This window comes from Gossypium hirsutum, chromosome A11 (genome assembly GCF_007990345.1).
Source record: "Gossypium hirsutum isolate 1008001.06 chromosome A11, Gossypium_hirsutum_v2.1, whole genome shotgun sequence".
Lineage (NCBI taxonomy): Eukaryota > Viridiplantae > Streptophyta > Magnoliopsida > Malvales > Malvaceae > Gossypium > Gossypium hirsutum.
Window position 1 is genome coordinate 10,789,550 of NC_053434.1, and position 72,089 is coordinate 10,861,638.

The 72,089-nt window shown below is 33.4% G+C and overlaps 4 protein-coding genes, 1 long non-coding RNA gene and 1 other non-coding gene across 10 annotated transcripts; 5 read left to right on the top strand and 1 right to left on the bottom strand.

Moving 5' to 3' along the window:
- The first annotated feature begins 8,224 nt into the window (after nucleotides 1–8,224).
- Nucleotides 8,225–10,942, top strand: LOC107924060 (uncharacterized). Of its 2 annotated transcripts, XM_041081033.1 has the most exons (3): nucleotides 8,254–8,305; nucleotides 8,413–8,482; nucleotides 8,919–10,942. In XM_041081033.1, exon 3 carries the CDS (start codon nucleotides 9,008–9,010, stop codon nucleotides 10,787–10,789), a length of 1,782 nt encoding a protein of 593 aa, XP_040936967.1. In that variant the 5' UTR covers nucleotides 8,254–8,305; nucleotides 8,413–8,482; nucleotides 8,919–9,007; the 3' UTR covers nucleotides 10,790–10,942. The 2 variants fall into 2 exon arrangements, with proteins under 2 accessions (XP_016709817.1, XP_040936967.1); XM_016854328.2 differs by having other exon boundaries at nucleotides 8,225–8,482.
- A 213-nt stretch (nucleotides 10,943–11,155) lies between these two features.
- Nucleotides 11,156–13,575, top strand: LOC107924063 (GEM-like protein 1). 2 transcript variants are annotated; one of them, XM_041081034.1, is made up of 5 exons: nucleotides 11,156–11,390; nucleotides 11,513–11,789; nucleotides 11,866–11,946; nucleotides 12,041–12,315; nucleotides 12,999–13,575. In XM_041081034.1, the coding sequence occupies exons 2-5, from the start codon at nucleotides 11,666–11,668 to the stop codon at nucleotides 13,191–13,193; spliced, it is 675 nt and encodes a 224-aa protein (XP_040936968.1). In that variant the 5' UTR covers nucleotides 11,156–11,390; nucleotides 11,513–11,665; the 3' UTR covers nucleotides 13,194–13,575. The 2 variants fall into 2 exon arrangements, with proteins under 2 accessions (XP_040936968.1, XP_040936969.1); XM_041081035.1 differs by having other exon boundaries at nucleotides 11,574–11,789.
- A 670-nt stretch (nucleotides 13,576–14,245) lies between these two features.
- LOC107924061 (cathepsin B-like protease 2) lies at nucleotides 14,246–18,276 on the top strand. Of its 3 annotated transcripts, none has more exons than XM_016854329.2 (11): nucleotides 14,246–15,387; nucleotides 16,053–16,109; nucleotides 16,204–16,284; nucleotides 16,402–16,558; nucleotides 16,665–16,669; nucleotides 16,750–16,824; nucleotides 16,913–17,038; nucleotides 17,137–17,355; nucleotides 17,648–17,761; nucleotides 17,862–17,897; nucleotides 18,000–18,276. In XM_016854329.2, the coding sequence occupies exons 1-11, from the start codon at nucleotides 15,316–15,318 to the stop codon at nucleotides 18,132–18,134; spliced, it is 1,077 nt and encodes a 358-aa protein (XP_016709818.1). In that variant the 5' UTR covers nucleotides 14,246–15,315; the 3' UTR covers nucleotides 18,135–18,276. The 3 variants fall into 3 exon arrangements, with proteins under 3 accessions (XP_016709818.1, XP_016709819.1, XP_016709820.1); XM_016854330.2 differs by having other exon boundaries at nucleotides 16,056–16,109; XM_016854331.2 differs by lacking the exon at nucleotides 16,204–16,284 and having other exon boundaries at nucleotides 16,056–16,109; nucleotides 16,343–16,558.
- Nucleotides 18,277–19,992: 1,716 nt separating this feature from the next.
- Nucleotides 19,993–36,267, top strand: LOC107924589 (paladin). Its single transcript, XM_016855102.2, has 19 exons — nucleotides 19,993–20,629; nucleotides 21,015–21,146; nucleotides 21,896–21,967; nucleotides 22,300–22,370; nucleotides 22,494–22,593; nucleotides 22,681–22,779; nucleotides 23,556–23,682; nucleotides 24,936–25,069; nucleotides 25,155–25,214; nucleotides 25,446–25,681; nucleotides 30,868–31,297; nucleotides 31,996–32,319; nucleotides 32,438–33,040; nucleotides 33,180–33,353; nucleotides 33,831–34,058; nucleotides 34,150–34,433; nucleotides 34,861–35,148; nucleotides 35,329–35,451; nucleotides 35,706–36,267. Exons 1-19 carry the CDS (start codon nucleotides 20,480–20,482, stop codon nucleotides 35,836–35,838), a joined length of 3,768 nt encoding a protein of 1,255 aa, XP_016710591.1. The 5' UTR covers nucleotides 19,993–20,479; the 3' UTR covers nucleotides 35,839–36,267.
- Nucleotides 36,268–36,867: 600 nt separating this feature from the next.
- On the top strand, nucleotides 36,868–36,940 carry TRNAF-GAA (transfer RNA phenylalanine (anticodon GAA)). Its single transcript has one exon. It is a non-coding gene; the product is annotated as a tRNA-Phe (tRNA).
- A 6,404-nt stretch (nucleotides 36,941–43,344) lies between these two features.
- LOC107923120 (uncharacterized) lies at nucleotides 43,345–44,443 on the bottom strand. The gene is made up of 2 exons (XR_001691530.2): nucleotides 44,003–44,443; nucleotides 43,345–43,752 (listed from the first exon to the last, which is right to left on the bottom strand). It is a non-coding gene; the product is annotated as an uncharacterized lncRNA (long non-coding RNA).
- Nucleotides 44,444–72,089: the final 27,646 nt, after the last annotated feature.

The following is a 72,089-nucleotide window of genomic DNA, read 5'->3' on the forward strand; positions in this document are numbered from 1 at the left end:
ACCACGATCCAATCTTTCCCTAATATTTGTATAAGCAAAACGACCACACTCTTACGTATACTACCGACCCTCAAAATGTAAATAAGAAAGATAACAGTCATTAAGGCACATCGAAAAGCCTCCATACCCCTAGCATCTCTCAATCAACATTTCTGTTTCTCATGAGAAAATACAATTTCATTAAAATCTCTCATAACTAACCATGGACTCGAAGCCTCCTCTGAAAGCTATCGAAGTAACTCCCAGGAATGATATCGATTAGCCTCCTCTGGCTGATCGTAAAACCCAGTAAAGAGCCACAAATTACCCTCCATATCGTCATCCACCATAATGTTAATATGATTCCTAGAGAAAGAGTGAAGTGAAACCACATACCCTTATTTCCAACATAACAACAAACCTCCTCTGCTGCCATCACTACTCATATCTAAACCTTGAAAATACCCTCAACTTTGCCTAACCTGTAACACCCCTAAAACATGTCCGTCGCCGGGCTAGGGTTAAGAGGTATTACCGGACATATCTAAACATTTAGCATTTGTTTCACAATCATCATAGCATCATAGTTCATACATCAATATAGAGTCCTTTACATAGGTCAACGAGACCTTAATTTATACTTAAAACAGGGCATACATACTGACTTGACCACACGGCCACAAGACACGCCAGTGTGCCTGGCCGTATAAAAATTAGGGAGGCTACTGACTTGGATCACACGGTCGACCACAAGCCTGTGTGCCAGCCCGTGTGCTACACTTGAACAATAGACACGTCCGTGTGTCTAGGCTGTGCCAAAACTGTAGGGTATACTGACTTTAAATCGTAGGGTACCCCAGGGGACACATGGCCATGTAACATAACCGTGTGTCACACACGGCTAAGACACACACCCGTGTCTCTGCCCATGTTGACAAAAATAGGCTATTTGCAAAGCCAAATTGCCACCCATTTTGGGCCATCCTTACTAGTATCAAAACCAAAACATTTTATACCAAATTTTCAACCAATTCACAACCAAAATATAAACCATTCATGCCATATCATTATCAACAAATTTCATTCTCAATATATAAACCAAAACATATCAAATCCCAAGCCAAAGTCATACCAAATATGAGTTTCATAACCTCAATTCAATTCATTCAATCTCATGCCATAAACTTACCAATTCCTCAAATGAGCACATACCAAAACTTTCCAAATTGACAAATTCACTTGGCCATGCATGAAAACATTATATTGACTATATTGTATCACATAATTTATACTCAAAAGTCATTCATAAACACAACCATAACTAAGCTATATCACATGGCTAATATTCATAACTCAAAAACATATTGATATATTTCTAGCCTATACATGCCATACTTTTATATTCACATTTTCAAAAGGTACCAAAATAGAGTTTGATAGTGTGGTGATGATCCTCGATGATCCCCAAGCTTTTGGTATCTTCGATATCTATAAAACAATTGAAAACACACACAAAGTAAGCTTTCAAAAGCTTAGTAAGTCATATACAAATAAACTTAACACATAACATTAATCTAGATCAATTCATTCATATAACTCAAGGCAAGATACATTCACATAGCCATATGTCTCTTATAGTTCATTTGATCATAATTCACATACATATACATCATATCTCATTATCATAGAAACTCATACTTATATTATAAGTTCACAAAGGTACATGTACTTGCCTTTCATTCTTAAACATGGTATACAATTCAAACATACCTGAATAGGATACACATTCACATAGTCATCCACTTTCTCGGAATGCCCGTTAAACAGTTCGAAATCAATGAGGATACTCGGATAACTCAAAAAGCTCATACAATGCCAACGTCCCGACGTAGTCTTACATGTAATCAAATATCGATGCCATTGTCCCAAACAGGGTCTTACACGAAATCAAATACGATGCCGATGTCCCAGACATGGTCTTACATGTAAATCATAAGTCGATGCCAACGTCCCAGACGTGGTCTTACATGAAAACACATATCGGATCCTATGTCATGACATATGTATCCTAACTATTTCTATGATTCGTACGGGGCTTTTCAAACATCGAAACACTGTCGATGCTTTCACAATTTCACATATTCATTTTCCAAGCCATTCATTTCATTTCAATAAAATATAAGCATAATAAATTGATTCAAGCACATTTATTTGTGTATCGACTTACCTCGTACGGATTTGAACGAACGGAGTCGACTACTCGACGACTTTCGACTTCCCCTGATCTAATTCTGTTTTCTTTTGTTCTTAATCTATATAAATTAAAATTTAACTCTTTTATTCAAAAAATATTCAAATCAATCCATAAACACACATTTAGAGCATTTTACAAATTAGCCCTCACATTTTCACATTTTAACACTTTAGTCCTTAATCACAAAAATCACAAAATATACAAAATTTTCATATACTCATGCTTAGCCAAATTTTCATAGTGTTCATATAAGTTCATATATTTTATTTATTTCATATTTTAATCCCTCAAAATCTCATTTTTACAATTTAGCCCAAAATACTCAAATTCATCAAAAATCTCAATACAAAACATAGTAATCTAACACATATATTCTATTTTCTATCATCAATCTTCATAAAACTCACATTATCAACAATGGCACATCTTAAAATCATAAACAAGATCAGAAATTGAGACATGGGTTTGATAGCTTACTAAGCAACGATCACAAAAACGTAGAAATTATAAAAAACGGATCAAAAACCATACCTTAATCACCAAAATCAATAACCGAACCCTAGCTTAAGTTTTCTTTTCTTTTCCTTTGATAATTTCGTCAAACATGGATGATAATGGCCAATTTTCATGCTTTTGTTTTATTTAATTAATAATTATTAACTAAATACCAATTTTGCCCTTAATGAAAACATTATCAAAACATTAACATTAGGCCATTTATGTCCATGCATTAATTTAGTGGTATAATTGCATCATAAGGAACCCACATATATAAAACATAGCAATTTAGCACTTTAACAAATAGCTAGTCACTTATGCATTTTACGCGATTAAGTTCTTTTTGCAAATTAAGCACATAATTGATAAAATTTTCATACGAAACTTTCACATATGCTAATTCACATATCATAAGCACGGAAAGTAATATTAAAATATTTTTCTGACTCGAATTTATGGTCCCAAAATTACTATTCCGACTAGGGTCTAAACCTAGCTGTTACATAACCTTCTCCATACTTAAACTTTGTACCTTAGTTTTTATGAGAAATGCTACAATAGGATTTGTCTCCCTCAATATTTGTCGGATGAGACGTACAACTCAAGGATTCCCTAATCTCCAGACATTCCAAGTAAGGGTTTTCATGGCGCTCGATTGCCTTGCCATGTAAGGGTAGCCGATAAGTCAGAAGCTGAACCAAGATCCTATTCAACCAAAGTCATTGTTAAAGTTGTTACAGTAGAACCTGAAGAGAATCGCATAATGCAAAGCCATTTTTTACCTTCACTTATCTCTATTAGGGAATCTTCCAACACTGTGGGATCCTTTGAATTCGATTGCTCACCCACCTCCCACACTCTTTCACGTTTGCCATCCAAATTGACCACAAGAAGCACACCTGCCCAATCTATTAAAATGATCTGATAAGTTAAATTTTTATATTTAACTCAAGAAACTCTTGAAAACTCTCGTGATAAGGACAAGAGTCTTGTTGTCTAATCTTGCAACATTTTTTGTGTGTTCCTTCTTGCTTTCATATGTGTTTAATATGTTCTCGTTTATGTTTGGAGGTAAGTACTCTTATCCTATAAGATGATATGTTTGCGTATGGGTCATAAAGGTTCGTGGTTATAAGCCTGAGTTAGTTGTCTGTGTAAATGGAGTAAGTGTCTTCCTTCGTGTTTAAGCCACCACCTATTGTTTTTGGAATGAACAATATGAACTGAGTTATGAAAATAAAACCATGACATTGTCTTCAATGAAATGAGTATTAAATTAGCAGGTCTTAATACATGAAAAATTATCAAGTGGCCTCTAGTAGGGCAAGAGTTATTGCAACTAGATTGACAAATCGTGATGGAACAAATAAAATTAATGCTAAGGCTTGATCATGGACTTGGATGTGGCTAACACGAAAAAGGTTTTCTGTTAAAGTTTGTTTGTGTATGACATTTGCCAATGGGCGAATTGTATGACTTGCTGAGTTGGAAAGGTTCATCGGTATTGTATATATAGCTATTGAGATGTTTGTTCTTGAATTCACTAAGTTCTTTAAACTTATTTAGTTATCTTTCCTTTTAGGATCGCTGACGAAGTAAAGGACCTTTCGAAAACTACGCCAGAGGACATCTATTCCGTGAGATTTTTAAGTCTTTTGTATTATGCATGGCATGGGGTGGTGTCATGATGATGTCATTTCGAAGAATAAATTTTGTATTCTAAAGTTGTTCTTTTAAAACCATTAATTCAATGAAACCTTAGCGAAATGATTATGTTTTTTTTTTGCAAAGTATCAAATTATTTACATTGAATGATTAATGTCTTTCTAATTATATGTATATGTATACGACGCTGTAGTCAAATATAGGTTTACGCCAGACATGGTTTTAAGAGCTTTCAATGGAGCCTCTATGTTTTTCATTTTCCTTGGAAATATATAACATTAACTATCTCTAATTTAGCAAAAGGGTTTAAAAATCATATTTATTTAAACTATATTTTTATGAAGATCACATCTGTACAAGTTTAAAGGAAAAGATTTTAAGGCAGTGACGTGCCAATCCTGAATCCCCTTTAAGGATCGAGTTTGGAGCATTACCAGAAGCAATACGCAATCTAAATAGGACAAAACCTCTTGCCATGTCCCAATCGCCCACACAAAAAGCAAAAAGAAAATTTACAATCTCTCGTATTGGAATCTAGCATAAATCGATTGTTTGTTGGACAATACTAACTTCTTTCTTTTCAAAGCACCCCGAATATCTATCTAAACTCGAATCCTCAATATCCCCCAATACCTCTGCGAACATATGTCGTATCATAGGTTACAAAAGTCCCTAGGAAAGCCTCAAATTGCTTTGCCATGCCCTCAGACACTAACCTTGCTGGGAGATCACGGATTTGCACCCAAAAGTTAACATAATACAGTGGCACACTCTTTGGATCCTTCCCCAATGTCAATTTATGGAAAACCAAGAGATGATTTTTGAACGATAATAGACTTCCTTCCACCACCCATTCAATATCAATCTCATAGTAAAAGCGAAACAAATATCGTTTGTCTTCCAAATCCGAAATCGATATTCCCCTAAGAGGGTGCCACAGATTGGCTAAAGTCGTGTGCATAGCCTGGAAATAGATAATATTAGCAGTCAAAAAAATTGCCCACAGAATAAAGACTATCACTAACATCTCCCATCCCATCACTAGAACTGAGTTGCCATGCATCCTCCTCCTCGCCCACTATGGAGAACATTGCCAATTCGGCCTCCATACCTGTCATAGAATAACGAAAACAAACCGAGCCCTACAGAAATATGAAAATCCGATGAATAAACCACCTTAGAAACCGCCTATGGTGCTAGAAGAAGCCGACATAAAACGTGCAAAAAAGCAGACTTTCCACAATGTATACCAATTTTTAAATTTCATAAAATTAAATCTTAAATATATGCACATTAAATAGAAGAAATTATGATCATTTTACAAAATACAACACTTACATGTGTCAAGGAGGAAGAACTTATGAAAAAAATAAACCTCCTATTGTCGTATTCAATTTCTACATCTATTATTAATACTCGAAATCAAATTGGAATAGGTATTTTTAACACAAATATGAAATTAAAAAAATGATTAAATTCACACAAATATTATAATTCTTGAAACTGACTAACTTGATTAACAGTTAAAATTGTTGGATTATCAGCACGTGATATTATTTTGGCGGAGTCACGTGGGAGTCTGAATGTACAGTACAACTTTATATTAGAGAGAAGAAATCCAATCGGATGATACACATCTATTCCGTGAATAAAACAAAATATGCCGTTATTCCATCTAGTTGTCCATAATTTGAGATTTAGTTCTGTATTTTAAAAGTTGAGGGCAAATGTTGGGTTAGATTTTTTATAATTAAGATTAAATTAATTAGTGAAAAATAGATAAAATTTGAATAGTTGTGTGATAAAAAATACTAATAGATGGGTGATTATTAGTGTAGTTTATTCATAAAAATATATCAATATTATTTTTACAATTAAATTTAAATATATAAATATTCTTTTTGTTATTTTTAAATAGTAAAACTGTCCATTTGAGCGAAACAAACTCGAAGATAGAAATTCTCTTAAAATCAAGCTTTGGATTAGCCTTGCCCATGAACACATTTAATGGTAATAAGATATTTTCATAGTCTAAGCTATTTGTTCAATTCATATTAAATTATATTTGGATAAATGTTTTTAATTAATCCAAATCATTTATATATCAAATTTTTTAATTAAATTTAATTATAAAGTAAATGAAACATTGGTGTAATTTTTTTAAAACAATGATACAAACTCTAAATTGGTTCAAATTAAATTTAAATAGATTATGTAGTTTTTTTGTTCAAAATACACTATATAAAAATTTCAAGACCTAGACAAGGAATAGGGCATGATAGCTTTTGTTCTTTATGTGGACATGAAACAAAGGATATCTTACATACGCTTCAAGATTGTTCGACAAAGAAACAAGAGTGGATGCAAATTATCCCTTCGGATAAACAACACATGTTTTTTTTCTAAGTCTTTACAAATTTGGTTGACTTCTAACCATTTTTGTTACAATATATTGCTTAGACGAGGAGTAACATGGGCTTGTCTTTTTGGAATAATTGTCTGGCGTATTTGGAAGAATAAAAATCTATTTTTCTTCCAAGGTATCTCTTAAAACGCTCTTGAAATTATTAAAGTCTCTTACAATTGAGCTCATCAGTATGAATGTAGCCGAAGTGGATTCAAGCAATTTAACCATTCCTCTTGCACGCGAGTATCCTCGATAGATAAATCAATATATCTTTTCATTGATGGTGTGGTTGATAGAGGTTTTGGAAACATTATTGCTGGTGGGGTGCTACAAAATCAAAATGGAAACGGGATCTTAGGTTACAATCACTATCTAGGAAAATGTTCAACTTTTGAAGCTGAACTGTGGGGTGTTCTAGATGGCATTCTTATTCTGCGTAGCAAGGGATTTACCAAAGCAATGATTCACATAGATAATTTAGAGGTGGCTAGAGCTCTGCATGATGGTATGTTGGTGGATGCGGATATCACTATGCTCAAGAGGGTTCAACGGATTATGAGAACTGATGGCCAATGGTCTATCAGGTATATTCCTAGAGAGAATAATCTTGTTGCCGACACCTTGATTAAGTTGAGCTTAGAATGGGAATCAAGACTACAAATTTATGACGACGCCCCTAATGAAGTCTTAGATGTACTAAATAAAGAACAAGTCAGTGGTGCTTTTGTCTCTCTAGTTTAATGTAATTTCTTTATTTTATTTTTATTTCAACAAAAAAAATTCAAGACTAAATTTATTAACTTTAAATTCTGCCAAAATGGGTTATTTTCATATAAAATTCTTTTAATATAATGTATTTTGAACAATAAATGATTAAAGTTAATCTAAATCGATTTAGAGTTTGTACTTTATTTAAAAATTATTTTATACTAATATTTTATATATTTTATAATTAAATTCACATAAGGTTCTTTTAATATATAATTAATATGATTTAAATTAAAAAAATATGTTTAAATTTAATTTAATATGAGTCGCACGAATAGTTCAAGGTTTGAAGAGATCTTATTATCATTCATAGAGTAAATAGTATTTTTTTAATATTATGAATTTTTAATATTTTTCATTTTTTTTATAATTGTTTAGGTATGTTTTAAGAGTATGAACTAAATGGCAAAAAAAAAAATAATGAGGGCTAAAAAAACTATTTTACTTTTTTTTATAACAGCCACTTCAACAACACTAATGACAAAATTGACATAGGGACCAATATTTTTAAATCAGGAAAATTCTAGGGATCCAAGGTTTTAAAATTAAAGTATTGTAATTGTTATAAGAGTACAGAGGCTTTTTAATATTTAAACCCAAAAAATAACTTAACCGCGGAAAAAACAAAACGAAAACTGTAGAAAAAAAAGGGGAAAGGAAGTAAAATAAATAAAATTCCAATTGGCAGCTTTAAGGCTCGCCATTTTCTCTCCAAATGCAACAAAAGCCAAAAGGTAAAGGAATGAAGCCACTCATGTATCCCTAGATTCACGCACTGTTGCCTTGTTTTTCCTTCGCTCAATTCCCCAACTTTCATACACGATTTCTTCATCTTTTTCAGTCGTGGAGGATTTGTTTCATCCCTTGATCATCTCATTTGCTTTAGCTAACTTCCAATTTCCCACTAATCAGTGAGTGTTTCCTTTTTCTTCTCGTAATCTTTAGCTGTCGTTTGCTTTGATCTCTCTTAATTGCTCGAGCACTTGGTATCTTGAAATTTTTGTTCAAAATTTACTGGATTTTTCTACTACTTAATCTTATTATCTCTTGATCTAATTGATTCATTTTCTCTTGATTAAGAATTTATGATCACAGTGATAAAAAATTATTTATTGCCTTCTTTCACTGGCTTCTATTTGAACTGAAATGAACAGTGTATTGGCAATGTATATTTCACTGGAGTATTGATATGAATTTTTGATATATTTATGTTATTTCTATACACAAATTTCTTTCTGCTGTGGAAGCGCTCTGCTTATTGTAAACTAAGGGGGTGGAATTTACAATTGAGAGGCAATGTTCTTCTCCTGCTACAAACTTTTTTTAAGAAGATTGTGTGCTTTGCAGGTAGATTTCGTGTTGCAATCAAGTTTTTTCTTGGTTGTTTGCCTTTTCCATGTAACTAGATTGTAGACCAGAGCATCCTTTTGGTTTCAATGGGCACACAGAAGATTTGCCATTGGAAATCAGGGGTTAGTAGTTGCCAAGGCCACATTCCTGGCTCATTAAAAGGTGAGGCGAAGGAAAAGGAAGACGACCCTCTCTACGGGGCAGACTCGGGTGATGATCTGGATGACTTTGACTTCAAGGGAATTAGCAGTGAGCTTGGCATGGTGGAAGGTCAGGTTTGCAGTATACCATATGAACTTTTTGATCTACCAGATTTAAGGGATATATTGTCATTGGACACATGGAACTCGTGCTTGACAGATGAAGAACGGTTTTCTTTATCTGCCTACCTTCCCGATATGGACGAATGGACCTTTTGGTTGACTATGAAAGATCTTTTCAGTGGTAGTGATATGTATTTTGGGAATCCCATGGATACATTTTTCGAAAGAATGAAAGGTGGATTTTATCCTCCAAAGATTTCTCGTCTCAGAGAGACCTTACAGTCTCTTGAGAGGAGAAAATATTACCATGCACTAAGATCTTATCATTACAAAATGGTTCAAATGTTCACAGACATGAGAAGGTTGTGGGATGAATGTGATATGAGTGCTGGTGTTTCTGAAAGACTATATATGTGGAGAACAAGGAGGAAATGCGGGGATGTGAATGCCGATTTGCTTGACCTTAATGCAGTTCCTAATGATGAATATCTGTTAAATGAGGATGTTAATTCGGATGCACTCATGTCCCATTTACCAAAGAGAATAAAGACTTGGGAAAGTGTTAAAGAAAAAACCAATGTTGTCAGTCCATCTGCCAATGGCATGAACTTTATTGCCCCAAACTGCAGCACAAAGGGTGTTCTGAAGGTTAAAACTACTGGCAATGCTACTCACAATCACAACCAAAAGATGGTTGTAGGTGACATATCAGAACAATGCCGATCAGTACCGAAGGGCCTGTTGAAAGTAGTTCCAAAAGTTCCTTCTGTCCTACCCCAAGTATCAAAAGTGTTCTCAAGAAGGTCACAGAAGGGATTGCTTGCCGGTGCCCAAGATTTACAAGATCGCACGGTGCCTAGTTCAGCAACACCTGCATACTCAGAAAATGTAGGTAGCTTTAGTAGGACACCATTTCTATGGCAAAAGGTTGCTGGTAGCAAAATGAACCCTGAGCAATCTCAAAGTCTGTTAGTTTATCAGGATAGTGCTTTAGGAAGCAGTAGATATGTACAAAACTCTAGTGGAAATAGAAGCAAGGAAGTTGGCATTGCTGATTTAGGTAAACATAAATTGTTCGAACTTGATGAGGAAAGTGTAATTGGTTCAAAGAGATACAAATTTGGTCTGAATTTGTGGCAGAACTTAGACAGGGGAAAGAAAGGATTGTTTCCATTCCCATTTACTGACCAATACCATGAAGGAGAGAGGCAGACCAGAGTCTTGCAAAAAGATTGTATGACTATCCTTCCAATAGTTGCTGAAGCAGTCTCAAGTTCGGGAATTGAAGGAGGTTTGCAGGAGAAGTTAATTGTTTTTCCCAGCCAAATGAAGAAACCGAGTGATTTTGAAGCTGAAAATTCAGAGAAGCCAAGTAAACCTAGTGGTTCAGAGAGGCTTAAGTATGATCTTACCCTTCCTTTGACGTACAAGCGAAGAAAGTCTCAAGTAAAGAACACATCAGGCTTCACCAACTCACTAATAACTGGTACTGATATAAGACCTGGTAATCCAAAAGAACCAAACCAAGCTTTGGGAGAGAATGCCAAGGCATTGAAGATAAAATTCATGGGTTGGGAAAATATTCCTTTGAACAGGGATTCTTGAATAGCGTGTCAAGGACTAAAATGTTGTTTAGCTCCTCCTTCCTAATATGAAAACCTGCCACATCTTGTGGTGAAATCACTCCTCTGTTAGAGGCTTCGTCTCTATGTATAAGTCAGTATATATCTCAGAGAAAAAGCTCTTATTATCAAGTCAGATGGTTGTCATCTGTTCTCCGCATATATTTTTTTGATCAATCAAGTAGGAGTAATATAATATGTTTGACTGCCTTTGCATTTCCATTCTCCAGTGGTATGCATATACTATTTGATGAAAGGTATTGGACCAAAGTCTATGTTGGGCTTCCAAGTTCCACACATAATCTGGGTATAAGTTAAACAGTCACGCGAAATCGAGATCTTGCATGGAAATATATATCATCTAAAGCTAACCCATGCACCAACAAAACATAATAATACTACAACAAGGTAACCTATGGCTTAATATCTTAAGCTATCAATCTAAATTATAAAACCAAATCTATTGTCTATCAATGGCTTCTTGATCAGGTCACCATCAAATTACCTAAAATTCAGATTAGCAGCTTGGCAACTTGGCTTGTCAAAACTAATGGCAGAAGAGAGGAAAAATGGAAAAGGAGGAGGTATCTCTGAAAGATTAGTCGTATTCCTTTCGGCTGCTTCTATATCTATTGTTCTACATTCTCTGCAATATTCTCTGCCTTTTTTGTACATTTTATTCCGACCTGTTATTCCTTTCTCACAGCATCAACATCGTCAGACTGTTCAAGGAACTGACGCTAATTCATCCTTTTGGAAATTCCCAGAACAGACAAATTTATTTTAAAAAGGGGTAATTTCTCTAGTGGAGAACCCAACAGGAAAAAAAAAGAAGAAGAAGCTTTAAGCATCAGTTGAAATGGCTAGACCGATACTACCCCATCCTCAACATCCATCTTCCTCCTTCAACAATCAATTCAACATGGCTTCTCACAACAATAGTCCTTACCTCTCCATTTCACCAGTTCCCTCATCCGGCAGCAGTAAGTTTTATTCGATCTTTTGCTCGGGATTGATCTTGAAACTGCGTTGTTGACTGGTTTGTTTTTACTTTTACAGGGCCAATGGGTACCTTATGCAACGCCTTGAGCCGATGCGCTAGAAAAGCCGAGGCCCTTGCTGACGACTTTTGGAACCACCGTGAGATTTTCTCGATACGGCTATTTAGCAATAAACTAAGATTTTTGTATGCGGTTATGGTTCTTATATGCAATCTTATTTTGTCTGAAAGCAGTGAGGGTGAGCCCTAGTATTACTGATGCTGCAGTGGCAAGGATTGCCCAAGGGACAAAGCTACTTGCAGAAGGAGGGCATGATAGGTTGTTCCGACAGACATTTCAGATCTTGCCAGGGGAAAAGCTCTTACATTCATACGTTTGCTATCTATCGACTTCCTCTGGACCAGTCATCGGTACTCTTTACATATCCAATAAAAGAATAGCGTTTTGTAGTGATTATCCCCTTTGTTATTATGACGCACCAGGTTACCAGCACTGGATGTATTATAAGGTATCTCCTTCACTTTTGATTCTATATTTTTTAGCTTTTGTTATTTAATTCCACCTAATACTAAACATATTCTTGCTGCCATCCCTCGCTTCATTGGTTATATATTGCCTCTATCATTTGCATAACAAGTTCAATTACACCTCACAGTTAAGACAAATCCGAAATTTTCAGCTTTGGAAAAGGAAATAAATATTAGGGTAGTACCGTGATACTTGGTTCTGTTTTAATGTCGTTGAGTTCTTTTGGTAGTTAAACTTATGATATATAGCACGGTGATTTCCTTTCTTTGTCAATCATAGCTCGTCTCTCTTTTTCCTTTCCACCTCAGAAGAATATCGTCGATCACTTAGCATAGCTGCCCTGAGCTTTAAGAAGCTCCAAATTTGGTAACCAATGGTTATACTAGCATCAAACCCAAGTCCAATCCCGAAGTGTTGAACTACACAGCACTGCAGCCACCAATTTGTCCTTAATTCACTGTCTAAGTATAAGCTGCATAAATTTCTATATGAGCTTTCTCTGATCATTTTTGTCTGATTCCAATCTTACCTGGATTACTTTCATATTCTCATATATCTTTTTCTTCATTGTTGCTACTGTTTTCATTTCTGGTTGTCTGGACTGCTTTGCTGTTGAATCTAAATTTCTGAGAATTGATCTATGGTATTGCCATATTGCTATAGGTAGTGATTGAGCTTGATAAGTTGGCTACAGTCGATCCTTCGGCAAACAGATTGAACCCTTCCAAAAAATATATTCATATGATTACCAGAGATGGCTATGAATTTTGGTTTATGGGGTTTATATCATACGACAAGGCACTCAAATCTTTAAATGAAGCTTTGCAGCACAGTTGCCGCACATTATCACTGTTCTAAGAAAGTCACTCAGGTCTTTTAGTATAGAGAAAGTGGCATATGTGGCCATTGGAAATTGCTGAAGTGATAGAGACGAATCGGATATATAAATATTCTTATCTTTTACTTACAAGTTACGAGGTCGAGGATCTGTTTAGACACTTGCTGTAGTTTGTTATTAAAGGATGCAAAAAGATTGTTTATCTTGGTTAAGGTGGGTATCTGATCTTATGACTGCTGAAAAGGTGGATGTTATGTTAGAGATGGGGTTGGGGGAGAGGAAATTAATGAATGATGGCCTCATGGGTGTATGTATTGTTCCTTATCTCTGTTTCTTCCCTCTTTTTCTTGTACTATACTACTATTAGATTGCTTTAAAAAAAAAATTACTATTAGATGCTCAGTTTTAAATTTTATAGGATTTTGCTAATAAGTGTTCTAAAAACAGTCTGTTATTACAATATCTAATGCAATAGTTTGAAACTGATCTAGGTTGGGAATGAAAGTCACATAGATTTAACCCCTGAGTTTATTTTTTAAATCTTGAAATAAATATGAATTTTTTTTTAAAAAAGTCAATATCTTAAAAAAAAAATTGACACTTTTTTAAGATTAAATGATAGTATTGTTATGAAATAAAGAACAATGAAAGTAAAAGCAACTAGGAGAGTAAAAAAGAGATGTACCATTATTCATTAATAATGTATTTACAATGTTTTGCCAGAAGTCTTTATTTATAAGTAATATAAACTTCTATATTTAAATATACATTTTGGGGAAATTTTAAAGTCTTCACGATTTTTATTTTTGTACGATTTTTTTTACAAAGTTTTTGTTTAACAAATTTTAATTGTTCACTTTCGAAATTAACAGATTACGGTACCTAATATAATTGTACCGTTATTTTTACCCTAATTACAAATAAATGTATTATCCATTCAACGGGGCCTTAAATTACTCCAATTTTTTTAGGAAAATCTAATTTGCTCAGAAATTAGAAAATTATTTTTACCCAATAAAATATAACCTTAAATTGTTGAAAGTCAACTAGTAATAATTAGATTTTCTGTAGTTAAAGGGTTTTTTATCCATATAGTATAAAATAATTAAAAAAATATCAAAATGGTATTAATAACAAATTATTGACGAAAATGGTATGGGGAGGGTGATGCTGCCTATGGCAGAGGCGTGACCACCCTCCCACCTGACATGAACAGGAAAAAACAGTTAAAAAAAGCTGAAAAAAGAAAAAAAAATTAAAATACAACAAAATTACCTTTTTTTTTTCTCCTTTTTCTTTCTTTTTTTTCTTCCTTCCTTCCTTCCCTCCCTCCCTCTTCTTCTCCTTCTCTTTTTCTTTTTTCTTTCCCTCACCAGCCGACTCCTTCTCCTTCTCCTTCTTCTCTTTTTTCTTTTCTTCTTCCCGAAATGGAGACAGCAGAAAAAACAAGGTGTGCATGCAGGAGACCGGTGCCGCCTCTGCCACTGGCACCATCGGTGCCGCCTGTGGCAGGCACACCGCCAGGCTAGCTTTTTTTTTTTAGATTCAGCTTCTTTTTTTCAGTTTCAGCCTTTTTTTTTTCAACAATTTTTTATTGTTTTTCAGCTACTGTTTTTTGCTGTTCATATCAAGTGGCGGAGCGGTCACGCCTCTGTCATAGGCGGCACCACTCTCCCCATACCATTTTCATCAATAATTTGTTATTAGTACCATTTTAGTTTTTTTTTAATTATTTTATACTATATGAATAAAAAACCCGTAGTTAAAATATAATTACCAAAAACAACATTGAAAGTCTGTCTTCGGTAAATAATAAAAATATCTCAAGAGTTAACTACCAGTCAAGGTCATGGAAGTCCAAAAAAAGAAAAAAGGGTCATGGGAGGGAGCTATCAAGCCTCGAAAAAAGGTCAGGTTTTTCCCATCCCTTGGACGTCATTGCCACTTCAAACAAGCCAATCAATACCGTCTTCCTCAAGTTAAATCATTGTTCTTCAGAACTTTTGCCAATTATCTAATCTATTTCTCCCTCCTCCTCTCCTTTAACTTCATCTAATAACAACTACAAGGGAAGGTCTCAACTCAAGATACTACCCTCCCTTTAATCCCCACTTCTCGTTGCTCCTTTCTTCAACCTCGGAAATGAAGAAAATGGCGACTCCTCTGCTTTTTTTCGCTACCTTTTTGGTACTTCTCACCACGGTTCACCCAAAGGTATTATGGGATTTCATGATTTTTTTCCCTCTTAATTTGGGTCCCATTTATCATTTTTCGGATCGTAAACTTTAGTTCTTTTATTGTTCTGGTTCTGAGACCTACAATCTGTGTTGATAAATGTAAATATTATGTGAAGATGCCATGATACTTGTTTGACTTTGATAAATTGTAATAGTATCCAGAATCTGAGTTCTAGAATATTGTCTTCAGTCTTTCCTATTGAAACTAAATTTTCTTACCTTTTTTGGAGCTGATATTGTTGAAAAGACAAAATTTTTCTATGTTGTCCTGTTAGTGTTCCTCTCCAAAATCTGTTCTTCGGGATTCATGTAGCTTGCTTATGCACGATGAGATGTGACCCATTTTGTGATGAACTGAAAAACTGTTTTTCTCAATGGGAGACTTTTGGGGAATCTTATTTATTGATACCTGATTCTTAGAGCGCATTGCTGGTAGCCTGGTAGTTTTGCTTTTATCTGTGGTTGCCATCATTGGTGTGCTAGGTTAGCTATTGATAGATTCTTGTACTTGTGCATCCAGGATTCTATGGTAAATTAGATATTTTTCGTGTCAATTTCATTACCATTTGTTGCTTTATTGGGCATGCATGTATAAATTTTTGTAAGTTCTATTAGGAACTTAGTTGATACTTGTATTGTCAGCAGGTGATTGCTGTGGGACAACCTTCTGAGGTCAAGCTTAACTCTCGAATCCTTCAGGTATTTCCCAGTTGAATTTCTTTAAGCAAAAAACAAGGGGGTAAGATAAAAAAAAAAATTATATTAGTTCTTTACTCTCACCATGATCATGTAGGATTCAATTGTCAAACTAGTAAATGAAAATCCCAAGGCTGGATGGAAAGCTGCCCTGAATCCTAGATTTTCTAATTACACTGTAAGTTGTCTAGTTTGCACCTTTGGACTGATCTTTGATCTTTCTTTCTATTTCCTAGAGATACGTGTGTAGACCTGGATGCTTACTAGTTCCAAATTTGTCATTTTCGGTACAAAGGTTGGTGAGTTTAAGCACATTCTTGGAGTCAAACCAACACCGAAGAAGGAACTTCTGGGCATTCCTATTATAAGGCATGACAAATCCTTAAAGATGCCGGCCAATTTTGATGCTAGAACAGCTTGGCCACAATGTAGCACAATTGGAAGAATTCTTGGTGAGTTATGTGCTAGTTTATAAGATTTTGCTGCTTCTGAACAAAGGACTGATGATATTCTTTTCTGTATGATCAATCAATTCTTGGACCCATTTCCAATTTGAAGATCAGGTAATTCCATTTCCTTTTCCCTCATTTTTATATCTCATATTTATGTAAATTCTTATTTTGTTGAGCTGATGATGATTTAGGGTCACTGTGGTTCTTGCTGGGCTTTTGGTGCTGTAGAATCACTATCTGATCGGTTCTGTATCCATTTTGGCATGGTAAATGGAACTTTTGTTTTTAAACAAGGAGGAAATCACTTACAGGTCATGGCAAATTTTTCAGTACTCACAGAATATTTCATTGCAGAATATATCTTTGTCTGTTAATGATCTTCTCGCGTGCTGTGGCTTTTTATGTGGAAGTGGCTGTGATGGGGGGGTTCCAATATCTGCTTGGCAATATTTTGTGCGCTCCGGTGTTGTCACTGAGGAGGTATCATTATTGCTAGTATCATAACTATTCTGCTACTGCACATAAGGAGGAAAGGATGTAATTTGTTCTCAGTAATGAACAAATTCTTCCTCTTGCAGTGTGATCCGTACTTTGATGATATTGGCTGTTCTCACCCTGGCTGTGAGCCTGCATGTCCTACTCCAATGTGTGAGAAAAAGTGCGTTAAGGGAAACCAGCTCTGGAGTCAGTCCAAGCACTATAGTGTCGGGGCATATAGAATCAACTCGGATCCAACTGATATCATGGCTGAAGTTTATAAGAATGGACCTGTTGAGGTCGCCTTCACCGTTTATGAGGTAAAGAAAGCATATGTATTTTTCTAGTTAAATTTGCTGCTTTGCTTTTCTTGGTGAGCAATTTCAATGTGGTCAGCTTGGCTTTGAAACTAGTACTTTTGTATGAGACCCCTAGGGGCAAAGCTGGCATGTTTTTGGCACTTAACTATCAGATTAGTTGTTTGGTTTGGTTTTCCTTGATAACTGCTGCTTATTGCATATTACAGCTCTTCAAACCCAAAATGCATGAAAATAAGCATAAAGAAGAGAGATGTGGTGGTTGATTTCCTTATTTATTTTCATGATTCTCCAGGATTTTGCTCACTACAGATCTGGAGTTTACAAGCATGTGACAGGCAGTGTTATGGGAGGTCATGCAGTTAAGCTTATCGGGTGGGGAACTTCTGATGATGGAGAGGATTACTGGGTATATTTGAATGATTTTATATTTGGGAAATTTATCTAGGAATCATGTAACCTTTTATTGAGTTAAATATTTTAATATTCTAATTTTCTCCCTATTGCAGCTCCTTGCAAACCAGTGGAATAAAGGCTGGGGTGAAGTATGTTTTTACATGAAACTTTTTCTTCATATTCATTTAGGAACAAAAAGAAAAATGTGTTTAGGATGCTTATATATTGATTATCATATTTTTGAACTACAGGATGGTTACTTCAAGATCAGAAGGGGCACAAATGAGTGTGGTATCGAAGATGATGTGGTAGCTGGTTTACCTTCAACCAAAAATCTTGTGAGAGATGTAGCTGATATGGACATTCTCAAAGCTGCTTCATTTTGAGAGTAATTCATCTAGTCATGTCTATTATTATTATCCCTTATCAGCCAAGCTACCTATATATATTGTTGTGCTTCGCCATAATAATAATGTACCCACATGAACTCTTAAACTTCTAATATAATATAAAAATGGATTGCTACAACACATTGTTCTATCTCCTGGTTGAGAGGATTTCTTTAATCCTGTTGTTTCTCTTTGCCATCCCTTCACTCTCTTTGAGACCAAAGGAACCAATTTCAACATGCACTTTCTTTCTTCATGGGGAAAGGTAATTACTATTTAATTCCCAAAGTTGCTACATTGTATTCATAAGGATGAGTGACTTGTGGATTTAATCTTTATATTTTAATTTGATCAATTTTTGTCTTTATATTTTTAGAAATTTAGGTCAAGATTTAAATGGTGGTGATTAAATTTATTTGGTTAAATTTTTTCATTAATTTTTATTATGTATAAAGTTGTAGATTTAATTCATGTTATTTAATTTAATCATTTTTAATCCTTATATTTTTAAAAATTTAAAATTTGAATCTTGATGCAAAGTAATTTAAATCCATTAACTAATTTTTAAAGTAATATATGGAATAACAAGCTGATATATATGTAATAATATGTTTAGAAATAATATAATTTAATGAATTTAATGAATACCATTTAATCATAACTTAAATTTTAAAAATTCAAAAGATATAATAATTAAAATTAATCAAATTAAAATATAAAGGATAAACCAATAATTCAAATATAATACATGTTCTAACATCATAATTTAACCCAAAAAATGAAAGATACAAAAATGGATAGTGGATGAGAATGGGAAGTAGGTGAGATCATATAATGACATAAGAAAAACCATATAATACTCTCAGACGAAAGTGTCTTAAATCATAGATAAGAACCCAAATGACTAAACTGGAGTAGTTGAAGTTGAAGAACAGACAAGTAATCTGATGATGTAATGAGATCATATCAGATAAGATATGATGGACACTGCATCACATTGTCATGCGTTAATATCATTATTAGACATAATTTGGAACCGACATAAGCAAATATCCTGCCTTTATTATTTTAATGCCTTTGGTGGATTGTAACAGCTGATAACACATGATATCCATGTAATATTATCAAAAATGACAAACATTAGCTTGTCTAAGTGCTTTTTTCATTATAGTTTGTATAGCAAGAAAGAGAGCAGAGGAACGAATCAAAGAAGGGCAATTAAATTGTGAACTAAGTAAAATGAATTGAATACGACAGTTTCTTTTGTTCTTCTTTATGACTTTTGAAGACACGGTTCCCAACCTGACAGACACATTTTGGAAAATTTCTAGATCGAGCTAATGTTCTAATAATTTGTAAACATTGAATTCTTTAAAAAATGTAAGTTTATGTTTAAAATAAGTTTATGATGACTAAATCAGATTGAAAACGAATAAGAAAATTCATTTTCGGAAGCAGACAAATAGAGTGTTATGGGGTGAGAGAAAAACAGCATTTGCTGTGTACTCCATGCCAACCAAGCCATGCCATGCCAGCATTAGCATTAGCATTAGCATTAGCTTCACATTTCCCATTTACTTCTAAAGATCAATGAGTTGCTGACTTTCTAAGAATTTCACTAAAAAGCAAAGCCCAAAGAGATAAGGAAGCACTGTGTCTTTTTTGCCCATTTTAAACACGAGGAAAGCAAAGCAAATCTAATATAATTTAATTGTTGAAATGTTTTGATTAGAGTGGATTTGACGAAATAATATTCCTAATGGCTAATAGTATACCATTAATTATATCTCTCTAAAAACATGTCTTCCACGTTGCTAATCTGTTCGGGAAGAAAAAACGGACAAAAAAAAAGGTTCACATCATTCTGTCGTAAATGGATTGATTCAACAACAAGGCTCCCTTGTCTCTCTGTTTATGTTATTTAGTCTTAAAACATGCACCAAAAAAAGTCCTCCACTTTTTTTTAAATCTTCCGTATTCTCTGTTATGCTAGTACCACAACCCTTTACTTTGCCATTCTTTCAAGCTAAAAAGTAAAAGTTTTTTTTTTTCTGCCATTGGATTCTTAGAAATATAAAGGAGAATGGTCAAGTTCCAATCTGGAAACGATTGAAGTTGAGCCCTTTGCTTGGCATTATCAAACTCTTTCTTCTTTTCATTTATTTTCTAGCATTGGGTTCCTTAGAATTATCAATTAAAGGGGTATAGTTGGAATCTTGGGAGGGATTGAAGTGAATTTTCTTTGCATTGTCTTCTAAGCTGGTATTGGGTTCATTAGAATTTTTAAGGAAAAAGGGTATAGTTGAAATCTTGAGGAGGATTGAAGTGTTTTGCATGATAAGATGTCGATACCAAAGGAGATAGAGCAAGTGATGAAGATGAGAGGGGGATCTGTGTTGGGTAAAAAGACCATTCTCAAGAGCGACCATTTCCCTGGTTGCCAAAACAAGCGCTTGTCTCCCCAGATCGATGGTGCTCCCAATTACCGTCAGGTTCTTTCTCTTTAATTCTTCTTCTTTTTTAAACCTTTCTAGAGATTTCTCGACACATTTACAGGTTAATAAGTAGAAGGGTGAAGTAGTTCACGTCCTTCTTAAGTTCTTAATGAATGGTTTCTGTTGGATATTGTTTATACTTAGATAAGCAGTGTGGTAATGTCATAGGTGCTTTAAATTGTAATTGTAGTTATAGGCTGAACTATTGAGATTCTGGTTTACTATGCCCTTCTAAGTATATATATATGCAGATGCTGCCATGCTTGCATATTGGAGTGTCAGTTTGATTGATAACTCTTTAACTTACGGCATGATCTATTTTGTTAAATTTCATTCTTTTAAGTCCTTTCCTTGTCTTTGTTTTCTGGTCTACTATTAACAGGCAGATTCATTGCGTGTTCATGGTGTTGCCATTCCAACAATTGTTGGAATCCAAAATGTCCTTAATCATATTGGAGCTCAGAAAGATGGGAAACAAGCACACGTTCTTTGGATTAGTCTTCGAGAAGAACCGGTAAATTGGTTTCTCACCAATTGATTTCTGTTTTTTGATAAGGCCCTGGACAGACTGCACAATTTAGTTGACATTTCGGATACTTCGATCTATCACTGAAAACATAATTATTTTATAAAAATAAAATTTGAGAATTGGGAGAAAAGTAGAAATCTGATTTAAGTTTCAGGACAAATCATGATATTAAAGATAAGATTAATGTGGAAGCATAATATAAAGTCAACACTTGAAAGAAGCTGATAACTTAAACGAAAGTCACATGCCACAAAATAACCAAAAACTGGCGAGCAAGGCTTACTTGTACCTGGCTGAACCTGCTTCTTCTGGAAAACAATTATTCTCTTTGCTTCTTCCCTGTTGTCATAGATCTAGCTGAACTAGTAGATTCAGAGGTTGTAGGTCACTGTTACTTTCGTCATAAATCTTATTTTATTTTTCTAAATAATTTCAATGAGTTAACTTTGAACCATAAATTCTCTCCTCCATGCTCCAATCATCCTGCAAAAATGAAAAGCAATTTTTCTATGCCAATAAAAGATAACATATCTTATTGCTTGCTATGGTTTTGTTGATTTTAAAAATGGAAATATAATCCATGTATTTATTATTTATTCATCTGAAACTTTATGATGAGATTGTCTTGATTGTGGTGTACACATTGTTTTACATAAAAGTCAAACTATTTTAGACTTTGTTAATTTAACAATTTGCTTCTTCTAATTATATATGTTTTCTTTACGCTTAAATAGGTTGTATACATAAATGGGCATCCCTTTGTTTTGCGTGATGTCGAAAGGCCCTTCTCCAATCTTGAATATACGGTATGTTAGCATGAGGAAACTTTTAGATAATTCTTCTAGTTTTAACATCTGGTTTCTGGCTTTATCACTGTTTCTTTATTTCATGAACAATGAATGGTCCCAATAGATACTTCATTTTTGCAGCGCTGCCATGTATGCATTAATAGTTTGTGGTTCTATTATCAACTAGTCATTTAGTTTCCTTATCTTGCGTAGTTTCCTTATCTCGCGTGAGTCAATGGTGCCCAAATGATTAAAAATGTACTGTGGTTTTAGATACAATGTCTATATCCATATCATACAGTGTGCATGCATGTGCTAGCCAGCTGACATGTAGCCTTTATATTGAATAGGGAATCAATAGGGATAGAGTTGAGCAAATGGAAGCTCGATTAAAGGAAGATATTTTGATGGAAGCTGCAAGGTATTTCCTTTGATCCACTTTTTGTTTATCACGATTTGTAAATGTTATGTTACTTTGATTTCTTTACCATTGGTTTCCTGCTATGTGTGGTGGCAAATTTTATTTGGAAATCTGACATGGCAGATATGGAAATAAGATCCTTGTCACTGATGAACTGCCAGATGGTGAGATGGTGGACCAGTGGGAACAAGTATCCTGTAATTCAGTGAAAACACCATTAGAGGTATAAGCTTTGGAAAGTAAGAGACGCGAATGATCTGCTCAAAGTTTGAATTATCATCTCAAACACTTTTTGGTTTCACTAGTATAGGTATATGAGGAATTGCAACTTGCTGGGTACCATGTTGACTATGAGCGTGTGCCTATAACAGATGAGAAGTCACCAAAGGAGCTAGATTTTGATATTCTGGTGAGTTCCAAGTTATTGGCCTTATTCTGCTTGTTGTTTTGAATAATTAAAATCATGTTAGCAGTTTTAGTCATCCTCCTTCGACTTTGTTACATACTTTCTACTAAATTTCTTCTAATACATGGACAACCACATATCTCCCTCCCAAATTTATGTCTCGGTGTGTTTTTGGGTTTGGTACTGTTTGACTGCAACTTTTCTTTAACAGCAATGGTGGAGGGCTTTTGAGAGATTGAATTTTCTGTGAGTTTTTCTCTTGGGTTGGCTGATTGGAAATTAGTGGGTACTTTTCCCCTTCTTTCTTTTGAGCTCTGTGACTTATGTAGAAACACATAGAAGTGCTGCAAAATCTCATGTAGTAAATAAATATCTAGTTCTCAATGAACTTATTAGATAGTTTTCCTATTAAAAAAAGAAGTAAATAATTAGGAGAAGCTTACGTATTTACATGTTTTGCAAATGTCAGGAGTATGGTGACTCAAAATCTTGATTTTTCATTTTAAACTGAAGATCATCATAGAAGTGCCTGTATTGGTGCTCGGATATCTTCTATATGGAAGCCTTGGTACGGCCATGGCAGTATTTGTCTATTTGATCAAATTCTTTGGTTACTTTACTTTAATGATCATTATATTTTGTTTTCTGCATAAGGAATATTTGTATATGAAGCCAATCTTGCGGTTTTATGATATAATCAAATATGTAAGGATTAATATCCACACATCGAACCATTCTGATAAGTATTTTATCATCTATTTCTTCCTTTCTGTTTCCAGGTTAATAAAATTTCTCAAGCTAACATAAGCACTGAGGTTATATTTAATTGTCAAATGGGACGAGGAAGAACCACTACTGGCATGGTTATTGCAACTTTAGTTTATCTCAACAGAATCGGAGCTTCAGGTAGTGGTGTCTCTTTATTTGTGCAATTTTAACATAAACAAGCTACAAATTTTCAATCATTTATGCCATCCCTAATGTCAATAAAAATATCTTTACATTATTCTATTGGGATATTCAGTTTTTGGTTTGCTTGAAATTTCTCATTTCATATGTTTTGTTTGCACCTTTTTTATGCCAATACTGACCTCATAACAATATATGACGACATAGGTTGCTGACTGGGCCAATCCTTGTAACATTTGTGACTGAAATTGATTAGATGTTAGAAGAAATAAGGGTTTCCTCATCTTTCTCACTTTGTATTGGTCAATCAAATCTTTCTTATTGTCCTTGAAAAGCTTTCAAGTGAAATGTTCTTTGAAAGTTACTGATTCCCCTTTCTATATTAAAATCTTTTTTATTAATTTATTCAATGATAACATGCTTCCTTGAATGCAATTGTTGCTTCTCTCCTTAGAACCAAATTCGTCATCGAATCACATAAATTTTTGGATTGAATACTTTTTACGATTTATGGCTAGTAGACTATCGGATCCTTTGTGATAGTGATTTGAATTTGTAGCACCAAGAGAATCCTCATGTATTTGAAAAGGCACGATTGTTGAGGTGAAGTACAGTTGGAATTTTGAACTTGAACTAACTTCTTATTTAGCTACGTGTTGTCTTAGAATTCTCTACTATGCTACCTAGTAGATGTGATAAAACTATTTAGTATGAAGCAAAACTTAGTTTTATTTTTACTCTCTTCTGCTTTTTGAATTCTTTTGGGTTGTCTTCTTTGAAGGTTACTATTAGGAGTTAAAGGTGAGGCTAAGTGCCCTAAGGGCCATTTAGAGAACTATAGTAACATAGAGAAAGAAAAGCTTGTGATTGACTAATCTGGTATGGTTGACTGGAACTTTAGAGAGCTTTACGAGCGATGAAGCTATCTTGTCCTCTGTTGAATGGCCTAGCATGAATTTATGTTGAGTCCTCATTTAAAGAGTCTAGCATCAAGCTACAACATCCCTGTTGACTAAATATTTTGAAAAACAAGAAAATGCAAGATGACCCTCCACTTTATAGAAATGGTGCTAGGAACCTCTGTTAAAAATCATAACCAGGTTTGCATCAAATTTATTATTTGTTATCTGCAGCTTTACACTGCTTTCTGATCATATTTGACTTATATTTACTTCATCTGTGTAGTGTAAATGTGTAACAGGATTTAATGTAACATTCAGATTTCTAATGTGTTTATATCTAATACCTAGGCATTCCAAGAACCAATTCAATTGGGAGAGTTTTCAACTCTGGTTCAAATATCACTAACAATCTGCCCAATTCTGAGGAGGCAATTTGTAGAGGAGAATATACACTCATAAGGAGCCTGATTCGGGTCCTAGAGGTATTTAATGCTGCTACTTGTTCTTGGTTGATTCTTTAACATTCTCTTGGGTCTTTTTTTCTTATAAATAGTGACATTCCCTTAGGGTGGTGTTGAAGGGAAACGACAAGTGGACAAGGTCATTGACAAATGTGCTTCTATGCAGGTAGATGTGCTTTCTTTAGGGTTTTTAAGAATCCATTCATTCAGGTTTAGCTTCCAAGTTTCTGCTCTAAAGCTTAATGCAAATCTTCATTTGAGAGAAAATTTCTGCTGAGCAGGCAGTTGCCATAATATAGTTTTTGTTACAAGGTTTTATGGTTGTGATCTGCAAGGCGTTTAGTTTTATAATAGGTAAATACAACTCATGATGTTTTTACTTTAACTGCAAGCACAGAACCTCAGAGAAGCAATTGCCACTTATCGCAATAGCATTCTCCGTCAACCAGATGAGATGAAGAGAGAAGCATCACTTTCATTTTTTGTGGAGTACTTGGAGAGATATTACTTTCTTATATGCTTTGCTGTATATATTCATTCAGAGAGGGCAGCTCTTCGTTCAAGTTCCTTTGATCATACCAGTTTTTCAGACTGGATGAAAGCAAGGCCAGAGTTGTATAGCATTATTCACAGGTAAAGATAGAAATGGAGTAGTGTTATAAGAAGTTTCCTAATTTACTTTCTGGAACTTGTGTCAATCCTTCATGATAGTGAGTTTACCCTTGCAGTAGTTGATATAGAAGTATTACTTATTGAAAGAAAAAATAGAAGGGTCATTGAGTGAGTCAGGTGAAAATTTTCAATAATTTTATTAAGTAAAGAACTGAATTTAAATAGAGGACTCACAACATAATTGGGAAAATAATTCCTTATTATAGTAAACTAGTAAAAGATTAAAAAAAAATTCCTAGAAAATCTCAATTGATTATTCTAAGATTTATCTACCTAAATAACATAAACAAAATATCCGGGGTTTCAACCCGTATTTCAACACCCTTCCTCAATTTGGTGCATATATATATATCAATCGTGCCCAACTTGCTTACAAGAAAATCAAAGTTTGTCTTAGAGAACACTTTGGTGAGTAAGTCAGCAATTTGTTGTTTTGAAGTGTACATTTGGCCTTTTTCAATCATCTTCTTGATAAAGTGTCTATCAATCTCAACATGTTTAGTTCTGTCATGCTGGATTAGGTTGTGAGCAATGCTAATGGTAGCTTTACTATCATAATACAACTTCATTGGTGAAGTTATTGATTTCCTTGGCTTTTCCATAATTTATTTTAACCACATCATTTCACAAATTCCCAAGTCACAAGGTTTCCCCAAACAAATGTACAATACCCTGATGTAGATATTCTATCTGTTACCGAGTCTGTCAAGTTTGCATCTGTATAAGCTTCAATTCCTCTTTGTTCGGATTTCTTGAAGAATATGCCATTGCCAGGTGAACTCTTCAAGTATCTCAGAATCCGAAACACTGCTTCTTCATATTCCTCCATTGGGGAGTGTATAAATTGACTCACTAAGCTTACTGTAAAAGCTATGTCTGTCCTTGTATGTGATAAATAGATTAACTTACCAACTGATCTCTAGTATTGTGCTTTATCAACTGATCTTCCTTCTTTATTTCCGAATTTTACATTTGGATCAATTGGTGTGTCAACTGGTCGGCAACCACTCATCCCAGTCTCCTTTAAAAGACCAATCACATTTTTTCTGAAAGACCACAAAACCCTTCTTTGATTGAGTAACTTCTATTTCAATGAAGTATTTTAAAGGATCCGAGTCTTTGATCTCAAACTCCAATGCTAGATGCTCCTTAAGTCGCCTTATTTCATCCACATCATCTCTTGTAAGAATAATATTATCGACATAAACTATAATAACTGTTATTCTACCTCTTTGTGAGTGTCGATAGAACATTGTGTGATTAGCTTGCCCTTATGAGTAACCTTATTTTTTAACAACCTAAGTGAACCGTTCGAACCAAGCTCGAGGAGACTGCTTTAGACCATACAAAGATTGCTTTGATGCGGTCGTTGAGAGCACCAAAAATATTCTATTCCCTATAAAATAGTAGAAATAATGAAAAAGAACAGTAAATGGGAAGTAGGGTCGAATCCTCAGGGACCGGATTATACGAATGTTTGTTTCTCGAAATCCTAGGCAGAATCGTGCCCAAGAAAACCTGCGTGACAGAGGGAAAATAAAAATAACAGAATTAAAGATTTGATTTGAAAAAAATGAAAAAACAGAATCTAAAGTTGACTGAAATTGTGATTACGAAATTAATAAAAATAATAAAGAGAGTTAAAGGAAAAGAAATTCTTATTGGTAGATTTCAGCCTCCAGTTGTCTCATTCCGCCTTGGGTTCAATCCTCGGCTTTTAAATAACCCTTCTCAACTCAAGTAAGCTAGTTATAGTGGAAGAGGACGCCTACGACCACCAGCTCTAAAGATTAGACTTACGATTTTTAGGGAACCTAACTCTAGCTAGTAATCTATGCTAGATCAACGCTTCTCACTGGCGAATCCCACACCATTTCGTCTCTTTGGCTCGCCAACCTCTGACGCAGTAAGTTAATGAATCGACTATGCAATCCTTTCAAAACATACAAAGCGGCCGCCTTTGCATATGCTGAAAAGCTTACTTCTTAAGGGCCATGGACGGAAGCGTCAACCCGTAGTATGGAGAAACGATGAATACTTGGCGAGAAGGCTAAGTATGGATTCTAGGCCTCAAGAACCTTTTTTGAAGAATATTGACAACTTTCGGCTAGATAGGTTTTAGTGGCTCATGATAATGGTGGAAAAGAAAATAAATATAAAAATGGAAAAGGGAATTTTATTGAAAGAAAATATGAAGAAACAAAAGCCTAGACTTTCAGGGGGAGAGTGTTTACAGAAAAAGATGAACCCCCAATAGAGTTATTTCACCCCTTATTTATAGTGATAGGGAGATAGTCTAATTTAACTTAAATTCTAAAAAGATAAATACAATTAATTAAAGATAAATAAAGATAATTAAAATAAAATCCTAAAATTAAATAATCCTAATAATTATCTTAATATTAATTATCCTAATAAAATGGAGTCTTATAAAATAAAATCTCTTCTTTTTGCGTTTTTAGTCCTTGTGTCTTCCATGCTTGCACTTTTTGCACAATCTTTTTCCTGCGTCGCATATCAGCCCATTGTGTCTCCAAATTCGCACTTTTATCCCTTAATTTTGCTTTTGCCTCCAAATCAGTCCCTAATCGATAAAAAGACATAAATAGCTCAAATTAGTAGGATCAAGCCCAGAATAAACACATGATTAATACATAAAAATACGTTATTCTCGAGCATTATCAAGCTTACATACTTGAGTTTCAAATTTTTCTTCAAAACTTGGAGGAGGATTCATGTAAACTTCTTCAAATTTCCCATTTAGGAAAACATTCTTCACATTGTTGCTGTAAAGAACAATCAAGATTAATAACAATAGATAAAACAACTCTAACAGAATTTAACTTAGTTACTGGAGGAAATGTCTCAAAGATAATCTATCCTATACATTTGAGTGTACCCTTTAGCCACCAATTGAGCTTTGTATCTGTCTAAAGATCCATCCGATCTGAATTTGGTTGTGAACATCAATTTACAACCCATTTTTTTTCCTACAAGTAATTCCACTGGTTCCCATGTATTTGTTATTTCAAGAGCACGCATCTCCTCTAAAACAATCTCCTTCCATTCAGGAACCTGTAAAGCATCTTTTGACATTTTTTGTTATTTTCACGGTATTGAGACATGAAACAAGGCTAAGAATGTCGAAAACAAGGCTTTATAGGAGGCAAATTTAGACATGGGATATCTGATAGCATTTCTAACACATTTTCTTTTAGCAATTAGAATATCTAGACTAGAAAATTTATTGGTCATATTATGAGTTTTACCTAAACTTTTGACAATTCCTGCGAGTCGGATTCTTGGTGATGAATCTGGTGGATTCCACCTTGATTACGATTTCTTCTTGAGTAAATCAACAACTTTGTTTCTTTTCTGTTTTCATAATCAAACTCTACACATTTATACTCCTTTTTATTAACAACATTAACATTATTAATTTTTGTGTCTATCATAAATTCACCTTCCCCATTATTAGAATTCCTATGTTGTATATTCCTAGTCTTTTCTTAATCAATTATTGAATCTAGTTTACCCTGATTTTGAAGATGAACAAAAGCACTACACTCGGTAAATCTGTTATCAATTTAGAGTTAGGAAAACTATCTTTAAAAAGATTGAAAAAAGATCTATAGTTTAGAGTTTTATTGGGCACTCTATTAATAAGATTTGTAGCCGTTGGTGATCCTCTTCATGCTTTTGGTGAGCAAGACTAATATCTTTTTTATCTCATCAATGTCCCCTATTGTCTGTTTAACTGTTGGAATAACCTTTTGAGCAATGAATGCCATGTTCTTTGGCAAACCCATTTTGTCACGTTTTGCTTCATCCATATTCAGCACCTCAAAGGTTGAGCCTATTAACTCGTCTAGCTTGAGAGCGGTAATATCTTTGGTCTCCTCTATTGTCGTGACTTTAATGATTAACCGTTCTAATAAAGATCTCAACACTTTGCGTACCAATTTATCATCAGAAAAACACTCACCACTATAGAAAGCCTCATTAGAAATCTCACATGATCTTGCATAAAACTCAGAGTTGTTTTCGTTTTCAAATATTTTCAAAATTTCAAACTTCTTGTTAAAATTTGAAGTTTAGATATGCGTATAACATCATTTCCTTTATGTTAGCTTTTCAAGATTGTCCATGTCTCCTTAGTAGATTCACATACAGAGATGATTTTAAGTTGGTCCAAGTCAACTCCATTAAAAATGACATTTAGGGCTTGTGAATTTCCATGAGAAGCCCTTCTTTCTGCATTTGTGTATTTGTTTCTTTCTTTAGGGCATGTGGTGCCATCAACAACAATTACAGTAGGCTGAGGCCACCCATCTTCAATAGCTTCCTAAGCTGCTTCGTTGACAGACATAATGAAAGCCCTCATTCGAGCATTCCGATAAGCATAGTTCGCTGTATCAAGTAGCAACGGGGATCGAGTAATTGAACTACTTTCCTTCATGGAGTCCATGGTTGTAGACGGAACAAAAGATCACTTTCAGATAACTTTTGAAGCCTGTTCTAATACCAAGTAAAAAATAATTAGTTTGCAAATATGATAAATTAATTTTGCTTGATGTTTGTTGTAACGGTAGTTAGAATGAAAGCAAGCAACAAAAAAGAAAGAGCCGAAAAGAATCGACACAACTGATCTTTCTTAACGCAATTCAGACACAACAGTTCTACGTCTGCATAGCCTCGTCCAATGAATGATTTTATTCAACAATTGTCCAAATCACCTATTAGCTTAAGCCCAATCTACTTTTACCCAGAATTAATTGCAGCCCCAAACAGTTTTGTTTTATGCCACATTCAAGTGGACCAATCTCAACACAAATGACCTATTCAAGACCCAAGTAGAAAAACAGTTTCGTTATAATAGAACATAGAACGAGCAGCAGCAGCTTTCCCAACATATGTCTTGAAGAGATGCTTTAGTGAAGGAATGAAGAAGCATAAATGCATTCATAGCAACTTAGTATGCTTAGAAAATTATTTTGGATGAATGCTAAACTTGACTCATTGTGAATGTTCATTTTCTTATTCTCAATGCAATGCTAAATTTGATTTCAAATTCATTTTTAAAAGAAAACAACCCAAATATGGAATGTGCGTTAGTGCATGCATTAATTGACAATGTATTGGCTCAGGTTGCTTCGGAGAGATCCTATGGGTGCACTTGGATATGCAAGTCTGAACCCATCTTTGACAATGGTTGTTGAATCTGCTGATGGTCGCCCTCATGAAGTGGGTGTAGTTGCTGCTCTGAGGAATGGGGAGGTTCTCGGGAGCCAGACTGTCCTAAAAAGTGACCACTGTCCTGGTTGTCAAAATGCAAGCTTACCAGAGAGAGTAGAGGGTGCTCCTAATTTCAGAGAGGTCCCTGGGTTTCCAGTTTATGGAGTTGCTAATCCAACTATTGATGGAATTCGATCTGTCATTCAAAGGATTGGCAGCTCCAAAGGTGGTCGTCCAGTTTTTTGGCACAATATGCGGGAAGAACCTGTCATCTACATTAATGGAAAGCCATTTGTTCTCCGTGAGGCTGAGAGGCCCTATAAAAACATGTTGGAGTACACGGTAAATTATGTCTACTTATTGTTATATCTGTTACTATTTTGTTCAGGATCTTGTGGAATAGCTATGGGACCAAAGGATCTCTAGTTGAGATGTTTCTCACACATTATAGTACGAGTTATTGAGCTTACTGAAGCATCAGTTTTGATTTATCACTCATTGCCATCATATATTAGTATGTGTAGAAAGAAAATTAGTTGATCCATATCCATGTTGCTTGGTAACATTTTTCTAAAAAATGAAGTGGGCTCTCAAGGGAAAAGGCACTTTGTTGAAGCATGCTATACTCAGCTGTCTCGACTGTTTATTGCAGTTTTATTTTTCCATAGTAATATTTGAGAAATAGGCTAAGCATGTTATAAAAACAGTTGATCAGAAAAATTCTTGGATACTAGGATGCTGACGCTAACTTATGCATTTATATGTCATCATGAGATGGTGGAGACGTTCATTTTATTTTGTCCAAAATGCAGTAAAAACCACATTGGACTATCCTATTACTTGTAGAATGGACTAATCAGAATTGTGTATGCCAGGAATATAATAATTTGATTGGCAGTAATTGATTGAAATATTGGCAGTTATATATGAAATAAACATGGGTATTTCAAAAAGAGTGGAGAAAGTTGATATCTCCATTCAATTGATATATAAATTGATTGGCAGTGGTTGCTGGAGTCTAAATTGATATCTCCATACAGGGAATTGATCGTGAGAGAGTGGAAAAAATGGAAGCTCGACTGAAGGAAGACATCCTGCGAGAAGCTAAACGCTATGAGGGTGCTATAATGGTCATTCATGAGACAGATGATGGGCAAATATTTGATGCTTGGGAGCATGTCAACTCTGATTCTGTACGAACTCCATTAGAGGTTTTTAAATGCTTAGAGGATGATGGTTTTCCTATTAAATATGCACGTGTGCCCATTACAGATGGCAAAGCTCCCAAAAGTTCTGACTTTGATACAGTGGCTAAAAACATTGCTTCTGTTTCAGAGCGTACTGCTTTTGTATTCAATTGCCAGGTATTTCATTTTAAAAATTGTTTTGACGTACTATATGGATTTGAGAGGCTTGTTAAGTTTCTCTATTTTCCTTTTTCCCCATTCTCTCCTAAATGTGATTGTCCCTTTCTTTTCATAGATGGGAAGAGGGAGGACAACAACTGGTACTGTAATAGCTTGCCTTGTGAAGCTTCGAATTGATAATGGGAGACCAATTAAAGTTCTGCTTGATGAGATGAGACATGAACATCCCGATGGGAGCTCGTCAAGTGGTGAAGAAAGTAAAAGTGATGCCTCTAGATTGACCGCTAGCACTGTTAAAGTAAGAACTAAAAATGAGCATGGCCGTGCATTTGGCATTGATGATATCCTACTGTTGTGGAAGATAACAAGATTATTTGATAATGGAGTGGAGTGCCGTGAGGCCCTAGATGCAATCATTGATAGATGTTCAGCACTACAGAACATACGACAAGCAGTTCTTCAATACAGGAAAGTATTCAACCAACAGCATGTTGAGCCAAGGGTGAGGAGAGTAGCACTGAACCGTGGAGCTGAGTACTTGGAGCGGTACTTTTGTTTAATTGCCTTCGCTGCATATCTTGGAAGTGAAGCATTTGATGGATTTTGTGGACAAGGAGAATGCTTGATGAAATTTGAGGATTGGTTGCATCAGAGACCAGAGATCCTAGCAATGAAATCGAGTATAAGATTAAGGCCTGGGCGATTTTTCACTGTTCCTGTAATTCTTCTTCTGTGTCTAGAATCAAACTAAAGGCTTAATGAATACATTGTTTCTAAGATTGTTATATTTTTACATTTTTACATTTTTTTTCTTTTAAATATGCTTTTGCAACAATTTTTGGTTTTTTATAATGCAGGAGGAGTTGAGAGCATCACTTGAATCACAGCATGGAGATGCTGTCATGGAGGCCATTGTGAAGGCACGCAATGGTTCTGTTTTAGGAAAAGGTTCTATACTTAAAATGTACTTCTTTCCTGGTCAGAGAACTTCCAGCCACATCCAAATTCGTGGTGCACCACATGTGTTTAAGGTATGTTAAAAAGGAAAAATGACTTTCTTGGGTTGTATGCATAAGTTAAGGCCATCTTATTTAGGTCCTTCTACCTTGGAGTTGGATATATTTAGTATATTCAATAGATGTTTTAAAAGTTATCTTTTTGTAATAAATGTTGTCCATGAGATAGGTATTTCCTGTTAAATCTACCTGATGCATTGAAGATTTGAAGTGAATATTTAACTTTCCAAGAGTCCATTTCAAAGTTTACTGGAATGAGATATGTAATGTCTTACTCAACGCGGTTCGTCAAATTGTGTCAAAAGTCTTTTTATATGGTAAATGGAAATATGGCTTTCCTTTTCTTGATTTTTTTCACTTGTATCAGATTGAATTTCGTCAATAATTAGGCTTGCATTCAACACACGTAGTTTAGTTAGTGCCTCTTATCCTATTGGTGTCACTCCTTTGCAAAACCCTTATATTATATGCCTCTGAACCTATTTGTTCCAGGTGGATGGATACCCTGTTTATAGCATGGCTACTCCAACAATTATTGGTGCTAAAGAGATGCTGGCATATCTTGGTGCCAAGGTCAATGCAGGATTTTCTGGTCAGAAAGTGGTGGTAACTGACCTGAGAGAAGAGGCAGTTGTGTACATTAATGGCACACCATTTGTACTGAGAGAATTAAATAAACCTGTTGAAACCCTAAAGCATGTTGGAATTACTGGCCTTGTGGTATGTCATCCATGATGTGGTTTGCTGTTTACGATTAGTTATTTAGCACCAAATATTTAAGTTAGCTTCTTGCATTATGGTCATAATGCAGGTGGAACATATGGAAGCACGGCTAAAGGAAGATATATTGTCTGAGGTTAGACAGTCTGGTGGTCAAATGCTTCTGCATCGCGAAGAATATAACCCATCATCAAATCAGTCCAGTGTTGTAGGGTACTGGGAAAATATCTTTGCTGATGATGTGAAGACACCTGCTGAAGTATATGCTACTCTAAAAGATGAAGGGTATAATATAGTATATAAGAGGATACCATTAACTAGAGAGAGGGAGGCTTTAGCTTCTGATGTGGATGAAATCCAGAGCTGTAAAGATGAGTAAGTATATCTAGATAATGTGTCATTCATCATTCTTTTGAAGTTATTTCTACGAAGCTTTGTTTGCATCTGGTTCTACATAAGTTTGTCAATATGAAGAGATAATTTCATCAGCCTGATATACAGAATTTCTTTCAAAGTGGGGGAAGACAATAAACACTGAACTGCCATCATTTTGTTAAGAAATTGCTACTGCCAACTAAAATACCCTTACTATTGTAGTTTCAAAAAAGCACAACAGCATTTTTTTTTCCTTATTATGATACCATGAATTTGGAAAGCTATTTTCTTTGTTATTGCTTATGGGGGCTTTGAGGTAAAGATTTTATTTTAACCAAAGAGAAGGAACTGTAGTCGTGGATATGTTCTAAAGCGGTTCCTTTGAATTAAATCATTTTTTCTGAAGCTGGAATGATGTCTTCTACAGCTCCTCCGGGTGTTACCTTTATGTATCACATACTGGGTTTGGCGGAGTTGCATATGGAATGGCAATTATCTGCTGCAGACTTGATGCAGAGGTGAACTATGGGACATCCAATGTTACACAATCATTGGCTGATGCTCATCTACATTCTCCACCTGAAGAAAGCATGTCACTTCAGACTTCTGAAGAAGAAGCACGAAGGATGGGTGATTATCGTGACATACTAAGCCTTACAAGAGTTCTCATAGATGGTCCGAAAAGCAAAGCAGATGTTGATATCATTATTGAAAGGTGTGTCTTATTTCTTTTTCTCTTGTCCCTTTATTTAAATCTTCAAATTTTTTTCCATTGCTTTTAGTTTGTTTCATATTTTTGGGCAGTCATTTTTTTATCCCCCCAAATTGTTTAACCAGCAACATCTTGGCTCTTTTTACCCTTTAATGGTGCTGAGCTTCTTCCATTTTTGTGAAGGTGTGCTGGTGCAGGGCATTTACGAGATGATATCCTTCATTATAGTAAGGAACTTGAGCAGGTTCCCCATGATGACGATGAGCATCAAGCATACCTAATGGATATTGGCATCAAGGCTTTAAGGTTAGTTCTAAGCATCTTGATTTTACTGCATTCACTGAGTGGCATGCTCACAAGTGTGCCTTTGTGATTGATGGGTCCAGCTTCAAGGTCGCGGTACTCTTTAGTTAATTATTGCTAATTAAACTTGACGGTTCCTAGAGTGGATCCTTTTTCCTTCATTTACGATTTTGAAAATTATAGTATGATAGATTGAGGAAGGGTTCCTTATTTTGATGAGTTAAACATTATGACGCCTAGTATTTGTTCATTTGCAGGCGTTACTTTTTCCTCATCACATTCCGGTCTTACCTGTACTGCACATCTCCAAATGAGACAAAATTCACATCTTGGATGGTTGCAAGACCTGAACTTGGCCATCTCTGTAATAACCTTAGAATCGATAAATAATTTTCCATATTATAATCCTCTTCATAATTGAAAGAGAATGCATGTACAGTACAGGTCCTAATTCCTCTTATTATACTGCCCCAACCCATTCAGTTCGAGTAGGGGGCATAAATTATCAGGTACAAATTCACAGGATCATAAGTTAAAGGCAACTCAAAAGACTAGGGTATAAGTGTCCAAGTTCTATGTTGCTGAGGTTCAAGGAGTAGAGTCAATATACCATTTTTATTCAAGGAAAAAGAAAATACAGGATGACAATTGTAGAACAAAACTAAGTTAAAACCCAAACAGAAAACATTGAAATATTTGTTACTGCAAGAGAATTGTTTATTGTTGATCAGTTTGCTATTATAGAATTGTACTATTTGGCTTGTAAGGATACAGTGTATCTAAACATCAATTTAAATGTAAGGTTCTTTTTTCTTTTCATCTTGCTTTTTATCTGTCTTATTAATATTTGTAAAAGTGAACACAAATAGAAAGCATTAAAAAAAAAAAAACAAGAAGATTCTTTAAAGACCAAGACGATGCATAGGGACCTGAAAGTCTACCATTCGATTTTGTGCAGGAAACAATGTCTTAAAAGGGTATGTCTCAAATTCATCGACATAACTGTCTTTATATTTGTCCTACACTGATGACCAAAGTCGGTCCCAAAATATGTGCAAACAAATATAGAATGTTATAACGTTAATAATGTAAATGTTGCTGGCTGACACGTTATAGCCAATCACATGAATTCACAATATAAGACGGGGCTGACTTCCAGCTAATACCTGCAAACAGAAACAAACAGAGTCATTCATTGAGAACCCCTCCTCAACTTCTTTGAATGAAATATGGTTAACCTTAATCACAATATACCTTTGGTCTGCTAGTCAAGAAAAAACAAATTAAGGGGACAAAAAGAGAATGTTTTTAGAAAGGAGGGTTTTCTTTGGGAAGCAAAACAAACGTGGATTAATTTCCCCTTCGCAATTCGGGAGGGTCTCGTGTTGAATAACAAAAAATTACAAAGCGACACAACAAGCGGGGATAGCTCAGTTGGGAGAGCGTCAGACTGAAGATCTGAAGGTCGCGTGTTCGATCCACGCTCACCGCATAGTTTTCACATTTTGACATTATTTTCCTTATCTTAGGCCCGAGAGTCCCACAATATCGGTTCTTTTTTCTCCTTTGGATTAGACCCACATTTTAATTCTAAAATATCTGACCTTTCCCATAAGTTCGCCAATATAGTAATTTATTCAACTTATAAAGATATAGTTTTTAGCAATTGAACTGAATCTTTCAGAGTTACAGATATGGGATGTGTTGTTATATCTATTTATCTAATAATTTGGTCGAATTTGTAATTATCTTTTTAATATCAATACTCTTTAACATCTTAAATTAGTTTCTTAAAAGTTATATCTAAATAAGAGATGTATCTTTTTTTTTCTTCTTCTTATTTTTATTTTTTAATTATAATTAAAAGTATTAATTATATTCTTGAAAAATATTAGAGTTTATTAACTTGTTTTTCAAAAAACTTTTAAATCTAAACAATAATTTTAAACATATAAATAAATATTCGTTTTGGATATATGAAATCTTGATTCTCTTTAAGTAATTTGAATTCAATTATCTAAAATATTTATATTAAAATCAAAACAAATTTAGGTAATGAATTTTTTTATTCATATGAATTATAAATCAATGTACAATAATAAATTTAATAGTCAACATATAAATCGGTAAAAAATTTAATAATGTCAAATATTTAAGTTTTATTATATATATTAGGAGGAATTGTGTTAGATATTGATTGCTTTACGTCATATTATGGTTTTGGAGCTCTTAATTATGCTTAAATTCGAGATTTAACTCTAAAACTTTTATTTGCTATAATTTTGGTATAGGACAAGAATTGTTTGATCGCAATCTAATAGAAAAAAGAGTGAAAATGTGCAAAAAGAAGAAAGGGCTTTAAGCCTTTTATGTTCAGGGGAATGATGGGCATGGCAAATGGCGGGTCATTCTTCACAAACTATGGCTCTGCTTGTGAAGAAGAGAATTGGGAATAAGTTAGAATATGGAGCAGACGTCTCGAATAGGGAAGAAAGAGGCAGTAGTTAGTGGAGTCTAAAATGAAATCTCCATTTAAGGAATTGGTGGTGAGAGAGTGAAGAGGAAGGCTATAAGGGTGCTATTGGCTCTGCTACAATGGTCATTCACGAGACAGATGTTTGATGTTTGGGTTGGGAGGATGTCAACTCTGATTCTATACAAACTCCACTAGACTGAGGATGATGATAGTTTTGCGGCTAAATATGGACGTGTGCCCATTTCTGATGCCAAAGCTTCCAAAAGTTGTGACCATCGTACACTCACCGGCTCTGGCTGCAAACATTGTTTATACTTCAGATCATCCTGCTTTTGTATTCAATTGCCTTGTGAAGCTTTGAATTGATAATGGGAAACCAAGTTGTGGTGGATGAACAGCCAGATCAGAGCTGCTCAACTGGAAGCAATGCCACTAGATTGATCTCTAGCACTGTTAAAGTAAGAAGTTAGAAATGAGCAATTGATGATATCCTACTGTTGTGGAAGATACCAAGATGATTCGATAATAGAGAGTAGCACTGAATCGTGAGCTTAGTATTTGGAGCGGTACTTCCATTTAATTGGTTTCGCTGCATATCTTGCCTTGCAAGTAAAGCATTTGTTTTGTGGACAAGGAGAACGCATGGTATATAATTAATTATATTTTATATGTGATCTCTACAAAAATGGTTCGTGAGGATAGCTCAGTTGGGGTAGTGATCTATCATAATTTGTTGTAACAGATTAAACTACCTTTTGTACTTAATGAGCTTATAGGAAAGCAATTTTGTTATTTTTTTTATTTAGTTTTAAATTTTAGTCTTTTAAATAATAAAATGAGCAAATTAGACAATTTATATTAGCTTGTATGTTTGGAAAGTGTGCAAGATATCATTCAAAGGCACAAAGACAGTGGACTGTAGCAATGTTGCAACAAGGAGCTTAGAAGTCGCATCACAGCAAACAGAGTACCCAAGAAGCAGTCTGCCATCAATATCACGACACAGACCAGAGGGTGTCACAACATAGCCCTAAAGAGACGCCCTAATTAGAAAACTTCCATTAGTGTTGTGACACAGGCTATAGGGTGTCACGACATCGACTTGACATGATCATTTAATGGACCAAGGTTGTTTTTCGTCTGCACAATAAATTTTAACGAAGATTAGTAAACCGTTTTAGGTTAAGGACTCGTTGCTAACCTTAGGCCTATAAATACAGTTGCTCATAATAGTTTAGGGGGTTTTTACTTTGTTTAATTTTTATTTTTCATATGTAGTTTAGATTTCTTTACTTGTAATTTTTAGTTCCGTTTTTATTTCGTTCTTCACGAGATTTGGATTGTAGATCTATCAACTCTTCACGGATTACTGTTCACACTGCAATATTTATATTAAGATTTTTCTCATCTTTATTTTTGATGTTTTACGAATGTTTATCTTTCAAATCAATTCTATTGCGTGTGTTAGATCCATAAGGAACTAATCCCGTAGGGAGATTGATGAGTGGATGTGGGATTAATTAACACCTATGTAGGGTCTCTTAGCGGATTAGTTGGTTAGGAAAGGAAGAACCTAAAACCCTAGAATTGACAACCCTAGAAAGTCATGTAGGTAAGAATGAACCCAAAATCAGTAATACTTGTTGTGAAGACCTTACCCTAACTTGGTCTGACCTGTGACATCGAGAGGTAAGTAATTCTTGCTGACTCATTAGATTAGTGAAAGGCCAAGAGGCCTTATTAGGTTAATGACTAGCTGATTGGATAGAACTCAAAGTAGGAGTTAATTATGAACACTGAAATGAGTTAGCCTTATGTCGTAAAATTGATAAGTTTATAATCCAGTCTTTCATTATTTTATTATTCTTATAGAACATCTTTTATTATCACTTTATGAATATTCGTAATATAATTTAATTAAAGTACTAACTAAATCTATTAGTGTAGGAATTAGCTTTAGTTTAATCAAGCTTCTTTTGGGTACGATCCTCGAAGTATTTCCAATACTTCGTTATACAAATCTATATTACAACCTGACTCGTATACTTGCGAACACTGCCTAAATCTTTATCTTTTGTAGCAGTATTCTCACTTCCAACGTTGGTACGTCGGGAGGTGATCAGGTAGCCTTAGATTGAAAGTTAAATAATAAGGTAAACTAAGTTACTAGTTACCAAATTATTAGTAATTTATTTTATCATTTAACTATGAAAAGCTACAACATGGTCACTCGATTATCAGTGAAATTTTTATTATTATTCAACTATGAAACAAAATGATCACCTAACTATTAATTTATATATATATATATATTTTTTTTTTAGAAGATTTTTTTTTACCATACAAGCCATAAATGTAAAATTAATTACCACAATATATCACTATTAATTATTTTTTGCTTGTTATATTTTTAATAATAAATTTAGTATTATTATTCTCTTTTATTATATTGAATTGATTTTATTATAATATAATTTAGCATAATATTGCTTACACTAATTTTTATTTGATCAATTTTATAAAAAAATAATGTTAGAATTCAGAGTAATAATGCTTGCGAATTCGAAGGATTTTGATTTTTTTTTTTTTTCTTTGAAATTGGGTAGAAACAGCAGTTGTTTTTCCTCAAGCTAAAATAAAAAATATGATGCATGTTGGTGCAATTTGATAAAATATTAAAATAGTAACATTGTAACGAAAAAAATATAAAATCATAGTTGCGTAAGTTGATAAATGGAATTACTTCAAAATATTAATTAAGGTTTTGTTACATCTTGCTATTGTCATACGAATAACTAAATTTTTTTAGTGGTACAAATAATTTCTTTTAATAAGATTCCAAGTAAGAGCTTCTTAATTTACAATTTGCTTTGACAAGTGAACTTCCTCATTTCCTGTCTCATTAGATTTCAATTATCACATTTCATCTTAGATGACCCAAAGCACAATAGGTCACTCTATCTAAGCCTATGACACTAGGCCACTTGCCCTTCACCTCCTAATGGCAACTTGGCACATGGCACCATAGGATAGGAGACGAGAAAGCATATAAGGGTTTGAGGCCTAAAAATGAGACCAAGCTACCTACATCTCCTCTTATTCCCGTCAAGGTGGGGTTAAAATTTTTTTATTTTGAGATCAAATTTCTAAAAATTAAAATGTCTGAAAATTCATATAAATTAATGCATAACATCAACCCGATAAACTAATGTATGATATGATTAAATGTAAGACTATTACAAAACTATTAAAATAGTACCTAAATAAATCTAAGTCCTAAACACATAAAAATTATTAACCTAAACTAGTCGATAATTGCAAGAAATAGAATATTAGCAAAAGTGACAATGAAAGTAGGCACTTTGGTTGACACTGGAAAAAACAGAACGAAAAATAGAGGACAATAAATTGATTACGCAATTCAATTTTCTTATTTCTATGGAGCCTAACTCAATGAGATGAATCCACTATAGTTGAAATGAATACAACCAATGAACCTATTCTAACACATCCTAGTAAAAAATCCTCACTATTGTATCTTAAAGACTAAACCTCTCACCACTAAATGCTCCCATTGAGATTTTAGTTTGTAAAACTAGCAACAAAAGGTTTTACAGTCTCAAGTACACTCACAAAACAAGATTCCTCTATGAATTGATAAGTGCTACTTGCCTCCCTCTCTTTAATTCTAACTTACACAAGCCTTTAATATATAAGAGTTTGTGGCTTGCTAAGATAAATCAAAGATCTCACTAAAATAACATCATAAAAAGGCTTTACAAATATCCTTATAGAGTTCAGAATAAATCAAAGACCTTCAAGATAAGTTTTCAAATTAGTCCTGATTCAACCTCCATATTTTACGGGATTCGATTGTTTGATTCAATCTGATTGAATCTTCAAAGATTTATTGCTTCATAAGATGAATCTTCAAATATGGGTTAACACACGCCCACAAAATCATTTATGGCATTGCCCAACTAATTTAGTTGAAAAGATTTCAAACTCCAAACAAGACAAGTTATATTGTTTGTCAATGTGCTAGTGGGAGTGGCAATTTCCATTGGCATATCAACAACCACTTAAAAAACACTTGGCTTAACAATAAAACCTCTATCAAGATTAACAATATTTCATATTTAGAGCATGAATATCCATTTTCACAAAATAACTTTTAATCTGTCTTAATCTGTCCAAATATCATCAAATCAATTATTCTTAAGATAATGATACAAAAGATCATAAAGTCAACTCATATTTTCATGGATTGCATATCTCAATATATAAAGTAAGTATACCACATAAAGATCCTTAAAAATAATCTTGTTTAATTCAATCTCTTCTCCAATGATAAACACAAGATTAACTACACAAGATCCTAAAAAAGATGTAAGCAAATCATTAAAATATTTTGGTAAAATATGCCAACAAATAAAGCAATTTATATGTCTAGCATAGCACTTTTTCATTATTATTTCTAAAATTAAGCGGTTGCAGCCACATGAAAAAATTTAGAGAAATGTTTTTAAAAAATTAAAAAATTTTAGATATTAGTGAGTGTTTTTTCGAATATTTTTATGGGGGCCAATGACTTAATTTACTATTTATAATTTTTAAAAGTTTTTTTTTTGGAAATTTTTTTTTGAAATTTTTTTTCATATGACTCTACAATTGCGCTTCCAACCAACTTCAAATCTCGTTTTTCTCTCATTTTTTTTTTCTGTTTATTTCTCCCATCATCTTATCCAGTGACTCTCAACTTTATCCTAAAGAAAATGAACCATTCATCTTCTTCATCCACCCATTCTTGTATCAAGAAGTAGAAAGGTGATGGGTGGTACTGGTTGTATCAAGAAGTAGAAAGGTGATGGGTGGTACTGGTGGGACTACGACATATGTCATATAATTGTTGTAATGACAACAATCAATTATTAATTACTTATTACTTTGTGCAATATTTTTTTATTGATTACTTTTGTATTAGATGCTATTCTCTATTTGTCTTGTAATAATAAAATATTTCTTTTCAACGACATAAAGGAACAATCATTAAGGTATTTTATTAACATTTTAATAATTAGAATTTAAATTCGGTTAAAATAATTTCTCTTTTCTAACTTGTAATTTGATTTTTGTTAGAGGGGTAATTTGATTTTTGTTAGAGGGGTTGAGTATTTTGAGAGAAGTTAGAAATTTTTTTGGGGGTGAAATTAAATTATATACTTTTATTATAATAAAAATTATAATTTCATCATTTTAATAATTTATATCTTTATAATTTTTAAAAGATTTAATCAAATTTTTATCACTCGAGGAAGAGGGGGACAAAGTGCAATTTTACCATATTAAATTAATATTTTATAAATTATAAAGGGTTTAAATGAAAAATTTTCTATTTTAATGGACAAAGGCTTTGCTACTATTTGAAATGTTGTTCACTAGGTAATTGATCGAACTTCCAACAATCGAATGTATTGTCCTCTTATCAAGATTTTGTCCCCAACCCTCGTAGAGAGTTGTGTACGATTCACGAAGGGAGACACCTCGATTGATGGATGTAGACCCAATTTTTAGCCCGGGCCCATACATATACAAAAAATAAAACAAAAAACAGCAATCCTAATTTTTTTAACCAGCCCAATTGCATAAAATAACCCAAATAATTTTGGCCCGTTTACGTAAGCCCAATACTCATGCTCTAACCTAAACAATTAGAAAACTGAAATCTTAAATCCCTAAAAGCTTCATTCGCACCATAATCTTCAGCCACGATCACTCCCGTCACGCACGCACGCCCTGCTCCACGTTCGCATCCACATCTTCACGACCTGCAAGTTGAGCAAAAATAGCCAAAAACCGCTTGTATTTTGGTTATAAAAGCCTTCGTTTTTAAGTGTTTAGGGGTTTTTTTTTGGAAAAATAGAAGATAGAAACAATATCAACACACACAGAGAGATATTGCAACCATATTTGTTGAAGGTGATTAAAAGCCTCATTTTTCTTTCGATTTTATTTTCCTTTTCTTTGATTTTTTTATCTATTGTACGTAAATAATAAGAGAAATGAGGAAAAGCTTACCGGAGTCACTGTCGGAGGGCCTTCGCTGGGTGCGATTGGAGGGTAGTGGTGCTAGTATTTCGGCGAGGAAGCAAGGGGAGAGTGAGAGATTGGAGAGCATGAGGGTTTTTTTTAAACAAAAATCAAATGGTTTTCAAAATAGTTTTTTAAATTTTAGTAATAAGTTTTAAGCAGTAGCATTGGGAAGGGAAAAAGTCAGTAGATGACTTGGTCCACGTGCATTTGTTTTTTAAATGGGGGATTTGCACTTTTAATCCCCCTCCTTCGAGTCCATTTCTAAATTGGCCCAATTCATCTTTTATTGTCTTTTAAAATTTTCACTGAAGTTTGCATACTGTTTTAATTTGGCTCGCGCATGGGTGAAGTGTTCTGGGGCATGGTTTATTTACTTTTTCAGTCCTCGTGAATTTACGTACGCTACATTTGGATCCTAATTTTGGTTTCAACCGCTTATTTTGTTTATTAATTGTCCCTTTTATTTCATTTTTATTTTAATTATTTTATTATTATTATATGTATAATTCATTATTTCTTTAATTTATTTAGAATTTAACTTTTAAAAAATTTATTTAAACATACGTTTTGGATTACTTTATTATGATTATTATTATTATTTATTTATTTATTTTATTTGTTTGTTTCAATTGTAAAGTATAATTTTAAAATTCTATTTTATGTAGTATTATTCTAAATTCTTGTATAATATTTAATTAAAATACTTTTATATATTATTATTGTACATATATAATTATGATGAAATTAGTTTTATTTCATATACATTGTTAATTCTATTTTATTTTTATAGTTACTTTTAAATCTATTTAATATATATATTTTCTTTTCAAATCTATTAGGTAAATATTCTCTTTTAAATTTTTTTATATATATATTTTTAAATTTATTTATGTATAATTCGATTATCTTTAAAAGATCATTGTATATGTTATTTGTCGTAACCATTTTTTTTGAAAAAAACGGGGATCGACTTTAAAACGAAAATGGAGTCGCCACCAATCCTTTTGATGAGGTGTGATCGGATCACCTTAAATTAAATCATTTTAATAAAAGTTAAGATTTACTAAAACGATAATTTTTTGGTCTACGAAAATCAGAGAATGAGTTCGGGAGTCGGTTACTCACAAGGAAGGATTAGCACCCTCGATACGCCCAAAATTGGTACCTAGTTGATTAATTAGTGTCTTAGTGTCTAAAATTTGAAAACTTGAAAGAATTTAAAATACGATTCCCCTTTGTAAAGAAAATGCTCAAATGTTAAAGACCTTTTCGTCTCAAAATATAAAATGTCACATCCAGTAAATTAGGACACGACATTTTGAATTTTCGAGAGCGAGCTTGCATTTTATATAAAAATTCGTGTATTTCAAAAGGATATTCGGTTAGTTAAGGTGAACAAGGAAAATCGAAACCCAGTAAGTTAGGGCACGTTTCCCCGAATTTCTGAACACCGAATATTGCCTTTACTTGCAAAAATCCTATTTCGAGGTAACAAAATGCCATACCCGGTAAGTTAGGGCACAACACCTCGTATCTCCGAGAATAAGTATTTTTCAAAACTCGTATTGCGTTTTAAAAGAGTATCTCGTTATTTAGGTTAAATGAGAAAAATCGAAAACCCAATAAGTTAGGGCACGGTTGTCTCGAATTACCAAATACGAAATATCACTTTTATGAAAGAATCGTTTTAAGGCATCAAGTGAAAAACATAATGTTATTTATGGTAAAACATGAGAGCAAATTATGGTGCTAATATGTAATAACATAATAATAGGTGCGACAATGTCAAAAATAATAATATGAGCAATTATAAAAGGTGAAATAATAGCAAGGCTAGTAATATGCAAATATAAACAAATACATGAGGAAAATGAAATGATCGAACGCGTAAAAATAAATAAAACACGGCAAAATAAAAATGACAATGATAATGAAAACGATAATAATAATATAAATAATAATAGTATGAAACGATAATAACACATGGTATTAAACATGGTAATAATAATGTAAATATAAAATAGTAGGGAACATATATATGTACAACATATAAGTACTAGATTAAAAATATATATACAATATTTATTGAAAACAATAATAATAAGAAATAACTAATGATAACGGTATATAAATATATACATATATGTATTAAAATATATACGTAATAATAGAAATAAAAATGTATACGTAGTATTAAAAATATATACATAATATATACATACTAGAAATAATAATATTGAAACACAAATATTACATGAAATATACACACACCCATATATATATAATGATATTAGAAGTATGTATAAAAATAAAAATAGTATAATAAAAAGTGGAAAATGATGATAATAATATATGAATAAAAAAAACACATATATATACATACATATATCAAGAACATATTTATGATAATAGTATTGAGTATTAAAAGTATGTATACAATATAGACAAAAATATATACATAATGTAGTATTGAAAATATTTACATAATATAAAAAATATATGAATAATATGATATTAAAAATATATACATAAAAATATAATAAATATATATAATATATATATATATATAATGTATAAAATATATATAATACATACACATTAGAAATAATAATAATAATGTTACAAAACAATTATTAATAATACCTCATAAATATATACATATATATGTTAAAAATAAATACATTTTAATATTAAGATGATGATAAAAATAACCATTGATAACTTTACATATAAATATATATGTATATAAGTGTAATAATAGTAATTATAATACTAATACTAATAATAGACATAATAATAGTAGTAAAAATAATATAAATAATGTGTACATAATGATATGATAATTAAAAAAAGGACGATACGATATAATAATAACGTAAGGAAAATATTAATATTTATAATAATAGAAAATAAAAGAGTGTATTTAAAAGTATATATATAATATTATTGGAACTAATATTAAAAATTAAAATAGCAAAGATAATATAAAAATCAACTTAAATTTAAAAAATGACTAAATTCAAATTAAAAACGAAGTTTTGGGGCAAATTAAAAATAAAAAAGGGGCTTATTTAAACACGCATGAAACAACGGAGGGCCTAAAGTGCAATAACCCCCTTTCTAAAACACATAGCATCAGCTAGGATTAAATTAAAAATCGCGACAAATTTTAGGGCCAAATTAAAAATAAAAATGACTTAATTGCAAAGTAATAAAAAAGCGGAGGGGCTAAATGCGCAAATAGCCCCTCCAATGAAAACATGCGGATCTTGAAGTTGGAGCGGGTCGGGTCACGGGTCGGCCATGGGTTAAGGACCAAAACGACGTCGTTTTGGCATTAGTGACTTAAGCCTAAAACGACGTCGTTTTGATTGGCTATATAAGTCAAATTTCCCTAAAAAAAAAAACTTATTTTCCCCATTTCATAAAAAAAAAACTAACCCCCTCTCTCAAACTCTCTCAATGCCTTCTTTACTCCGGCCAAACTCCGACTAAGGTCCGGTCAGCCACCAACGTGAGCTCCGCCGCCAGCACCGCCGTCGGCCACCACGCACGGTGGTCAGAAATTCAAAAAAAATGTATTTTTTTATATTTTTTATATGCTTTTAAGATATATGTATATATAAAGAAAAAGAGAAAGAAAAAAGATTTGAAAAGAAAAAAAGGAAACGCAAATCACCTCTTTTCGGTTTTGATTTTGTTTTTCGTTTCTTTCTCTTTTTTGATGTTCAATCTCGATTATGTGTTTGAGAAATATGTTGTTTTCATTGATTCAAAAAAAAAATTTGCTTTTACATACCTTCCCCTTTTTTTCTTTTTTTTACTACAATCCGTTCTCTTGTTTTTTTATTTCAATATTCGTGTTTTTATACCCAAAAAATTCGGGATTTCAGGCTTTATAACCGAAATACAATGGATTTGCTATTGTCTATTTCCTTGTTTTCTTGCTTCTTTTCTGCCCCTTCTTGTTTTTTTCTTCTTTTGACTTTTGCAGGTGTAAGTGGAGCAAGTAGAGCAAGTGGTGGTGGCTAGGTTTTTTCTTTTTTTTGGCTGAAAATTAGTTAAGGTTGTGGGCTAATTGGGCTTTTAGGGTTTTAATAATTGGGCTTTTTAGATGTTGGGATTTTTAGCCCGGGAAAAATTTGGGCTGTACAGCTGCCCCTCTTTGCTTGTTGTCGTGCAACGAGAACAAAGCAAAGACTATAAAAGGACCAATTTTGCCCGGGCTCGCCAAGTCTTGAGTTCTTGATCCTTGATCTTCTTTAAATGGCCAATTGACGGCTTCAATCTGCTTCACTGCAACTCAGGAAGGCGATATCTACTATCTTTGATCTGCTCCCCGTCTAATACAGAGACACCAAATCTGTTATCTTCGATCTGCTCCCCGTCTAATACAGAGACGCCAAATTTGCTTCTTCAATCTACTCCTTGCAAACTCATGACTGTCATGTTGATATCTTTGATCTGCTCTCCGTCCAACACAGAGACGCCAAATCTGCTTCTTCGATTTGTTCCCTGAAAAAACAGAGATGCAAAATCATCTTAGATTTGCTTTAACTTAAGCACGTGAAAGCCTAATCAGCTACGTCTTTGATTTGCTCCTTGTAAGCACAATGATGCTAAACCATCTTGGATCTGCTTCAGTATAAACATCTGAAGGTTGGATCTGCTATGTGTCTACCATCCATCGAAGTGGAGATGCCAGACTTCGATTTGTTCTCTGACAATACAGAGATGCGAAATCATCTTAGATTTGCTTTAACGTAAGCACGTGAAAGCCAAATCAGCTATGTCTTCGATTTGTTCCTTGTAAGCACAAGGATACCAAACCATCTTGGATCTACTTCAGCATAAACATCTGAAGGTGAGATCTACTATGTATCTGCTCTCTATTAAAGTAGAGATGCCAGACTTCGATTTGTTCTCTGACACTACAGAGACGACAAATCACCTTGGATTTGCTTCATCGTAAATACGTGAAAGCCAAATCAGCTATATCTTCGATCTGCTCCACGCTGAATACAGAGAGATAAGATCTGTCATCTTGGATCTGCCCCGATGAAGGTCAGATCTGCTATGCTACAGCCTATTACCCTACTGTTTTGGGTTTTAAAGTGCACCGTCTCCGATAGCCTGTAAAAGTGATTATGCTTGATAATTGAGGATGCTATGCTCGAAGTGAGTCAAATGTTCCTAATTAAACATGTTATGATGCAGAATGTCATGAATATGACCCCTATCCTAAACTTCATCATTCATTCCTTCATTTGCCTTTCTTTTCTCAAAGTTTCATTTATGCTCAGCCTGTAAGCCGTCCTCCAATGCTACGATCTACTAAGGATGTCTGTAAGAACTGAATTATTGGCTTTGTCTATTTTCCTTTAGGAATGGAAGAAAAGAATTCCGCGAGTTCCTTCATCTTTTACTTGCGTGAATTTCTCGAACAATTGTCCTGTTTTAGTTTCTTGTATTATCTAGAATTTCCAGAGTAATGCGCAAAACTTCGTTTGTAAATATATTTAGTTCATCTATCATTATTTCAATGCAACATAGTGAAAGACGAATAAATTTTTAAGAATAATTAGATTTGAATAATTTATCAAAAAGATACAAAAGGGAATTAATCTACTAGCCTATCTTCTAGAAGAAATAGAATCTAAAGATAGCAAACAAGATAGAAGTTAGATCCTCTAGATATCGCCGCTTGAGTGCTTATACACCAGCTCCATGAAGTCTTTCTTGAGTTCAAAATGTGTTTAAAAGATCCCAAGTACTCCGTTGATGTCCCAGTTTGTAGCATTCTTCGCTCTTTGTAACAAGATCACTGTGTACTCTTCAAAATTTGAGCTGGCCTTTCGGGTTTTCGACTCAAAACCCCTTTGGTCACAAGGTGCCCTTTGCGGGTTTTCACCTTGGCCTCTCCGTTTTTGATTTTTTTTTTAAATCTCAAGGCACCCTTTGCGGGTTTTCACCTTAGATTCTCTTCTTCTTTAGACAAAGTATTTTTTAACTGAGTCCAAGTTCACTAGATTGGGAAAACTTTTCCTATCCATTTTCGCTAAGATTAATGCATCACCGGAGAAAGCTTTCTTCACGACATACGGCCCTTCCCAATTCGGCATCCATTTTCCTCTAAAATCCTTTTGAATAGGAAGGATCTTTTTCAGTACAAGGTCTCCCTCATGGAATTCTCTTGGTCGAACTTTCTTGTCATAAGCTCGCATCATTCGCTTTTGATACATCTGACCATGTCGAATGGCTTTTAGCCTCTTTTCCTCAATCAAGTTCAACTGATCATACCGAGATTGAACCCACTCAGCTTCATCTAACTTTACTTCTGTTAAAATTTGAAGAGAAGATATTTCTACTTCAATAGGTAATACTGCTTCCATCCCATAAACTAACGAGAATGGAATTGCCCCAATAGAGGTTCTGACAGATGTTCGGTAGGCTAGGAGTGCAAATGGCAACTTCTCATGCCAATCTCTATAGGTCTCAGTCATCTTCCCCACTATTTTCTTAATATTCATGTTGGCGGCCTCCACTGCCCTATTCATTTTTGGACGATAAGGGGAAGAATTGTGATGCTTGATCTTGAACTGGTCGCAAACCTCCGCTATCGTTTTGTTGTTTAGGTTCAATGCATTGTCGGATATGATCTTCTCAGGCATTCCATACCGACAAATGATCTCTTTCTTCAAGAATCGACTCACAGTTGACTTAGTAACATTCGCATAAGAAATGGCCTCTACCCATTTTGTGAAATAGTCAATGACCACGAAGATAAACCGATGTCCATTTGAAGCCTTAGGTGATATTGGTCCAATGACATCCATGCCCCATATGGAAAAGGGCCATGGAGAAGTCATAACATGTAGAGGTGAAGGTGGTACATGTATCTTGTCTCCATAAATCTGACACTTATGACATTTCTTGTCGTAGTTGATACAATCCCCTTCCATGGTAGACCAATCATATCCAAATCTCATGATTTGCCTAGCCATCGTGAACCCATTTGCATGTGTCCCGCATACGCCTTCATGAACTTCTTCTAAAATTAGCTTAGCTTCCACGGCATCAACACATCTCAAAAGTACTTGGTCTTTCCTTCTCTTGTACAAGATATCCCCGTCCAAGACATAGTCGCAAGCTAGCCTTCTTAACGTTCATTTGTCATTTTCATTGGCTTGTTCAGGGTATTTACGATCCCTCACATATCGTAATATATCCTGATACCAAGGGTTATCATCCTCTTCTTTCCTTCTCAATGTTGCAACAATGTGCTGAAGCCTCGTAGACACTCATTTGAATTGGTCTTATCTCTTCTTCTTTATTTGCCTTAATCATTGAAGCCAAGGTTGCTAAAGCATCTGCCATCTGATTTTCGTCTCGTGGGAAATAATTGAAGGTGACGTCATCAAACTCCTCAAGCAGCCCCAAAACTACCTTTCGATAATTGATCAATTTAGGGTCCCTTGTTTCCCATTCATCTCTGAGTTGATAAATTACCAACGCAGAATCTCCATATACTTTTAGGGTTTTTATACATCGCTCTATAGCTACTTGTAGTCCCATGATGCATGCTTCATACTCAGCCATATTATTCGTGCAATTAAAGTCCAACTTGCACGTGAAAGGGTAGTGATTGCCATTTGGGGATACCAAGACTGCCCCGATTTCATTTTTGACTGCATTAGAAGCCCCATCAAAATTGAGCTTCCAAGAAAAATCAAAGTTCAATGGCTCATAATCCTCTAGAGCCCTACTGGCCAAGAAATCTACTACCGCACTTCCTTTTATAGCCCTCAGACTTATGTGGATTATATCAAATTTTGAAAGCAAAATTTGCCATCTCGCCATCCTTCCATTCAGAGCCGTTGACTCCATCATGTATTTCAATGGATCAAGCTTTGAGATGAGCCAAGTGGTATGGTATAGCATGTATTGTCTTAATCTCCGAGTTGTCCAAATCAGAGCACAACATAACTTTTCAATCTGTGGATATCTCATCTCACAGTCAATGAACTTCTTACTGAGATAATAGATTGCCTTCTCCTTTTTCCCTGACTCGTTATGCTGGCCAAGCACACATCCCATAGAATTACTGAACACTGACAAGTACAGTATTAACGGCTTATCTAGGCAAGGTGGAGATAATACCGGAGCATTCAACAAATACTGCTTGACCTTTTCAAAAGCATTCCGGCATTCCTCATCCCAAGTACCTTGATTGTGCTTTCTGAGAGGGCGAAAGATAGGGTCACATTTTTCGGTTAGTTGTGAGATGAACCGAGCGATGTAATTAGACCTTCTTAGGAATCCTCGAACTTCCTTCTGAGTACGTGGTGGAGGTAACTCTCGTATGGCTCTGACCTTGTCTGAGTCGACTTCAATTCCCTTTTCACTGACGACAAAGCCTAATAACGTTCCCGATCTGGCTCCAAAGGTACACTTTGCTGGATTGAGCTTCAACTGAAATTTTCTCAACCTCAAGAACAATCTTCTCAAGACCTCAATGTGCTATTTTTCTGTATGTGACTTGGCAATCATATCATCAACGTATACCTCAATATCCTTATGCATCATGTCGTGAAATAAGTTTACTATGGCCCGTTGGTATGTTGCCCCTGTGTTCTTTAGTCCAAACGGCATCACTTTGTAGCAAAAGGTGCCCCATAAGGTTATGAAGGTGGTTTTATCCATGTCCTCTGGATGCATCTTTATTTGATTGTATCTTGAGAAACCATCCATGAAGGAAAACAACGAATATCCTGCTGTGTTGTCCACCAAAGTGTCTATATGTGGTAAGGGGAATTATCTTTGGGGCTAGCTTTATTTAAATCTTTGTAATCAACACACATTCGTACCTTCCTATCTTTCTTAGGAACTGGTACAATGTTAGCTACCCATTCGGAGTATTTCACTTCTTGTAAGAACCCTGCATCGAGCTGCTTCTTAACCTCATCTTTTATTTTTAGAACAATGTCCGGCTGCATCCTCCGCAACTTCTGTTGGACTGGCTTATAATCCTGCCTTATCGGAAGATGATGTACTACAATGTCAGTACTTAATCCGGGCATGTCCTGATATGACCAGGCAAAGATATCTTTGAACTCTCGAAGCAACTCAACCAGACTATGCCTTGTATCCTCGGTAATCAATGTTCCAATTTTCAACTTTTTCCCTTCCTCTAGGGCTATATTCTCTATTGCCTCTTTCTCATGTGGTGTGATTTGTTTCTCCTCATGCTTTACCATTCTTAACAGATCGAAGGGTACGTCACGATCTTGGACATTTTTAAAATCCTGAGATTCTTCTAAACACATGTCTTGCTCGTAAGAGAAATCAGGAGTGGCAGTATCAGTGCTCATATCATTGATATCTAGAGACCTGTGGGGTATGAAAGAGTATACAAAGAATGAATGAATCTAAGAATGATTGTTTTTGTGCTATGAATAAAAGAATAAGAATTGTCAAAATTTAAATGAATATTGGTTGGGAAAAATAAAACAATGCTTGTTTAAAATTGATAAAAGTTATGTTTTATTTAAATAATTATAGATGAACATAAGCCTATTTCACAAATATAATCTTACTATTCCTAGGCCCTAGAGTAACAGACATGTTTTGAGAATTACTCTGAAAAATTCCTAAAGACTACAGGAAGGTCCTCCGCAGTCTAATTATTCAGAGAGCTCCCCGGTTCGTAAGGGTGAATACCCTCGAGGCTTCCTTGCTCCGATCCTTCATTGTGCACAGCATTAACTTGATGACTTTCCTTTATTAGCAGTCCTCCTAATTTAAAGGATTTGGATATAGATGGGAATGTCATCGATTCCCACTCCACTTCTCTTCCATTCAAACGTGCATTTCTTCTCACTTGGCGTCTCTCAATCTCCTGCCTTTTGTGCTTATGGTCTGGCTTAAAGCCTAAACCAAAGCGATCTTTCTTCTCAATCAGTTTTGGGATTTGAGTCCCTCCTTGTAACTGTCTTCCTAGTCCTTTTCCTGGTAATGCCTCTTTTCCCATCATCATTTGCAGGGCCATCCTTGTGGCTCTAGACATTTTGGGTATCGGCACCTCACTTCCTTCCAAAATGAAGGTTGCATTGATGATTTCTAAAAAGCAAAAAGAACACTCAATAGCCTCTTCATTCGCCTCGACATAAGGGGCCTTACTAGTGACTGCTGCTATAATATCCTCCTCCGCGTTGATGGTTATTAACCGCCCATCTGTCACTAACTTCAACTTTTGGTGCAATGAGGAGGGTACTATTCCTGCCGATTATATCCATGGTCTCCCCAATAAACAATTATAGGAGGGCTTGATATCCATCACCAGAAAATCAACTTCATATGTATTTGGCCCAATTTCCAAAGGGATGTCAATTCGTCCCATCACTTTCCTTTCGGTTCCATCGAAGGCTCTTACCACATTGTGACATGTTTTCATATGTGAACTGTCAATGGGTAATTTGTTCAATATGGATAATGGAAGGACGTTCAAAGCTGACCTGTTATCAATGAGTACATTTGGAAGCGTGTAACCCTTGCACCGAGTAGTTGTGTGTTTACACGCTTCCAAATGTTATCCACCATTAACCGCTCCCACTAGGCTGTCGTGAAAACAATGGATCAATAGTTGATCGTTGTTCACATAACCAGTCATTCTTCTACAAAATATTGTTATGTGTGCTTCTGGGCAAGTAGTCCCGTTGTACTTTTCAAACTCTGGCATCTTAAATTTATGAGGAAGCACCAAATTTGGAACCAAACTGAAGTCTTTGGCATCAATCCTATGATGATTGCCAGCGCCTTCTAAAACCCTAAACTTCCCCTCTAACCACCTGCAACGATCTTCCAATTGTTTTGAGGATTCAGTGGCTTCTCCATTAAATCCAGATCAGGAGTAATAGGGTTGATCGAGCTATCACCCAAATTATTTCCAAACCCAGATGGGAAATTTATGGGGATTCCAACATCCACCGGCCCATGTTGAGGCCTCACTGTGACAGATGGCCTTCTAGGAGGTGCCTCGATTTGCAGGGGCACATGAGGCAGAGTAAAACCCGGAGGAGGACCTTCATTCTCCTCTTCAGTAATCGCCATGGGAGCTTTTCCTTTATCAGTGGCTCTCAGCAGCTGAGCCATTTCAGCCATCATGTTTCTCTGAGCCTCTAGCATCTGCTCTCTCATTTCATTCTGCATTTTGGCCAACTGTTCTTGCATTTGATCTTGCATATCTTTTTGTAATTGCTCGAACCTTTGATCCATGTTCTTAGTTTTAGTACGAGTGCCGTAAGGATGTGTGATTTCCAGGTTTTCTTTTCTACCTTTCTGGAAGTAAACTTTAACTAATTAGGATCTTTCTATAACTTTAAATGCATATGATGTGATGTAATGCAAATGCATGAATGCAAAAAAAAAGTGTTGATTCTAATTCAATTTCATTAGAAGAACTTTACTAGAAGAAAAATTTCTTTACATAGAATGAACGATTACATATACGACTTCGCCCTAATGCCTAAAGCCTTAATTTTCCTAAGAAGCCAAGCTAAGTTTCGACCTCAATCTGATTCTGACTCGTACTTTAAGCTCAATACATCAGCCTGAACTGCCAAGGTTTGCAAGTGATCGGCTACCTCTCGAACCTGAGCCACAGCTTCGCCCATGACATAGTCTCTTTCTCTAATCTAGTCTTGAGAGCGGTGAAGTTGTTCCCTACAATGGTCGTTGTTTGCCTCAAAAAGTTCTACTCAAATTTTACTATCTCGCAGCGCAGTCTCGAGTTCCTCTACTCTCCCTTTCAACTCCTCAATCCTGCTCAGACTAACCTTCAGCTCCATTACGGAATCACGGTCACGATGTTGATGTAGTGATCTCTCCAATTCAGCCACCCGAGCTCGTAACTTCTCCTTTTCTTTTTAACTTTCTATCAAACTCTTTTTCAGAGTGTCCTCTCGTTCTTGGGCATCTTGAAACTTTTTCTCCCAATGGTCAGATCTAGTCTTTTCCTATTTGATCTCTTGGCACCATTGCTCCGACATTTTACCTAAACCGGCAGTTCTTATCGACATGCGCAGCTTCTTGTAATCAGTTTTAAGACTATCCAGATCTTCCTTGGCCTTGTTCTTTCCTTTCCTTAATTTCTCGACCTCTAGCTTGTGGATATCGACGTCTAATCCCAACTTCATTTTCTCTTCCTCTAGCTGCTCTATCTTCTTTCCCATCTCAGAGTTCCTTTTCTCGAAGTCTTGCCTAATGATCTCTAACTCGGATGGAATGACTCGTAAATGCTCTTCTATTGGTTGAGTGCTTCCTTGATTCGGTCTAGGGATGTTGTCGTTGGCTCTCCTACCCCGCCACCATTCATACTCGGGGGTCGTCATCGGGCCTATGGTGAAACCTTTCATTCTCCGAGTTTGGTTCCAAGCATCTGATATTTCGCGAACCCTCCTCTTATAATTGTCATCTTTATAGGAGAACTCACATTGTGCCAACCCCTGTGTCACCGGTATAAACTATCTTGATCGGTACTGCCTTAGCACCATCAGTGAAGCGTATCCAACGGCTCCCCATATTCCAGCCAGAGGGACCCAGTCAAAATCACCGCACCTATATAAGATCTCGTCAGGAATCAACCACGGAACTCTCTATTCAATGTCTTCGGCCCGCAAATTTTAGAGAATAGCTATCCACTTCTCTTCTGAGATGTCGTCCCTCATTGATGGGGCCACTAATTCTCTTAATGGGGAATAATCCTTAGAGAATACTCGGTAGGAGACTTTCTCCACCTTCTAAAAATGACTGTGGAACCAAGCCAAAAGAAGCTGTACACAACCAATAAATCTTCCCTCGCTCGCTCTCTGGCATGCATTCAAGGATCTTAAAGTTTTCGCTAGGATTACCGGGACAGGTGTAGTACCTTTATCAAGTCGATCGAATAAATCCGAGATGGCTTCATCTATGTGTCCGAGTGCTTTAGGAAAGAAGATCAAACCGTAGAGGCTTAAGGCAAAAACATCAACCCTTTTTTTTGAATCCGGGTGCGCAAGAATCAAGTCCCTCAAATTCCTCCAAGGAATACACTTACTATCCCCTTTTTGCTTGATGCGGGCTGCAACCCATTACTAGCTCATCCCCGTTGTATTCATCAACTTCTTCAAAAAGGGAGGGATGTTGACAGGTCTTGAATAGGCCCTATCGGCCTGAATCTTCGGGCAATTAAGTAACGCCATGTATTCCTCCACAGTAGGTACTAAGTCGACTCCTCCGAAGGTGAAGCAACTGTAAGCAGGGTTCCAAAACTGTGCGAGGGCCCGGAACAAGTACTTATCAACCTTTACATCGAGAAAATAGGGTAGGTCACCGTAGTTACAGTAAAAGAGTTGTTTGACTTCGCCATTCCAACTATTCCATATATCCCTTAACTCTTACAGGTCATTCTGAGTCACACTGATGCGAGTGAAATCCCACAACTCCGACTCATATCCCTCGGTCAAACTATCTCATTTCTCTTGTTTCGTTCCCTCGGACCACACTCGGACGGCCGCATTATCCTCCACTCTATCAAGAAATCTTTTTTCCATGCTAAACTCTTCTATTTAGTAACCAAACGTAAATCAACACCCTTTTATGATGAGATGCCATGGGAAAATTATCAAAACACAACAAGTCAGTATTATATACAAAGAATAGAATTTAAAGCAAATAAAGAGTAAATAAACACCTACTAGGGTAACCACTAGAGTTCGGTGTGGTTCTACCTAGGGTAGACTCTTAGGGCTTTTCACATGCGGTTTGGTTCTAAAGAAAGGTACCTGAACCAGCAGATTCCTCGATCCTCACCCATTATAGGCTCATACGGACCGAGTTCGATTCAGGGGAATACATTTCCCTACGACTATACGGAGATGAAAACCTCACGAAGACGCAGGTACGGATGTATCCCAAAAGCAATTTACTAGCCCATGCGGAGGTAAAAACCTCACGAAGGCATAGTTTCTCACTTCCACTTAAAAGATGTGACCACAACGGTCATGCAATGCAATGCAATGTGTGAGGATATACACATAAGAACTTGAAGCAATAAAAAGATAGAAATAAGATGACGAAAAACCATAAGAAAAGCATATGAAACGCAAATGAAGGGATCATAAATGTAAAACGAAAAATGAATTTTCAAATTTGGATGAAGGACAAAATTTAATCAATTTATGGCTCGACTCTCGAGCTCCCCAGCGGAGTCGCCAAGCTGTCGTAACCATTTTTTTTGAAAAAAACGGGGATCGACTTTAAAACGAAAATGGAGTCGCCACCAATCATTTTAATAAAAGTTAAGATTTACTAAAACGATAATTTTTTGGTCTACAAAAATCAGAGAACGAGTTCGGGAGTCGGTTACTCACGAGGAAGGATTAGCACCTTCGATACGCCCAAAATTGGTACCTAGTTGATTAATTAGTGTCTTAGTGTCTAAAATTTGAAAACTTGAAAGAATTTAAAATACGATCCCTCTTTGTAAAGAAAATGCTCAAATGTTAAAGATCTTCTCGTCTCAAAATATAAAATGTCACATCCAGTAAGTTAGGACACGACATTTTGAATTTTCGAGAACGAGCTTGCCTTTTATATAAAAATTCGTGTATTTCAAAAGGATATTCGGTTAGTTAAGGTGAACGAGGAAAATCGAAACCTAGTAAGTTAGGGCACGTTTCCCCGAATTTCTGAATACCGAATATTGCCTTTACTTGCAAAAATCCTATTTCGAGGTAACAAAATGTCATACTCGGTAAGTTAGGGCACAACACCTCGTATCTCCGAGAATAAGTATTTTTCAAAACTCGTATTGCATTTTAAAAGAGTATCCCGTTATTTAGGTTAAATGAGAAAAATCGAAAACCCAATAAGTTAGGGCACGATTGTCTCGAATTACCAAATACGGAATATCGCTTTTATGAAAGAATCGTTTTAAGGCATCAAGTGAAAAACATAATGTTATTTATGGTAAAACATGAGAGCAAATTATGGTGCTAATATGTAATAACATAATAATAGGTGCGACAATGTCTAAAATAATAATATGAGCAATTATAAAAGGTGAAATAATAGCAAGGCTAGTAATATGCAAATATAAACAAATACATGAGGAAAATGAAATGATCGAACGCGCAAAAATAAATAAAACACGGCAAAATAAAATGACAATGATAATGAAAACGATAATAATAATATAAATAATAATAGTATGAAACGATAATAACACATGGTATTAAACATGGTAATAATAATGTAAATATAAAATAGCAGGGAACATATATATGTACAACATATAATACTAGATTAAAAATATATATACAATATTTATTGAAAACAATAATAATAAGAAATAACTAATGATAACGGTATATAAATATATACATATATGTATTAAAATATATACGTAATAATAGAAATAAAAATGTATACGTAGTATTAAAAATATATACATAATATATACATACTAGAAATAATAATATTGAAACACAAATATTACATGAAATACACACACACATATATATATAATAATGATATTAGAAGTATGTACAAAAATAAAAATAGTATAATAAAAAGTGGAAAATGATGGTAATAATATATGAATAAAAAAAACATATATATACATACATATATCAAGAACATATTTATGATAATAGTATTGAGTATTAAAAGTATGTATACCATATAGACAAAAATATATACATAATGTAGTATTGAAAATATTTACATAATATAAAAAATATATGAATAATATGATATTAAAAATATATACATAAAAATATAATAAATATATATATAATATATATAAAATATATCAAATATATATAATACATACACATTAGAAATAATAATAATGTTACAAAACAATTATTAATAATACCTCATAAATATATACATATATATGTTAAAAATAAATACATTTTAATATTAAGATGATGATAAAAATAACATTGATAACTTTACATATAAATATATATGTATATAAGTGTAATAATAGTAATTATAATACTAATACTAATAATAGACATAATAATAGTAGTAAAAATAATATAAATAATGTGTACATAATGATATGATAATAAAAAAAGGACGATACGATATAGTAATAACGTAAGGAAAATATTAATATTTATAATAATAGAAAATAAAAGAGTGTATTTAAAAGTATATATATAATATTATTGGAACTAATATTAAAAATTAAAATAGCAAAGATAATATAAAAATCAACTTAAATTAAAAAAAGGACTAAATTCAAATTAAAAACGAAGTTTTGGGGCAAATTAAAAATTAAAAAAGGGGCTTATTTAAACACGCATGAAACAACGGAGGGCCTAAAGTGCAATAACCCCCTTTCTAAAACACATAGCATCAGCTAGGATTAAATTGAAAATCGCGACAAATTTTAAGGCCAAATTAAAAATAAAAAATGACTTAATTGTAAAGTAATAAAAAAGCGGAGGGGCTAAATGCGCAAATAGCCCCTCCAATGAAAACACGCGGATCCTGAAGTTGGAGAGGGTCGGGTCGCGGGTCGGCCATGGGTTAAGGACCAAAACGACGTCGTTTTGGCATTAATGACTTAAGCCCAAAACGACGTCGTTTTGATTGGCTATATAAGTCAAATTTCCCTTAAAAAAAACTCATTTTTCCCCATTTCATAAAAAAAAAAACTAACCCCTTCTCTCAAACTCTCTCAAGGCTTTCTTTACTCCGGCTAAGGTCCGATCAGCCACCACCGTGAGCTCCGCCGCCGGCCACCACGCACGGTGGCCGGAAATTCAAAATATATATATATTTTTATATTTTTTATATGATTTAAAGATATATATATGTAAAGAAAAAGAGAAAGAAAAAAGATTTGAAAAGAAAAAAAGGAAACGAAAATCACCTCTTTTCGGTTTTGATTTTGTTTTTCGTTTCTTTCTCTTTTTTGATGTTCAATCTCGATTATGTGTTTGAGAAATATGTTGTTTTCTTTGATTCAAAAAAACTTTTTTTTTTTTGCTTTTACATACCTCCCCCTTTTTTCTTTTTTTCTTTTACTACAATCCGTTCTCTTGTTTTTTTATTTCAATATTCGTGTTTTTGTACCCAAAAAATATGGGATTTCAGACTTTATAACCGAAATACAATGGATTTGCTATTGTCTATTTCCTTGTTTTCTTGCTTCTTTTCTGCCCCTTTTTGTTTTTTTCTTCTTTTGACTTTTGCAGGTGTAAGTGGAGCAAGTAGAGCAAGTGGTGGTGGCTAGGTTTTTTCTTTTTTTTTTTGGCTGAAAATTAGTTAAGGTTGTGAGCTAATTGGGCTTTTAGGATTTCAATAATTGGGCTTTTTAGATGTTGGGCTTTTTAGCCCGGGTAAAATTTGGGCTGTACATTATTAATTTAAAATATTTTAGCATCTTGGTATATATCATTCGCACTTTTTTATGTTTTTCCCATTTTCATATATACATGTTTAGTTAAATTAACTTGTCTATATTTTATATTATTTTTTCCCTTACATAATATATATTTTAATAGTTATTCATATATTGTCAGTTATATGCATATAAGTTATTTTGAATTTCTGCTTGGGTTATTTCTTTGTATATATTTAATAGTCTTTAAATTGTCTATATCATTGATTCTTAGTTCTTGTGTTGTCTTGCATGTCATGTTGTCTTTAAATTCGTTTTTTATAACTATCAATTGTAAAAAACTTCTAAAACAAAGGCAATGTTTGACGTTTTGGAAATTTGGAAAATCGTGCCCTAACGTGTTGGGTTTCAATTTTCCGCTTGCCCAAAATAGTCAAATATTCCTTTAAAATTTCATTTATGTTTTTCTAAATTTTAAAATAAATGCAATGTTCTTTGTTTGGGAATTCGAGAAATCGTGCCCTAACGTGCTGGGTTTCAATTTTTCGTTGGACCAAATAATGGAGTACCCTTTTTCGTGGCGTTTTGGAAATCATAAAGTGATCTCAGTTTTTGGAGGCTTAAAATATCGTGTCCTAACGTGCTGGATGTGGTATTTTATTTCTTTGAAACGAGTGAATCTTGAAATCCAGTTCGAGTTGTACACACACTTTTAAGGGGATCGTATTTCAATGTTTTTTTAAATTTTCAACATTAGGACATAAATTAATCAGTTAGGTACCAATTTTAGGCGTTACGAAGGTGCTAATCCTTCCTTGTACGTAACCGACTCCCGAACCCATCTCTTAATTTTCGTTGGGCCAAAATCCATATTTTAATAAAATGATTTATTAGGTGATCCGATCACACCTAAACGAAAAAAGGATCGGTGGCGACTCCAAACTTTCGTTTTTAAAGTCGATCCCGTTTTTCAAAAAAAATGGTTTCGACAATGGAAATATAACTTGCAATAGTTCATGAGAAAGATATTAGTATTGTGCACAAAGATAATTATGGAGAATGTGTATATGAGATTTGAACCACCAACCAAATCTACTAATACCTCTCTCTTGAGGCTTGCAGGTACCACCAATTAAAGCACCTCCTTTCGTGAATTCTGTTGGAAAAATTGTAATTTATGGAAACTTTGAGGCATATTCTCAATTGATAAAGGTGGAGAGTTGAATCATAAAATTATGGTTTCATATTCTACTTCATGAGATATTTACAACGGTATATCATATGCTCAAAATGGTTGAGTGATGAATAAGAAATTTATATTCAAATTAAGTTACTTGTGAATGTTTGTTGAGGAAAAGAAAAGCTTAGATCTCACATTGGTTAAAGACCAAGTGTGAAATGTGTATATATATGAGAACCCACTTAAAAGATAATTGAATGACTAAGCTTGGAACCTTGCCTCGCGCGTAGGAGGTATAGGTCCAAACTCGTTAGGGTTGGGGTGCACCCACACGACGTGAGCGAGATGAAATGTCTGAACCAGTCAACCGCAAAATGGATTTGTAGATATTTCACACAACACAAAATTTATTTTTTCTTAGCAAATATATATAAAATCTTATTTAACCAGACATGTATCTTGATTTTATTCTAATCAATTTGATTTGATTGTCCTTTTAATGCATATTTTGTCTCCTTATACATGGATATTTCCAAAATTTCTCCACTTTGAATGCTTATAAAAGGTTAAGATTTCTTCAGAATTTTTTTGCTCAATCTCACTCTCTCACACCGAGACTATTTTCTCTCCAAAATTCTTCTTTTTTCCTCTCCATATTTTCCAACATTTCAGTGATAGAAAAAGGAAATGTTTGTTTGTTGATCACTACAGAGGTGCTACTGCTTTGATCATCATGTTATTCTATCTTAGGAGACATTCGACCAACATTTCTCCAAGTACTGTAGGAGCGGTCGAATCTGTCTTAAGGAAACTGTGTAAAACAAATCTCAGCATCTAGTAAAACTTGTTTATTCTTTTTGATTTCTGGTTTTTGTTATGTTATTTATTGGTTTTTCATATTCGATAATTTAAATATAAATTATTCAATTTATTTTATTATATATATAAACATTTTTTGTTCGCTAACGTGCATTTTGTCCAATAAATCATACGCAGCTCTCTGTGGAAATCGAAAATAAAACCTATTAGAATTAAGTGACCCGAATCCTTATTTAAATAAAATACAGTGGTAAAATAAAATAAAAGAATAATCCATATAGAATTACACTTCTTTTATTTTATTTTAAGACAAGGTTTTTTAAACCTTATTAAATTCTATCTATTTGATATTGATTAAAATAAAGTGTTTCAGTCTTACTAGAATATGGCTTTACAAGCCTATAAATAGATATAGTCTATTCCTCTTGTAATTATCCGAATTCGACATAGTGAATTTTCTTCTCTTCTACCTGTAGTTTTTCTCGAAAGGGTTTCCACGTAAAAATCTGTATATTTTTTATTTTATTTTATTTTTCACAAAACCCTAACACGAGAACAATACTTTCAATTGTTGAAGATTTAATCGATTATCAAACAAACGTTATTTCAAAAACTTGTTTCAAAAAAGCAAGCCAACTTTCGATTTTATATCCCGTGAAATACAAGGAGATCGGATTACCGCTTATTTATTGAAAGACCGGGTGTAGTCTAGATTAATTAAAAGTTGATTGGTTTGGACATAATGACAAAATATGAAATAGTTATTTTGGCTTACGATAATCTTCCAAAGTTTGTAAAGCAGCCATGCTTAAACGTCTCATGATATCCTTAAACAAATATAGAAATTTAAATTTAGCAATTTATGATTAACTAAATCCATGAATTGCATTTATATTATTCAATTAACTAAAACAGCCATTTCAGGAATTCAATTAAATTCTCAAAGTGAAATTTACACTTCTAACATTATCATTCAATTCCTAACCACAAATAAACATTCAATAATTTATGTAAGAAATTAACACAATTTACATGTATTAAATTAATAAATAAATAAATAAATAAACAATTGTTCGAGTTTATGTGTTTATCAATAGCTAGATGAACTAAACAATATTTGTAAAGTACAAATTGAAAATCAATTTGAATTAAGGTGTTTGGATAGTTTATGAAATATAAGTTAAAAAATTATGATTACCGAATTAGATTAAATTTTATTTTTATTTAATTTATATTTTTGTAATGTAAAAATAAATATTCTATATTTAAAATTTTAAAATAACTAAAATATATTTATACATTTATTTTAAATAAAATTATATAAGAGTTATTGCTTCTTCTTTTTTACTTGAAAAATTAACTTTTTTTACAAATATTTATGAATTTTTTTAAACTTTATCAAATAATGTTGAAAAGTCACAAGACAATATTTATTTTGTCAAAATAAATCTAAAAATTTAAAACTCAAAATTAATATGAAATAATCGAAAACCGAATCAAACATGAACGAGACAAAAAATCCAACTCAACTTAAACATATTCACCCTATAAATTAAAATAATTTCTCAACTTTTTATAAAATAGGGAGGTAAATTTCATAATTAGATATAATCATGATTGGGCTACTAAATTTTAAGCTTTGCACATTCACTCATGCGTGGTCCACTGTGCAACACATTTTAGACTACAGCTAGCATTTTATCATTCATAAAAACTTTGATGATTGCTGTATGCAGGTTTATTGGTTAAAACTTAGGATGCATCCACACCCTCCCATGTTGAATTCCTAATTCAAAATCTATCATTTATTATTATTATTATTATTTCTCATTTGATTAGCTACAGTAGCATTAGAAATTAATCATATTTTGTTGGAGTAGAGATCATCTTCTCTCTTTTCACGAAAGCTTAGTTTATTGTAACATCCTAATCAACCCCTTTAATCACCCTATCCTACATTATTCACTGCAAACCAAATAATGGTCAAATATACAAATGGCGACACAAAACTATAATTTCACCATCATCCATGTTGTACAAAGTTGACATGTACCCATAATTCACGCACAACAATGACGACTGCTTTCACTTTCACACCCACACACCAATAAATAAATAAAGCTATAAAAAGTAAAAACAGGAAATAAACGACAAGCATACCTATACCTTACCTATGATAGAAAATGGGGTTTTAAGGCAAAACCATGAATGGTGAGAAAGAGAGGCTAAGATTGGATGCGTTCATGGCAAAGTCAGACCAAACCACGGGCCAATTTTAAAAAGAAATTTAGACCTAAGACCAGTTGGGCCAAACAAACTTATTCTACTATTTAAAAAATAATAAAATATATATTAATAATATTATAGATTTTGTAATTAAATTTAAATATTTAAAAAGCTATATAATAAATACAATTTTTTGTCCAAATCTAGACTGAGTAAATCACTGGACTCATAAACAGATCTGATTAAGGTTAAAAGGTGTTTCTATATACACTGCTATTTCAATTTTAAAATTTCCATTTCTGAAACTTGACTTCGTATTAGTTAATTTTGTGGTTTTTTTCAATATCCAAATATATATATTATTGCTTAATTAGAGAAACATCATATTACATCATGTAAAAGATTTAAAAAAAATTAATTCCTTGGATGTCAAAAAATTTATAATTTAATTAAATTATGCATGGTACATTCAGTCAGTTAGAAAAATTTGTTGGGGTCAAAATTAAATTGTATATTTTTACGATAATAAAAATTTAATTTCATCATTTTAATAGTTTATATCTTTATAATTTTTAAAGAATTAAAATTAAATTTTTATTATTTTTGAGAAGCCAAAGTGTAATTTTATTATTATTAATTTAAAATTTTATAAACTATGAAAGGTTTAAACGGAAAAATTTTTATTTTAGGATCCCTGAGTACACCAATTGCCTTTAAACTTTATATAAAATTACATTTTGATCACCCAACTTTTAAAACTTACGTAATAGTAATTAATGTTATCGAGTTGTTAAATTTTTACCCCTCATTTGTTATCTCCCATTAAAATGATGATGTGACATTAATTTAAAGGGCTAATAATCAATTTAGTCACTGAAATATAAATAAAATATTATTTTGATATTTTTTAAATATTTTCTTAATAATTATTCTAAAAAGATTTTAAAAATTTTAAAATTAAATTAAATTTATTAAAAATATAAAATGTATTATAAAAAATTATCTTATCTTAAACAAAAACAACTATATTATTATTACATAAATTAAAAAAAAAAAAAACTTTTCCCCCACCCTTGTCCCTCACCTCTCCCCCACCATCTCCCCTCCTCCTCCCTCTTCCCGACCGTCTCTCCCTCTCCTCCCTCCCTTTCCATCTTCTCCTATAGTGTAGTAATCGTACAGTTTTTGGACTTGCTTAGCATTGAGGACTATTAGTATTATTTTTGAACATTTTGAAACCTCTAAGAAAATGGAGGAAAGTTTTGAGGAAAGGGGAAAAGATGGAGGGAGAGGGAGAGGGAGAGGGAGAGGGAGAGGGAGGGGGGAGGGTTTTATTAATTTTATTTAATATTAATATAAATTCTTATTTAAATTTTGCAATAATAATTTATCATTTTCATAATACATTTTATATTTTTAACAATTTTAATTTATTTTTAAGATTTAAAAAAATAAAAAAATATTAAGAAAATATTTAAAAATATGAAATTAATGTTTTATTTATACATCAGGGAACAAATTGGTTATCAGCCCTTTAAATTAACATACTACGTCATCATTTTAACAGAAGATAACGGATGAGTGACAAAAATATAACAAGTCGATAATTTTAATGGCTATTGCATAAGTTTAAAAAGTTAGGTGACTGAAATATAATTTTATAAAGTTCAAGAACAAATGATGTAGTTTACCCATATTAAATAATTTATTAGTTTATATAAATATACCTACTTGCTTGATTAAAAAATAAAATAGAAAGAGTTAAACTAATATTGGATTGGATTATTACGGACCCCAATTGTGAAAAAAATATTTAAAATATATTTATAAAAAATATCTATGTAAAAAATTTTAGTTAATATGATAAAATTATGATTATTTAAGTTTAAAATTTATTTTTACTTAGTCATTTTATAGGTTTTTATAATAAAAAATCATGTAAAAAAGAGGTAGTTTTTATTTATTTTCCAACTGAACTGGAGTCCGATTATTTTGTGGTATTAACTCAGTCAGATATATTATATAAAACTAGAAATCCTTATCACACGCGTATACGTGTGGAAATCACAAATTTAGAACATAAATATGTATTTTAAAATAACATACAATAAATAATGAATCGTATGGTTTAAAATTAATTAATAATAACAAATGAAATATGCATGTTATTTAAATGAAAAAAATGGATTAAATTGTTTATCATGGTGTTGTCATCAATCTTGAGTTGGTGTTGAGTTAACTTGTGACACTAATTCAATCAATTGCATTATTAATACCAAAAACTCTATCACACATGTATGTGAGTGGAAACCATGTATTTGTTAGTACAAATCTTCAGTGAGGAAAATCTTGAACACACGAACGGAACTCGAACAGAAGAAGAAATAAGACAAGGCTCCAAGGCGTGTATCAAGCCACTATCTTTTAAGGTTATATTCGCCCTCACCTATCTTCGGTGTGCAAATGAGTTCCAAGCAAATTAACCTCGAGGATACAATGAAGTCAATGACTATTTGCGTTTTGCACTGACGAGAATAGCCCACTACACACTGAGCAATTGTATGACAAGAAACTCAATTTCTATAAAGGATTTCTGCAGTAATATTTTATAGAATAATCTAATAATATTAGAAAATAAAGGAAAGAAAGAAAGAATATTAGAATTTGATGGTATGATTTTCAAATGAAATCTCATTCCTATTTATAGGAATTTTCATGTCTCTTCATAGAGACATCTTCATCAATAGATGTCTTTCTGAATAATAATGTCTTTAAAATAAACACATAATTATTCATTTAATTATAACTATTCAAATAAAATTATTTAAATAGTTATAATTCTTTTTCAAAAAATCAAACAATATAATCATTTGATTAATTACACCCATTCATTTATAGTTATTGGAACACTATAAATATTTAAAAATGTTCCAACAGTATTTAGAATATAGAATTGTGTTTCAAAATAGCATATAATATGTAATGGAATGTATGGTTTGAAACTAGTTAATAATAACACATATGATAACAAATAAAAAAAAATAGATTCAACTATAAGTAAATGAAATTTAAGCATATGAATATGTCATGGGGCTAGAACTTTGTCTCGAAAACTGCGCGGCCTTAGGCAATTTCTTTGCTCCGAATTTGCCTAAGTCAACCTAACTCTTGAAATATGAGAATTCTCCTGAAAATTCTCTAAGGCTCCTAAAAATATAGCAAAACCAACTCAAAACGAAAAAAGCTACAAGAGAGTTGAAAATCCACAAGAAAAAAATGCACACCAAAAGTTTGAGTAAATGCTCTCAAGTATATTCTTTAACTATCAATGGGATAAATACAAATGAGAGGAAAAGTTTCTATTTATAGTTGAGCTCCCCCAAAACCAACGGTACAAATTGAATTATATCGACAGTTGAGATTAGAACCTATCTAAAATTAAGAGTTGATGTGTCATAATTTAATACGTCAAATTACGCTCTCCACTATACTTAAAGAGCTTGTTCTCTAGCAATTTAGGTGTCTTTTATATGTTTTTGCTAAGTTTTAGTTTTATCGTTAATAAATCATTTTTATTAGTTTTATGTTATTTTTGATACCTGAGTTGGTCAAATATGTCATAGCGAACTTAACGAATTGATTAAGTATTGTAGGGAGTCAATAATGACCCGAATGTGAAGAAAATACCATTCAAGAAGGGGATATCCCGATATCAAAGCATGAAAGTCGTAATACCCCTGATAGTGTTGAAATGAAGAGAATTGAGGCCAGCTTTAATGATATCACGATACCAAGGATGGGTATCACGATACCGAGACACACCAGGACCCCCCATTGCAAGATTGATGTGGGTATCATGATACCAAAGCCTGGGTATTGCGATACCACTATTGAGTGGAGACAAAAGATTACTACAGAGATAGTCTTTGTCCAACCTCAAAACCAATCAAAAGTAGACAATCAGGGGCATTTTGGTCACATTTTTTAGGTCTGTATTCTGATATTTTAAGCCACTTTTGGTTGGATTAAAAATGAGGTACCTTCATTCTTATTGCTAGAGCATCTTTTTAGCTTAATTTTTGTTGTGATCTTCTTCTAGCTTTCTAAGGTTTAGTGTTTTTTTTTTGTTTCTTTAGTGCTTTAGTTAGTTAGTTATAAGTTACTGTAGCTTAGTGTTTTTTAGGCATTTGGTGCTTCCAACTCTTTGTACTTTCAGTTCAATCTATAGACTTAATATAGCTCAACTTTGTTTTAATTTATCTGGTAAAAATCTTATCTTATGTGTTTTTTCTTTCACCACCATTATTGCCATTGTTGTTTACTTTAAGCTCTTTCAAGAAAGGCAAAAGTTTTTCTCATTTTTTTCTTATGCCTCACTTTGATGAATATGTTACTTACGTGTTGGATGATTGCTTGTTTGGAAATGAGCATGAGTAGCTAAATTTAATGTGGTTGGTTGATGAAAATGTTGGCTAGTTAATTTTTGGTACAGGGACTAAATGGTAACAAACTAGACTAAATCGAATAGACTTCAAAACTTAGGTTGCCCTTAAGGGAAAATTAAGATAAGTGAGACCAAGAGGAAATCTTATTGGGCACCAGTTTGATAGTCTCGGGTTAGTTGGGTAAGGTCGAGAGATAAACATGACTAATTTTTCTAACTTGGTAAAATCGAGATCAAGAGGTAAAATTGAGACAATTTAGGAGTTTAAGTGATTTAGTTCATTAATTCAAAGATTAACTACCCACATGGAAATCAACCAACCATTGTTTGTCATTGGTTTGTTAATTCCGTAAGTTTGTCAATTTTTACAATTTAGTCATTTTTAGCATTAGATAGTTAATTAGCTCAATTAATCTTAACCATGACTTGTCGTAATATAAAACTTAGTGAGTAATTAGCTAGACTCTTTGATTGCATGCTAATTTTTTAGAAATCACTTAGTCTCAGAACTTTCTTTGGTTCAATCCTTGGAATACGTAGGTATTCCATTGAAACATTACAAATATTACAACTAACTTGTCACACTTGCAGCACACCACACTTAGATTGTTTGTTTTAGTGTTGATTCTCAGCCCCGATGCACACATGTCAAGGGGGCGGTCAAAAGTCCTAAAGGATTTAAACTCTATACAATCTTATTCCTTTAAGATTAACCCTAACCCTTGTAACTTTAGTTTTACTGGAGTGTTTCACTGGGTCACTAAGGCTTCAAGTAGATGAGCTCCAAATATCATATTAAAAGGTTAGACGAAACAAAAGTATAAGTACCAAATCGGACAAATTAAAACTACAGATACCATATTGACAAATTTATTAAAGTAAAAGAATATTTCTTTCCATTATCCCAAATATTAAAATAAAGAAATTCACTTTAGAGAAATTTTATTTCATTACTTATTTGTATTTTAATTTTAAATGATGTATTTAAAACCATTATAGTTTTGGACCTTTTTAGCAACTAATTTTTTTAAAAAAAAAATATTTAAATAATTATTTTTGTTTTAATTTTTTATGACTTTATAAAATTATACATTTTTATATTTCTATATATTTTATATTTTTTTACGATTTTTATAATCTGTTTCTAATTTTTAATAAAATTAAATATTTCTTATATTTTTATTAAAAATTAATAATTTTTATAGCTTTTTATTTTTATCATTTTTTTGCCACATGTCACGCCGTGGTTAAGACATGTGGTGGCTTTAACTGAAAAAAGAATTAGGGGTGGTTAGTTTTAATGGCTAACCATTAAAGTTAACGGTCAAATAGCCTTTTTGATGCAATTTGTCAGTTCAAATACCTAATTGAGTGAAAAAGAACAGAGACTTAATTACTTTTTTTGAAAAAGTTTGAGAGCTTTTTACACCCATAAACCATTTAATTAGAATATAATATATTAACTTATAATTAAGTTATTAAATTCTAAACTTTAAAATTATTTTTTAAAAAATAAAACGGACATATGTGGAAAATTTACATATAATTTTAAAACTTTACTTTATATGTTAATATAAATTATAGGAAATTTTACCCTTTAAAAACATAATCATTTACGTTAAGTTTAAATTATGGTAATATGGTTTGCAATTAAATCTTTTTAAAAATCATTATTAACATAAAATATTATACAAAGTAATATTAAATGATGCGACAACATAACAGTTAATTTTGTAATTATAATTGTAAAAATACATAAGCTAATTAAAATAAAATAAAATAGCTTTTATATTTGAAGACATAAACAAAATATAGCATAATATAATATCGTAACTATACTTTTAAATTTTGAAATATTTAAACTTGCATTTTAATTTATAAAATATTCAATGTTTTAGGTTTCAATCTTAAATTTAAACAGATTAATATAGTAGTAACTCTAATTTTAAATTTTTAATTATTTTTTTAAAGGTAAATTTATTAATTCATTTAATGAATGGAACCA

Bases quoted from the DNA above. Each gene is read 5' to 3' on its own strand.
- LOC107924061 (XM_016854329.2), top strand. From the start codon at position 15,316: ATGAAGAAAATGGCGACTCCTCTGCTTTTTTTCGCTACCTTTTTGGTA. The intron at 16,825-16,912 runs GTAAATGGAACT...ATTTCATTGCAG, and splicing joins TCTGTATCCATTTTGGCATG to AATATATCTTTGTCTGTTAA. The intron at 17,039-17,136 runs GTATCATTATTG...TTCCTCTTGCAG, and splicing joins CCGGTGTTGTCACTGAGGAG to TGTGATCCGTACTTTGATGA.
- LOC107924063 (XM_041081034.1), top strand. From the start codon at position 11,666: ATGGCTAGACCGATACTACCCCATCCTCAACATCCATCTTCCTCCTTC. The intron at 11,790-11,865 runs GTAAGTTTTATT...TTACTTTTACAG, and splicing joins AGTTCCCTCATCCGGCAGCA to GGCCAATGGGTACCTTATGC. The intron at 11,947-12,040 runs GTGAGATTTTCT...GTCTGAAAGCAG, and splicing joins TGACGACTTTTGGAACCACC to TGAGGGTGAGCCCTAGTATT.
- LOC107924060 (XM_016854328.2), top strand. From the start codon at position 9,008: ATGGGCACACAGAAGATTTGCCATTGGAAATCAGGGGTTAGTAGTTGC.
- LOC107924589 (XM_016855102.2), top strand. From the start codon at position 20,480: ATGTCGATACCAAAGGAGATAGAGCAAGTGATGAAGATGAGAGGGGGA. The intron at 21,147-21,895 runs GTAAATTGGTTT...ACGCTTAAATAG, and splicing joins TTAGTCTTCGAGAAGAACCG to GTTGTATACATAAATGGGCA. The intron at 22,594-22,680 runs GTATAAGCTTTG...TCACTAGTATAG, and splicing joins CAGTGAAAACACCATTAGAG to GTATATGAGGAATTGCAACT.